This window comes from Canis lupus, chromosome 24, assembly GCF_048164855.1.
Source record: "Canis lupus baileyi chromosome 24, mCanLup2.hap1, whole genome shotgun sequence".
In the NCBI taxonomy this organism is placed as follows: Eukaryota; Metazoa; Chordata; class Mammalia; order Carnivora; family Canidae; genus Canis; species Canis lupus.
The window spans coordinates 28,237,498-28,299,191 of record NC_132861.1 but is presented as its reverse complement, the minus strand read 5'-3'; the positions used below and the strand labels follow the sequence as shown (position 1 = coordinate 28,299,191).

At 42.8% G+C, this 61,694-nt stretch overlaps 1 protein-coding gene across 4 annotated transcripts; it reads left to right on the top strand.

The window, feature by feature from the left end:
* The first annotated feature begins 9,908 nt into the window (after positions 1-9,908).
* On the top strand, positions 9,909-28,461 carry LOC140615928 (L-threonine 3-dehydrogenase, mitochondrial). 4 transcript variants are annotated; one of them, XM_072796056.1, is made up of 10 exons: positions 10,359-10,450; positions 10,851-10,889; positions 20,264-20,462; positions 22,110-22,152; positions 22,379-22,449; positions 24,309-24,458; positions 24,559-24,731; positions 25,737-25,827; positions 27,369-27,638; positions 27,961-28,461. In XM_072796056.1, exons 3-10 carry the CDS (start codon positions 20,279-20,281, stop codon positions 28,098-28,100), a joined length of 1,122 nt encoding a protein of 373 aa, XP_072652157.1. In that variant the 5' UTR covers positions 10,359-10,450; positions 10,851-10,889; positions 20,264-20,278; the 3' UTR covers positions 28,101-28,461. The 4 variants fall into 4 exon arrangements, with proteins under 4 accessions (XP_072652159.1, XP_072652156.1, XP_072652157.1 ...); XM_072796058.1 differs by lacking the exons at positions 10,359-10,450; positions 10,851-10,889 and adding an exon at positions 9,909-10,093; XM_072796055.1 differs by lacking the exon at positions 10,851-10,889 and having other exon boundaries at positions 10,358-10,450.
* The last annotated feature ends 33,233 nt before the right edge of the window (positions 28,462-61,694 follow it).

The window sequence follows — 61,694 nt, the reverse complement described above, 5'->3', positions numbered from 1 at the left end:
ATTCCAGGGACATCTGGGTGGCTCAGCAGTTGAGTGTCTGCCTTCGGCTCAGGATGTGATTACAGAGTCCTGCGATCAAGTCCAACATCAGGCTCCCTGCATGGAGCCTGCTTCTCCCTCTGCCTGTGTCTCTGCCACTCTTTCTCTCTCTGTGTCCCTCATGAATAAATAAATAAATAAAATCCTTAAAAAAATATATCCAAGGAAATAAAAACTACAACGGAACAACAAAGAAATACAGTAAACATATGAAATACACAGTAAATATAAGAAATGAAAACTGGAACCAAACATCAGACTTGACCAAAGAATGTGGTTCATCTTTAAAGAAAATATCTCCAAATTGGCTTATAAAGTAAAATACAACTCTGCTGTATATAACAGAATTGAAGTAACTCAAAAAGGTTTTAAAAATTGTGTACTAGTCATGACAATATATTACAGAGCTACAATAATCAAAACAGCATTGTACTAGCATAAACACAGACATAAAGATCGATGGAACAGAATGGAGAGTATAAACCCTCATGTATGTAGTCAGGTGATCTTCAAGAGGGTGCCAAGCCTACATGATAGGGAAAGGACAGTCTCTTCAAAAAATGTTGCCAGGAAAAGAACCATGTGCAAAATATTTTTTTTACTTTATACCATATACAAAAATTAACTCCATGTATTAAAGATGTAAACATAATACTTTAGAAGAAAACAGAGGAAAACCGTCGTGACATTGCATTTGGCAATGATTTCTTGGATATGACACCAAAAGCACAGGCAACAAAAGCAGAAATAGACAAATGGGACTACATTACATTTTTTATCAGTATTTTTAAAATTCATAATGAAATAACGTGGGCTTAATATACCTACTTTACAATTCACAAATATTTTTTTACTAGTGCAATGTTCAGAATAACATAAGACCTTTAAAATGCATCTTCAGTGATATTAAGAAATTGATGGAGTAGGCACATCGAACCTCGACACAGAAATGTCGAAAAACAAATTTCAGATCCAAGTTTGTCACAACTCTGGAGAAGAATCAAAGGTTTGCAGTAACAAAGCAAATGCTGAATGAATTAAAAGGTGACTTGAAAACTGTAGGAAAAATTCACAGAATTTTTTTTTTTTTTTTAATCTGCCATTGTCCCATCCCTCTCCAGCACAGAGGCAGTCTTGAAACGATGCCAGCCTGTGTTACCACTGTGGGCCTCTGGTGTCTCGTTCTGAAGAGAACAGAGCAGACTTTGGTCAAATATATTGCTTACATCTGTTGTAACCTGTCTAGAGGATACCTCAATGACTCACAGGACGTGTTCATCTCTCGTTGACCTAACTCAGAACTCAGACTCGAGGGCAGTGGGGCTTTGACTCAAAATACTGTAAGAAGAACTAATAACCTGCAAACACCTGGGGCAAAATATAGTCAAGATGTATCACAGTCAAGACATTTAAGGCCTGGGAGGAAAAGCTTGGGAAGATTCTTTGGGAAATCAAGACATTCAAAGGAACTCATATGTATGGGGCAATCAGAAGCCCACATACATGCCTGAAATAAGACACGTGTTCAGAAAAGTGTTAAGAAGACCCTAAGTTTTCACTCACAAGTGACCCCTAGGCTCAGTGCAAGACTAGTGTTGAAGAATGGCCACAACACAGAACTGATCTGCAAAGATGGGAAGAGGTATTTTTTGCTTGCTTGTTTCAGGTTTATTTTTTTAAGATTTTATTTATTTATTTGAGAGAGAGAGAAGGTGCAAGCAGGGGGAGCAGCAGAGGGAGAGGGAGAAGCAAACTCCCTGCTGAGCAGGGAGCCTGATGCAGGACTCCATCCCAGGACCCTAGGATCATGACCTGAGCCAAAGGCAGATGCTTAACCGACTGAGCCACCAGGTGCCTCCTTTTCAGTTATTTTTTCTAAGCTCCTGGCATTCCAAGAAATCTCTGCCAAAACATTAAGTTAATAGGAGATAAAGAACGAGATCTCAGTGGCTACACATGACAAGGAATAGTCTTTGCAAAACAAGTTTGAAAAAGTAACTAAACAAATAGACTATTTCAACCTTAAAATAGAACAAAGAGGGGCACCTGGGTGGCTCAGTGGTTGAGCGTCTGCCTTCGGCTCAGGTCGTGATCCCGGGGTCCTGGGATCGAGTCCTGCATTGGGCTCCACAGGGAGTCTGCTTCTCTCTGCCTGTGTCTCTGCCTCTCTCTATGTATCTCTCATGAATAAATAAATAAAATCTTTAAAAAACAAATAGAACAAAGAGTCCCCAGCAAACCCTGGAGAAGGGTAAGAATCTAATTTCCAGTGTTAACACATAATATTCAAATATCTAATTTTCAACAACAGAAAAAAATCACAAGCATGCAAAACAAAAACAAAACCCCCAAAACCAGGAAAGTATGACCTATTCAAAATAACAAATTTTACAACATTTAACAAAATAAATAGAAAGTCTCCCTGAGAAATTCTAGACATTGGAGTAACTAGAAAAAGACTTTAAAGTAACTGCCTTAAGTAGTCTGAAAAAGCTAAAGGAAAGCATGGACAAAGAACTAAAGGAAATTGGGAAAATATACAAACATAATACAAATATCAATGAAAAGACAGAAATTCTTAAAAGGAACCAAATTATTGAGCTGAAAAGTATAAGTAAAATGAAAAATTCACTAGAAGTGTTCAGTGAATTATTTAATCAGGCAGAAGAAAGAATCAGCAACCTTGAAGATCAGTAAATTGAAATGATCAAGACTGAGGAATAGGAAGAAACAGGATGAAGACCTGGGATAGCCTAAGAGACCAATGGGACACCATCAAGTGGAGCAACATACGGGAGTCAGAGAAAGAGAAGAGAGATACAAGAGCAGAAGGCTTATTTGAAGAATTAGGAGATGAAAATATTCAAATTTGAAAAAAGACCTGAATTTACAAATCCAAGAAACTCAATGACTTCCAAGTAGTGTAAATTCAAAGAGACCTACAGTGAAACATAATCAGACTAAGTAACAGAGGAAATCTTGAAAGCAGTGAAAGAATCAAAACATATAAGGGATCTTCAATAATACTATCAGTTGATCTTTCATCAGAATCCATGGAGGCCAGGAGAAAGATGATACATTTAAAATATTAAAAGAAAAAAATCTCAGGTGAAAATGCTATATCCAGAAAAATGTCCTCCAAAAATAATGGAGAAATTAAGATATTTCCAGATTAACAAAAGTTCAGGGAGCTTGTTACCACTAGACTCGGTCTACGAGAACTACTAACAGAAGTCAGTCAAGGTGAAATGAAAGAACCCCAGTCGATAACAGAAACCCATATAAAGAAATAAATATCTCCAGCAAGTGTAAAATATGGACAAATATAAAAACCAATATTATTGCATTTTGGTTTGTATCTCCACTTTAATTTTCTACAGGATTTAAAAAACAAAGACATAAAAAATAATTATAAATCTATGCTGTTTGGCACACAATGAATAATGATGTAATTTGTGATATCAATAGCAGAGTGGGAGACAGAGTTATATAAGAGCAGATTTGTGTAGTTAAGTTGATAGGGGCACCTGGGTGGTTCAGATGGTTAAGCATCCAACTCTTGATTTCAGCTCAGGTCATGATCTCAGGGTCATGAGATTGAGCCCTGCATCAGGCTCTATGCTGAGCATGGAGTCTGCTTAAGAGTCTCTCCTACCCCCTTCCACCCCTTGGCCCCACTCAGGCACTCTCTCTCTTTAAAAAAAAAAATTAAATTAAAAGGCTTCTCTCCCTTTAAAAAAATAAAGTTAAGTTGATATCAATTCAAATTAGATTGTTATTTGTTAGATTGTTTAGGTTGCTATATATGATGCTTATAGTTACCATAAAAATAATATCTTTTGGAGGAAATGAGAAGGAGATCTAAAGCCACTACAAATAAAACAACACAAAAGATAACAGTAATGGAGGAAATAAGGGACAAAAAAAAAATGTAAGACATACAGAAAGGAAATAGCAAAATGGTAGAAGTAAATTATTCCTTATCAGTAATTATTTTAAATGTAAATAAATTACAAATTACAATAAAAGTAAAGGGAAGAATAAATCTGAAAAACACCATGATCTCCTGGCTGTGCAAGATAGGTTCAACATTTAAAAATTAATTGATGGGGAGATCCCTTGGTGGCTCAGCAGTTTAGTCCTGCCTTCAGCCCAGGGAGTGAGCCTGGTGTCTAGGGATCGAGTCCCACATCAGGCTCCCTGCATGGAGCCTGCTTCTCCCTCTGCCTGTGTCTCTGCTTCTGTGTGTGTGTGTGTGTGTGTGTGTGTGTGTCTCATGAATAAATAAATAAAATCTTAAAAATAATAATAAAATTAAAATTAATTGATGGAACCCATCACATCACAGGGAAAAACAAAAATCACGTGATTCTACTAATGGATTTAGAAAAAGCACTTGACCAAAAGTAACTCCAATTCATTATTAAAACTCAAAGCAAACTAAGAATAGAGAATTTCATTTACTAAATAAAGAACATCTACAAAAAGCCTATAGTTAATATCATGCTTATTGGTAAAAACAAAACAAAACAAAAAACTGGAAACTTTCCCCACTAAGATCAGGAACAAACATGAATATCCCCTTATCACTACTTTTCAACATTTACCTGGAAATCCTACCTGATGCAATAAGACAGAAAATGAAATTAAAGATATACATATTGAAAAGGAAGATATAAAACTATCTTTGCAGGGACACCTGTGTGGCTCAGTGGTTAAGCATCTGCTTTTAGCCTGGGGTGTGATCCTGGAGTCCCGGGATCGAGTCCCATATCAGGCTCCCTGCATGGAGCCTGCTTCTCCCTCTACCTATGTCTCTGCTTCCCTCTTTCTCTCTATGTCTCTCATGAATAAATAAATAAAATCTTTTAAAAAAAAATAAAAAAATAAAACTATCTTTGCAGCTGAGATAATAATAATCTATTAGAAAATCAGGAAGACTTAACCAAAAAAAAAGGTGGGGGGGGCCTACAAGTGATTATAGCCAGGTTGCAGGATACAAGGTTAATATATAAAAATCAGGACACCTGGGTGGCTCAGTAGTTGAGCATCTGCCTTTGGCTCGGGTGTGATCTTGCGGTCCCAGGATTGAGTCCTGCATCAGCCTCTCTATAGGGAGCCTGCTTCTCCCTCTGCCTATGTCTCTGCCTCTCTCTGTGTGTCTCTCATGAATAAATAAAAATCTTAAAAAAAAAAGTCAATCATTTTCCTATATACCAGCAATGAACAAGTAGAATATGAAATTTATTTTTTATTTTTATTTTTCTGAAATTTATTTTTTTAAAGATTTTATTTATTTATTCATGAGAGACACAGAGAGACAGGCAGAGACACAGGCAGAGGGAAAAGCAGGCTCCATGCAGGAAGTCCGATATGGGGCTTAATCCCAGAACTCTGGGATCACGACCTGAGCCAAAGGCAGACGCTCAACCACTGAGCCACCCAGGTGTCCTTGGAATATGAAATGTAAAATATAATACCATTTACATTAGCACTTCCAAAAACAAAATAGTAGAAATCTAACAAAATATGTACAAAATCTCTATGAGAAAAACTATAAGATCTGACTAAAGAAATCAAAGAACTGGGCAGCCTGGGTGGCTCAGCGGTTTAGCGCTGCCTTTGGCCCAGGGTGTAATCCTGGGAACCTGGGATCGAGTTCTTTCTGCAGAACCTGTCTTTCAGCCTCTCTCTCTCTCTCTCTGTCTCTCATGAACAAGTAAATAAAATCTTTTTCAAAAAATCAAAGAACTAGCTTGATCCCATGTTAATGATAAAAAGATTAATATTGTCAGGATATCAGTTCTTCCCCAAATGATCTATAGATTCAATGTAATCCCAAGGAAAATCCCATCAAGTTATTTTGTGGTTATCGACAAAATGATTCTAAAGCTTATATGGAGAGGCCAAAGAAGCAGAATAGCCAACATAGTATTGAAGGAGAACACCCAAATCAGAAGGCTGATGTACCCAACTTCAAGACTTACTATAAAGCTATAGTAATCAAGACAGTATAGAACTGGTGAAAAACTAGACAAATCAGTGGAACAGAATAGAGACTCCAGAAATAGACTTATGCAAATATAGGCAACTGATCTTCGATAAAGGAACAAAGGCAACACAATAAAGAGTCTTTCCAATAAATAGTGCTGAAACAACTGGATATTTATATTTATATAATAAACATATATACACACACATACACCTTTCATAAAAATTAACTGAAAACGATTTATAGACCTAAATGTAAGCTGCAAAATGATAAAAATCCTAGAATATAATATAGGAGAAAACCTAGATGACCCTAAATATGGTGATTACTTTTTAGTTACAATACCAAACACATGATCCATGAAAGAAACAAATCAGTAAACTGGACTTCGTTAAAACAAAAATTTCTATTCTGCAAAAGAATAGAATGTATTGGATTCTCATTCAAGAGAAGACAAACCATAGAGAGGGAGGAATTATTTGCAAAAGACAATATCTGATAATGAACTGTTATTCATAAAGTACTTTTAAAAACTTTTAAAACTCAAAAATAAGAAAATGAACAACCTGGGGACGCCTGAGTGGCTCAGCGGTTGAGCGCCACCTTCAGCCCGGGGTGTGATCCTGGAGACCTGGGATCAAGTCGGGCTCCCCGCAGGGAGCCTGCTTCTCTCTCTGCCTGTGTCTCTGCCTCTCTCCCTGTCTCTCATGAATAAATAAAACCTTAAAAAAAAAAAAAGAAAATGGACAAGCTGGTTAATAATGAACAAATGATCTGTACATATATCACACCAAAGTAGATGCCAAGCAAATATGAAAAGACGCTTAGAATCATATGTCAATAGGAATTTGCAAATTAAAACTACAAGGAGATACCACTACACATCTACTATACAGTGAATATCTAAAACACGTCACCAAATGCTGGTGAAGATGTGTAGTAACTTTCATTGGACCTTATTGATAACTGATAGGAATGCAAAATGGTCCAGCCACTTTGGAAGACAGTTTGGGAATTTCTTACAAAACTAAACATACTCTTACCAAACAAATCAGCAATTCTCCTTGGCATTTAGCCAAAGGAGTTAAAAACTTATGTTCACATAAAACCTGCAAATGAATATTTACTATTGTTTTACTCATAATTGAAAAAGCTTGGAAGCAAACAAGATGTCCTTCAGTAGATGAATATTTAAATAAATTATGGTATATCCAGATAATGAAATATTTTTCAGTGCTAAAAAGCAAAGGAATGTTATTTAGAATTATGAAAAGACAACGGGGAAACTTTAAATGCATATTACTATATAAAAGAGAGCAATGGGAAAAGGCTACATACTGTATGATTTCAACTATATGATATTCTGGAAAAGGCAAAACTATGGAAACAATGATGGTTAATGTTCTTTGTCAACTTGGCCGGGCTATGGAGTACTATTCTTAAATAATATCTCTGAGTGTCTTTGAGGATGTTTCCAGATGAGATTAGCATTTGAATCGGTGGACTTACTAGATTGCCTTACCCAATGGGAGCTGGTATCATCTAATACATAGAAGGATTGAATAGAACAAAATGCAGAGGAGGTACCTGGGTGGCTCAATTATCTGCCTTGGAAATAAGTGGCACATCAGGCATCCTGCTCATAGGGAAATCCGCTTCTCCCTCTCCCTCTGCCCCACCCCTCTCAAATCTTAAAAAAAAAAAAAAAAAATTAAAAAAATTTAAAAATGCAGACGAAGGGAGAATTGCCTGCAGCAATTGTTGCTGTGGTCTTCTTATGGCGAATGTCCATGTCCCTCATTTCTTCCACATTTACTAGTTGGAATTCTTCTGTAAGAGTTGCTCCTTCTGGGCAGCCTGGGTGGCTCAGCAGTTTAGCGCCTCCATCAGCCCAGGGTGTGATCTAGAGACCTGGGATCAAATCCCACGTCTAACTCCCTGCATGGAGCCTGCTTCTCCCTCTGCCTGTGTCTATGCCTCTCTCTCAATCTGGTCTCTCATGAATAAATAAATAAAATCTTTAAAAAAAAAAGAGTTGCCCCTTCTACCTCATTTATCTATTCATTATTTATATCAATACAGACTGTATAGCCTGGAGGATATTTTTATTATTTTGTATTATTTGGGTTTGTGATGTGAAAGCCAAAACCTCAACCCTGAAAATGGAGGGAAAGTCTGAATATTATCAGAATCTACGTTAGGGTAACAGAAACCTACTTTGATGACTTAATCCAAAGGATTGGAGGAAGACACAGACTTGGCAAACCTGGAAATCTAGCCTGGAAAGAGGTAGGTCCCAAGGCTTCCCAAGGACAGGAAGCCTACGGCAGTGGCTGCCAGCCAGGACTGATCTTCTCAGAGGGGTCTTGCGCTGGTGGGGACTAGTCCTTCTGTTTTCAGCCCCTCCCTCACTCCCACCAGGATTCAAATCCAGTGGAAGTGCCTGTCCCTTGGCTGGAAGAGGAAAGGGGCTGATGATATTAATACCAGATTGTTTCCCTGAGAAAGACAGGAAATAGATGGCAGGTAGCCAGAAACCACTCACCTTTCAATTCCTTGTAGATTAGCCCTTCTTCATGTGCCTCAGAAACAAAGATTTAAGCCATGTCTCTCCCTCTCCAAACCGCTCCCCAATCCAGACCAGCTGCCCCACTCAGCAACATCCCTACCAGCAACCGCACTCAAAGTAAGCTCAGGATCTCTGACACCATCACAAGGTTTGAGGAAAACAACAAAGATCACTGCTCATGATACGATGTGGTGTATTAGAAAGGGAAGTGATCCAGTGCCTGGGTCACCATTCTGGTCCCTAGTCCTTGAACAAATGTCTTCTCTTCTCTGGAAGGAGCTTTGCTCCTTCTACTGTGAAGTGGGTATGGTGCCCTTTATAATCTCTAAGGCCTCCTGAGAGGCTAAAAAGCCTATAATTAAGATTTTAGAGTTCAAATACACCAGAGAAAGACCAATAATGAGAATCATATTGTATGATGGGCCCCTGGGTGGCTCAGTTGGTTGAGCGTCTGCCTTCAGCTCAGGTCTTGATCCCCGGGAGTCCTGGAATTGAGTCCCAGGATGAAGTCCGGCATCAGGCTCCCTTCCCAGTTGGGGAGTTTGTTCTCCCTCTGACCCCCCACTCTCTTGTGTGCTCTCTCAAATAAAAAATAAAATCTTAAAAAAAAATATGTCGTACAAGAAAATGTTGAAGAAACGGAGCCTTCTAAGAACCTGTAAAACAGAAAATTAGACATTGCATAACATCATAGATTCTTTTATTTTTTTTGAAAGGTTTTATTTATTTATTCATGAGAGACAGAAACAGGTGGAGACATAGGCAGAAGGAGAAGCAGGCTCCCCGTGGAGAGCCGGGGCATTAGGGGGTTGGGAGGGGCTCCATCCTAGGACCCTGGGATCAGGGCTTGAGCCAAAGGTAGAGGCTCAACCGCTGAGGCACTCAGGCGTCCCACATCATAGATTTTTAATGTTGGAGGTCGCTTTCCTTAGAGTTTTCCAAACTCCTGACGTGCTTGACAATTGCTTGGGGATCTTTAAAAGTGCGTGATTCAGTAGACGGAGTGGGGGCTACCTTGAACCAAGCCCTTAAGCACGGGTTGATTGGTGGCTCTCACCTTGGACACTGGAATCACTTGAGGGGCTTTAACAAAACAACTTAAGCCTGGGCTCCTCCCCCTCCAAACCTCCCAAAGGAGATTCTGATTCGCTCAGGGCTGAACGCAGCCTGGGCACTGGGAGGTTCAAAAAGTCCCCGGGGATCGCAGTAGGCGCGCAGCATCACCTGGAGGGCTGGTGGAGCGCAGCTCGCGGGGCCCCGCCCCGGAGAGCCTGACTCTGCAGGCCCGGGACGCCGCCGGAGACCTTCAGGTCTAACAAGTTCCCAGATGACCCAGATGATGCTCACTGGGCCGCTCCGTGCCCTTGGGGGGTGATGCTTCCCACGTGGGAAACCAAGAGGACAGGATTCGCTCAAGGATTCGCTCTCCTGGCTCGGGGTCCTGCGCTGCGTCCTCGGCCGGTCCCGCCCCGCTCCCCAGGTCCCCGGCAGAGGTGCTGCACGCCTGCCCGAGCCGGTTCCCGCGGTGGGGTGGGGGGTGGTACGGGGGGCCGATGCCCGCGGAGGGGGAGGCCCTTGCAGAGCTGCGCGCACCCTGACCCTGCAGAGGGGCCCAGGCCAAGACGCGCAGCCTGGACCTGCCGCCGCGGGGAACTCCCTCGCCCGACCGGTCCAGCACCCCGGCCCCCTCGTGACCCGGGGCCCCCGCCGAGGAAGGGGATTGGTGCGCGGAGGGGCGGGTTCAGGGGAGGAGGGGAATAAAGGCGCGGCGCACGGGGCTGCCCGGCTCTCCGCCCGCGGCCGCAGCTCGGGTTCCCGCGGCGCAGCATCCGGGGCGGCCCTGCGGGAAGGTCAGTGCGGGGGTGGCCGGACGTGCCCCCCGGGGCTGTGCCCGGGACGGATCCCCGCTGGGCGCGTAGGCCGACGTCGCGGGGCCCCCGGTGTGACCCCGGGATTCCAGCCGACACCGGGGCCGCGGGGGGGCGGGGAGGGCGGGGCGCTGCTGGGGTCGACACGTCCCCTTCCACCTTGCGAGGACCCCCTCTGCCCAGGAATAAGGGTGGGCGCCACGGTTCTCCGGCCGTTTCCCGGGAAGGATGCGACCCCACACCCCCTCCCCCAGGGCCAGGCCAGGCCGGGGACCCGTGTGCGGCTCTTGGGTCCCCTCCTCGCGTCCCGCAGAGCCAGGCCTCCTCCAAGACCCTCTGTATCTCAAGCTTAGGGCTCTGGGTTTGTGTTTTGTTTTTCTAGGCTTTTTTTTTTCCCCCTGGCTTTCGGATCATCGCCAAGGTAAGTCCGGACTTGACCTGCTCGTGCAGTCTTTACGTTGGGCAGTTTGCTAAGTGCTCTTCGTGGTTCGCTCTGTTAAACGCTCTCAGCAGGCGGGGGTGGGGGGGGGTATCTGAGCCCTGGGCCGGTGGGTGCCCCCCTCCGCGCCCACGCAGATGAGTCCTCTTTGTCTTCTTCCTGGGTGCCTGGTCGCATCCCTCCTCTTTTTTTTTTTTTTTTTTTAAGATTTATTTATTTATTCATGAGAGACACAGACAGAGAGAGGCAGAGACACAGGCAGAGGGAGAAGCAGGCTCCCTGCAGGGAGTCCGACGGGGGACCCGATCCCGGGACCCCGGGACCTCATGATCACGCCCAGGGCCGATGGCAGGCGCTAAACCACTGAGCCACCCAGGGATCCCGCATCCCTCCTCTGGAGGGAGACGTGTGAGGGTGGTGGAAGGAGGGTTTGTTTTTTTTTTTTTAGTATATTTTTGTATTGGAGTTCGATTTGCCAACATAGCATAACACCCAGTGCTCATCCCGTCAAGAGCCCCCCTCAGTGCGCGTCACCCAGTCACCCCAACCCCCCCACCTACCTCCCCTTCCACTACCCCCTTGTTCGTGTCCCAGAGTTAGGAGTCTCTCATGGTTTGTCTCCCTCTCTGATATTTCCTACTCGTTTTCTCTCCTTTCCCCTCTATTCCCTTTCACTATTTTTTATATTCCCCGTATGAGTGAAACCATATGATGATTGTCCTCCAGTTGGCTTACTTCACTCAGCATAACACCCTGGAAGGAGGGTTTGTTTGAGACTCCACGAATCCGATTTCGCACCCCCTCTTGGTGGTGTGTTTGCCTGACCTTGGGCAGGTCAGTTCATCCTGCGAAATGGAGAAAAGATCCCAGCTTCAGGGGTAGTTGAGGGTTAAGTAAGAGTTCAGGAAAGCAGGCCTTTCATCTGTGCTGCTGTAGTCAGGGGCCTGATTTTTTTCCTTGGGTCAGTTCTATGAAGAGTACACATTGCTTATTTAAGGAACAGGACGATTTAAAGGGGATACTGGGGCAACCCACCTGGCTCAGCGGTTTAGTGCTGCCTTCAGCCCAGGGCGTGATCCTGGAGTCCCGGGATCGAGTCCCGCATCGGGCTCCCTGCATGGAGCCTGCTTCTCCCTCTGCCTGTGTCTCTGCCTCTCTCTCTCTCTCTCTCTCTCTCTCTCTCTGTGTCTCATGAATAAATAAATTTTTTAAAAATCTTAAAATAAAAGGAGAGACTGCCTTGCGAATGTGTTATTTAAGCATTATGGGTCTTTACAGCAAAGAGGTAGGAGAACCTGGGGGCTTGGGGGGGCCGGGGTGGGGGGGCATGGTTAGTAGCTTCCTGGTGCTGGAAAATTTGGAGCCTGGAAGTCGTCAGCCAGGCACATGGCACCTCTTTAGTGAAAGCAGTGTCCCAGAGTGCAGGGTAGGAAGCCCCACTAGGAGGGGTAGGGAATGGAGGTTGGGAGCAACCCAACACCCCTGGGACTGGGAGAGGAAACAAAGCCAGCAGGAGGACAAGATAGGTTTTAGCAGGTTTATAAGCAGAGGGAGAAAAACACATTGGGGAGTTAAGTGGGACAAGATCTTGAGAGATTTTGTTTTTTAAGAGTTTATTTATGAGAGACACAGGGAGAGGCAGAGGGAGAAGTAGTCCCCACCCCCCAGCAGAGCCTGATGTGGGACTGGGTCCCAGGACCTGGGATCAAGCCCTGAGGCAAAGGCAGCTGGTCAACCACTTAGCCACTCGGGTGCTCCAGGGCTTGGGAGTTTGAATGAGACTGGGGTTTGGTAGGCACCAACTGAACTGTTAGGTTTCTGGAGGCAGCACTGATCTCTATTGCGTAAATTTTGTAGCTCCTCAGCAATATAGGTGTGTGCAGACCATTTGTTTTTTTGGTTTTTTCTTTTTTTTTTTAATTTTTATTTATTTATGATAGTCACAGAGAGAGAGAGGCAGAGACACAGGCAGAGGGAGAAGCAGGCTCCATGCACCGGGAGCCCGACGTGGGATTCGATCCCGGGTCTCCAGGATCGCGCCCTGGGCCAAAGGCAGACGCCAAACCGCTGCGCCACCCAGGGATCCCTGTTTGTTTTTTTCTTAAGTGAATTTAAATATTTTAAATTGTGGTTGCAGTCACATAATTTAAATTTACCATGTTAACCATTTTTACGTGTATACTTTAGCAGTGTTAAATTTAGGTTACTGTGCAACAGATCTGTAGAACGTTTTCATCTTACTGAAACTATATGCCAAGGAATTAAACACCGATATTCTTTCCCCCTAATTCCACACCCTTAGTAACTATCTTTCTACTTCCTTTTTCTGTGATTTTCATTGCTTTAGGTACCTTGTATAACTTATAAGAGTGGAGTGGTTTGGTAATTGGCCTTTTGTAACTGACTTATTTCACTTTGCATAGTGTTCTGGAGGTTTATCCATGTTTTAGCATGTGGCAAGATCTCCTTTTTCAAGGCTGAACAATATACTGTTGTGTGTATATACCACATTTTGTGCATCCATCCATTTGTCAGTGGCTGGATACTTTTACCTTCATGCTTTAGTGCCAGAGATATTACTTAATACGTTCTTATTTACTGTCTCTATAGCTAAGAATGATTAGAGCTAGGATTTGGTGAGTACTGACCTGTATCAGGTATTGCCAGGAATTGCTCCTAAGAGCTCACAACTTTGTGAGAGAGACAGCCATGTTGTCTCTTGGCATCTAAGACCAATGTATACAAAACCAAGCTCAATGCCTTCTCACCTCACCTGCTTCGTGCAAATTAGAGACTTTAGTATTCTTCTCCTTGATTCCTTAACCAGCACCACCCCCCATATCCATACATGACCAAAGCAGCCTGAGCTCTGAGTCTCTATCTCCGTCAGTCCCACCCTCTTCATGAGGTCACTGCTGTCTTAGAGTTCTGTGGTTCCTGCCCAGAGGGCACACGCCAAGAGTTGGGGAAAGTGGTATAACAACCACCCCTAAAGGCCTGGGCTGGGGAGGCACTCCCTTCTTTCTGGAGAAGAGTCTGTTGACCTGTTTCTTTTTTGTCCCTTTGCAGGTTAAATAAACAAGGTGCTTGAGAGAGAAAGTCTGTGGACTATAATCTAATCTTTAAAGAGGGACTGAGACTGTTTGATGGATTCTCTCTATATAAATTTAATAACTAGATTGGCAGAGCAAATTTTACTGTAGAACAGCTCTTCTCAAAGTATGATCTGGGGAATCCTGGGCTTCCCTGAGATATTTTGTAGGGTCTGTGAGGTCCAGCTATTCTAAAAAGAAGACTAAGATGTCATTTGCCTTTTACATCCTTTCTCTTAAAAGCATACAGTAGCATTTTCCAGTGTACACTGACTTGGGAATGAGCTTTTCCTCTGATTAATGAAGTGTGTTTGCGTGTATTCCAGAATCTTGTGTTTCTAGAACCTTCTAAGAGTAAGTAGGCTTGGAATATAAATAAGTGTTTTCAGAGGTGAATTCAGTTCTTAGTACTTCTACTGTATGCTTACTAGCTACCTTCAGTTATACCCATTATCACTTCTGCGACCTCATTTCCTTTAATAAGTCATCACTTTGAAATCCCTATGTTTTCCGTGTGCCTATATGGAAAGAAAAATAACAAAAAGTAAGTATGCTTCATAGTCTTGATTTGAAAACTTTTCTAAATTTTTAAATAATGTGAAAGTATTTTTTTTTTGACATGAAAGTATTCTAAAATGAAAGGATACTTATGTATTTTTTAAGGATTGTTGGCTAAACAGGGGGATGCTAAGAAAACATTTTTCTACTCAGAGCTGTATCATCCATGTCTATAAATGCTGGGGAAAAAAAAATGAAATGATCTATCAGAGTTCCTCGAATAAAGGAAGGGAGGAATTTACTCCAGAGCAGTATACAGAACTAAATAAGACCTAAAAATGTGATCAATTTTGACCATTTTACAGTTGTTAGAAATTTACATTATGTGTCTTATATGCTGGAGAACCCTTTTGAATCATATTATGGTGTCAGTGCTGTTAACTCTGAGATCAACTATTCCGAATCCGCTGAAGAAAAATGAATTGAGTGACCTAAATGTAGTTATGATGAGCTCTTGAAAAGCCAAAAATGATTTGTTATAGCTTTCCAAACTAGAAATGAAAAAGCTTTAAAGCATCTAGTAGGATAGGTTATAAGATTGCAGTGGCTGGAGAAACACAATAAAGCCTTGTTTGGATAAAAAAAAGCATTGAAAGAAATCATAGCACTGTCACTTTGTAATAATATAGAAACTTGTCAAACTAAAAATTTAGCTGCAAACATGAAGACTGAGTTAGGATCTTAACAGAAGTGTATTTTGTCTTACAAATGGAAGAATTTGGGTGGCTCAGCAGTGTAGCACCTGCCTTTGGCCCAGCTTGTGATCCTGGGGTCCCAGGATCGAGTCCCACATCGGGCTCCCTGCATGGAGCCTGCTTCTCCCTCTGCCTGTGTCTCTGACTCTCTCTCTCTCTCTCTCTGTCTCTCATGAATAAATAAAGTCTTAAAAAAAAAAAAAAAAAAGGAAGAATTTGCAGTCATGGCTGGATTTGTCATTTTGTTTGTATTCATCTGGTATCAGCACCAAACCAGTCATCAGGGAGTATCTTTCTGGCGAACACTTAGCAGCAAACACAAGTAGTGCCAAGGTATTCGGTGTAGAATTCGGTGTAGAATAACTTATTTGAATTTCATGGTTTATTTTGGGACAACTAGATTGAATTTGCACTGATGGGGCCAAAGCAATGCTGGCTAAAACCACAGGTGTCTTTGCAGGAATCAAGGCAGTGGCATCAAAGTACTAGTAGATGGTCTTCATGTGCTTTCTAAAAAAGAAAAAATCTGCCAGTTTTACTTAGGAATGCCTTTTCTGTAACAGTAAAATTGTTAGGTCTTCAAGGGTCAATATTTAATAAAATGTATCTATTTATTTATTAAACATTTTTAATGCCGGGGGAGGGGCAGAGGGAAGAGAGAAGCAGGCTCCTCGCTGAATAGGGAGCCCCATACTGGCTCAATCCCAGGACCCTGGGATCATGACCTGAGCCCAAGGCAGATGCTCAACCGACTGATCCACCCAGGCTCAAAACTTATCTTTACAGTATGGCTTGTGCTGAGGGGATGCACTTGTTTGTGTTAAGGTGTGATGGCTATCTTGAAGTAAAGCACTTTAGTATGATTGAATTGTAGGTGGAACTGGCCACTTTTTTTTCCTTATAGAAAATCATTTTTGCCTCAAGGAATGACCGAAAAACTAGAGTTATTCATGCTTATTCATACAGTTTTTTGTTTTATTTTTTTTTTTAAGATTTTATTTATGTATTCATGAGGGAGAGGGAGGGGCAGAGACTTAGGCAGAGGGAGAACCAAGCTCCTGTGGGGAGCCCGATACGGGACTTGATCCCAGGACCCTGTGATCATGCCCTGAGTCAAAGGCAGACGCTCAACCGCTGAGCCACCCAGGCGTCCCGGATGTAGTTTTTAAAAAATGAACCAAGTGAGCTTGTCCCTTTGAGGAAACAACTAATGGCATTTGTTGCCTGTTAACTTGTATCTACCACTGTGAGCTTGATAGCTTCTCAGTATTTAGAAACTTTCTGATAAAATCACTATGACCTTTTGATATTCTATAGTGAAGTGTGTTAACACTGGGAAGTCCTGCATAATTTGCTGAACCAATATTTTCCAAAAGACCAGTGCACAAAATTACAAAATTCTTCAGGGGTAAAGATCTGCTCCAAGCACTAGGTAGACCAGTGGCTTTTAAGATACATAATCCAAAAGGTTCACTGATAATGGCTTCAGATTCTACATTGCAACTAACCTTTACAAAACTACCACGTGTCCACGTGTCAAGTTTTGGTTTGCAAAGATGAGTATCCAGAATTTTCTGAAAAGGCTTTTACAATACTGCTCCCTTTTCCCAGTATTTCACTTCGTGAGTCTGGATTTTTTTTTTCTATATACTTCAATTTAAGTAACAGATTGGGTGCAAGCAGATGAGAATCCAGCTGTTTTCCATTAAGGCAGACAACAAAGATGTACAAACAAATGGCACTCTTTTTGCTATTTTTTTAAATATAATTATTTCATAAAAATCTTTATTGGCTTTAAATGAATTATTATATTAAACATTCATCTGTTTTGCTTTCTAACACAACAAGCATTGTTTGATGTAAACCACATGAACAGAAGCTCTTCAGAGTCCTCAATATTTAAGAATATAAAGAAGCCCACAGACCAAAAAACTTGAGAACTGCTGCCTTAAAAAAAAAAAAAAAAAAAAACTGTTGCCTTAACACTATTCAGTTGAACTTGGTGAGAGCAAGGTGATAATCTTGACTTGGAAAAGCTATTTGCTGTAGATGGTTGGCAGTTTTTTGTTTTAAAGGTTCATGCATTGTTAATCAAAGCAGTTGTATGATGGGGACGGTAGTGCTGCTTGGTGGTTAAGAGCTGCATCACTCACTGACCTGGGCATATAGTGAGATAGTGAGCATCAAAATGTTAGCTGTTAATCAAAGTGAAATAAGAAGGACCAACTCAATTACAAATTGTTCACATGGCTAACCTAAAATGCTTTATTTTCAGTTAAGAATGTGAGCCTCAAAAAAAAAAAAAAAAAAAAGTGAGCATCAGCGTGCCTGGGTGGTTCAGTCGGTTGAGTGTCAGACTCTTGATTTCAGCTCAGGTCATGATCTCAGGGTCGTGGAATTGAGCTCCACATTGGGCTCTGATTGTGGAGCCTGCTTGGGATTCTCTTTCTCCCTCTCCCTCTGCTCCCCCCCCACCCCAACTCTTAACAACAAACAAACAAAAAACCCAACAAGTGTTGGGAACTGTAACGAGGCCTCTGGGCAGAATCTCCCAGAAGCACAGTTATAAGACCCGATCAATGAAGTGAATGCTGATGGTCATGGTGCAACAGAGCCCCAGAATTTCTGACAATGCTGGCAAGAAAAATGAATGAAACAGTGAGGGAGAAATTGGAGAGCATTCCATGTGTTTGATAAGGATGGCAGTGACTGTGTGAGTGCTGGGCTTCACCGTGTGATGACAGACCTGAGAGAGAAGCGAGCAGATGCTGAGGTTGACAAAATGGACAGGGAAGCAGATAATCATGGTGATGGGCACATGAACTGTGAAGACTGTATACATGATGACAGCACTGTGTGGACATTGTATAGAATGGGTTCAATTTCTTGTACCAAATTGTTTATTTACCTCTTCTTTGTAACTTCTCTATAAAAGGTTTCCCCCTGCTGTCCAAAAATATACATGTATAGTGATTAGGATTTCATTCCTCTGTTTTCTTCCCTTATCCTACTGTCATTGTCCTGAAACCTTATTTGAGCCAACTGATCCAGTCACATGTTGCACATGGCTTCCTCTGGATAAATCTAAGCCCTTCTGCACACCTCATCCTAAATGGAATTGGTCAAATGAGGGAAGATCTGGGTTATGCCTTTTTTTTTTTTTTAAGTGGTTTTCATTAGGAAGTGTCAGCATGTTGTAAAAGCGAGGAGCCATAACTCTATATGTAGAGTATGGACAGTCAGCAACATGTACTTCAGAGTTGCACTATTGCAAAACGGGTGTATTATCCATGTACTCATACAGTATTTTTTTGTACTGCTGGTCCTTTACTAGAAACCTTTTCTTTTATTGTTACTTGCTTTTTTTTTTTTTAAGATGTATTGATTTATTTATGATAGAGAGAGAGAGAGAGAGAGAGAGGAGCAGAGACACAGGAGGAGGGAGAAGCAGGCTTCATGCCGGGAGCCTGATGTGGGACTCGATCTGGCGACTCCAGGATCGCGCCCTGGGCCAAAGACAGGAGCCAAACCACTGAGCCACCCAGGGATCCCCTGTTACTTGCTTTTTAAACTCTGTTTAGCTGCTTAAAGAAAATCTGTTTATGGCACAGTTTGCCTCAAGTCCATTCCGAGTTATACATTTGTTTTCCAATAAGAAAATTACAGTTTACCACCTTCTGCTCCCCCCACCCCCCAAAAAAGAATCAAGAGTTCTTACCTGGTTTCAGATGACCACAATGGCTGTAAGGATGATTAACCCAAAGGTCTTCCAAGGGATATTTGGGCCTTTCCTATAATGTGGCCCACAGTGCGGACCTCTTGCATAGTCCTGACTCCCCCCTCCCCCGCCCCTCCCCCCCTCCCCCAGCAGCCAGAAATGCTGTAGCAGAAGCCTCTCTCCTACTTGTTTGGCAAAGTTCGCTGGGACGAAGAGCCCCAGGGACTTTGAAGGGCTGTGTATTACTGTTCTCTTAAGGCCCTGAGTTGAGTGTGGGAGCAGGCTAAGTTCAGATTTTAAACAGTCTTCAAATGTAGTTGACAAATATAAGATGGTTAGATCTGGTGAGCAACTTGGAAGGTGGTAGGTCACCAGAGTCAGCTCTGAAGGCTCATCTCCCAGCTCTTGGAAATCTTACCATGGAAGGAAGCCATAGGGCCATGTGCAGAGTGCAACAGGCCTGACTTTAGAGGGTGGGAACCAGTGGAGCAGGCTAGGTGGCTCTGATTTACTATTTATTCTTGCGACATGCTTGCCTGGGTGTGAGGGATGGAATCAGCAAAATGAAAGCCCTGCATGTGCCTCTAGTCTCAAGCCTTATATGATCAGACCATCTTGACCTCTGAAGGCCAAAATGGATTCATGGTCCAGAAGCAATAAAACTGGTGAGAAAGAGGAGAAAGACTAAAATGTACATGATCTGGAAGGAAAGAAGATGGCTCTTCCAAATTGTCCTAAGAAGAGGGCAGTAAAAAAAAAAGTAGTCACAGCTTATGGAGTATCACTGAGGGCCTTTCTATCTTAACCACCTGCTTTTCTAGTTGCATTTGTTCTAAAGAGAACATCTAGGCGTTAGCACAAGATTTGTAGGGCATGAGGTTATTTAATCTGGGGCCCATATGTGCCTTCCCGTGGTGTGTGAACAAATTGCTTACAGTGGTAAAGATGTGAAGACCTCGCTAGGATCCCCTGACTTGGTGTATCTGGCATTTCTGGCTCTATGTGGGGTCACCTCCACCGTGACCATTAGATGCAGTTGATGTCAGCATTATGCGGTTTCAGTTCTAAATCTCTGCCCGGCTTTTGTCTGCCTGCAGTGTTTGATCCCCTTTGCAGAGCCCAGCTCACCGTAGGCTCTTGACCGGCTTCCTGTCGGCCCACTCAGCAGCCTCTTTAGTTCGGTTCGTGAGTCCAGCTTGCTTTTTGCCCATGAGCTGACAATCTTAGCTTGCGTTGGGAGAGGTTGGGAGAATAAAAGGTGGCATAATGAACCCTGCTCCCCTTTTCCTGCAGGGTGTTTGTAGAGAAATGCCTCTCGCTAGGATGCTGCGGCAGGTCGCCGGCCAGATGCTGGGGAGCCCAGCCTGTGGCTGTTGGATGCCTGCCCCGCCGCTGCGGTTTCTGGGCACCTCCCCTCGGCAGATTCCAGCAGATGCCAGCTTCCACTCCGCCTCTTTCTCTGGAACAGACCAGCCACGTGTCTTAATTACAGGTTGGTTTTTTTTTTCCCCTTTTTTCAGGATTTGCAAATTGATCCTCTTTCTTCTTCTTTTTTTTTTTCTTGTGCTGTTTCTGCACGGCTTTGTGTTTGGAACAGCTCCCATGCCACCAGCCAACATGTATTCATCAGAAACAGCCTTTTCCACTGTTGGCTTCCTCCAGGATCCCGCAAGCCTGAAATCCTCGCTGTGCCACCGTTGCCAGTGCTTTGTGTCCATGTCGTGATTCTGTATTCTCTGAAGGTCGGCTGCAGGAAACCGGGAGCAGAAGCTGCTGTGGAGCCGGGGTGGCCCGGGGGTGAGGGCGCTCCTGTATAGGGAGTGGGCAGGGACCAGGGCATGGGCAGCGCATCAGGTGCGTCTTGCCTTGGCCAAACTCCTCAACCTAAATTCGATGTCCTCGATTCCCAGCAGTTGTTGCACATCCAAGGAACCTGTCCCCATCATCTTACAATGTAGTTGATCACGTCGTCGCCAGAGTTGCTCCTTGTGGCCCTTACCTTGTGTCCACCCAGCCCCTGCTGCCCTGCCCTCCTTGCTCCGGGCCTTCCCTGGCACTCCACACCTTCCAGCCAAACCAACCCCACCTCTGACTTGATGGACACACTTTATTTCCTTCTTCCCACCAGATTGTCTTTCACTGGCTTCTGACATTTCTCACTGTGTGTGTGTGTGTGTGTGTGTGTATCTTCACTACCTCTTTCTGGTCTTCTCTGGAAATGGACTTAAGGTATAGTCATTTCCCCTATACACCATCCTTCCTGGTTCCAGTCCGATGGCAACAAGTGCTTACAGGAAATCCCACTTTCTGTATCACCCTACCTCATTTATTTCTCCCAGATGAAATTTGTGGTTGCCTCCTCCAGCTATACTCCCAGCCTGCAGCATGCCCATTCCTACTGGTGGCATTTTCGAGCCTCTAAATTAGGAAGCTCTAATAGTCATTTTTTAAAAAGATTTTATTTATTCATGAGAGACACAGGGAGAGAGGCAGCGGCCTAGGTAGAGGGAGAAGCAGGCTCCCTGCAGGGAGCCCAATGTGGGACTTGATTCCAGAACTGGAATTATGCCCTGAGCCAAAGGCAGATGGTCAACCACTGAGCCAGGTTGTCCCTCTAATAGTCATTTTTAGTTTTCTTTAGGGCTCCTTGTCGATTCAGTTGTCTACCCTTTTAACAGATGGCTTCCTGGTTTGTCCCCTCTTTCCCCTCCCCTACCCCAGCCCAGTTCTAATGGGGGATGGGCTTCTGGGTAACCCCACCCAAGGCTGATCTCAGACTGTTATATTTAGCTTTGAGTGTTTTGGCACCTGTCGTACTCAAGCTTCAAATAATAAGGGCAGGTCTGAGGGGATTGCTGGCCCAAGGAGGTAGGAGGTTCGACTTTCTTGTGATTGTCCTCTTCCTGCACCCTTGCTTGCCATCAGTCACTCCATGGAAAGAGTTTTATCTCTACAACTAATATCACCTACATTGATCTCTGTCCTAGCTCGGAAGATATAATTTAGTTCCACCAAGTCAGACTGGGGCTTTCCCTAATTAGCTGAGATTGTCATATAGTCTTATTCTGCTACTACATTCTGGAAATAACTGAATTGGTTAGATTTGGATTAAAGTTCCACTTTTTTCTTCTTCATCTAGGGGGTCTTGGCCAGCTTGGAGTGGGGCTTGCTAACTTTCTGAGGTAAGAGCCCAAAAAAGCTGAAATTGAAAATCTGAGTTCTTCAGTATATATATCTTGTCTTTGGCAATATTTAATCATTTTATTTTGCTCTTAGTATCATAGACTTGTAGCAGATCCGTGGCTCATCATTTACCACGCTGGGCCTTTGCCCTATTTGAGACAGTGTTTTCACTGGACCAGGTATATCCTAGATGTACAACTCACAGGTCTTGATTTTTCCCTTCAGGAAACGATTTGGGAAGGACAGTGTGATTTTGTCTGACATAAGGAAACCCCCCGACCACATCTTCCACAGTGGTAAGAGATCAAGACGCCTTGCCTTTGTTTTATCTTTGATTTTCAAAATGCAGTTAGAGAGGTGGCTCATGGGATCAGCTCATAACCAGGCTTGTGATGAAAAGAAAGGCGTTATTAAGGCTCAGTTGTGTGACTTTTAAAAATTGCCTGTTTTGGGGCACCTGGGTAGCTCAGTCGTTTTAAGTGTCTGATTTCTGATTTTGCCTCAGGTCATGATCTCACGGTTATGAGATCGAGCCCTGGGTCTGGCTCCATGCTGAGTGTGGAGCCTGCTTGGGATTCTCTCTCTCTCTCTCTCTCTCTCTCTCTCCCCCCCCTCCTCCCTCCCCCCCTGCTCTCCCACTCTCTCTCTTCAAAAAAAAAAAAATCTATTTTGGTCCCTCATAGTTCTGTGAAGTGTCTACAGTAATGCTGCTGCTTGTTCAGGTGTTACAAGAACAGGAGCGCTCTTCTGAACTCGAAGTGAAGTTGGGAATAACATCTTTGGATCTTATTTGGAATAGTATTTTCTGAATAAAAACTTTGATTCCCAACTTTTTGAGGTTTTAGTTAACTTCTCTGCTCAGAGGGAACACCAAAATCAAGTTCTGTAATGAGGAAAAGAAACTTTAAAAATTTGGAGCAATTAATCCTCCTATTTCAACACAGACTTGCTCTTTAAAAAGGGCCACCTGGGTGACTCAGTGGTTGAGTGTCTGCCTTCATCTCCGGGCATGATCCCAGGGTCCTGGGATCGAGACCCACATTGGGCTCCCCGCAGGGAGCCTGCTTCTCCCTCTGCCTAGGTCTCTGCCTCTCTCCCTGTGTCTCTCAGGAATAAATAAATAAAATCTTTTTTAAAAAATTTACTATTTTAGAGGGGGAGAGTGAGAATCCCAAGTAGGCTTTGCATGCTGAGCACAGACCTGACACAGGACTCAATCCCACGACCCCAGATCATGACCTGAGGTGAAATCAAGAGTCCAGTGCTGAACCGACTGAGCCACCGGGCGCCCCAACATAGACTTCCTCTTAAACTGCTGTACACACACACAAACACTTCAGACTCCTCAAGTTTTCTCCTACCTTACAAACATTTTTAGAAAGTCTCCTGGTCCTTCCTGGTTCCATGTCAGCCTTCAGCTTGCTGGTACTTTGCTGTTAAGTGGGTGCCACTGAACAAAACCTGCTCTGCCTAGCTCAGGCTTGTGGTCCTTCTATACCTATACCAAGCTCTATGTTCTTTTAAAAATCCACCTCTGGGGCGCCTGGGTGGCTCAGTGGTTGGGCCTCTGCCTTCGGCTGAGGGCATGTCCCAGAGTACCGGGATTGACTCCCACATCGGGCTCCCCTCGAGGAGCCTGCCTATGTCTCTGCCTCTCTCTCTCTATCTCTCATGAACAAATTAAATCTTAAAAAAAAAAAATCCACTTCTATATCCTTTTTAAAATATGTCACTTTTCATCAGAGTGAAATGTAGGGGTGGTTATTAACCGCATCAACTCTGGAGCCAGCTGACTGGTTGGGAGCCCAATTCTTCTACTTATTCTCTATTTGACCCTGGCTACTGCTGATTTCTCTGTGCCTCCGTTTCCTTCCCAGTAAAATATATCTCTCAAAGATTGTATGAGAGCTAAATATACAGAAAGCCCTTAGGACAGTGCCTGGCAAGTGTAAGTCCTGTGTAAGCACTAGCTATTATTACCTGGGGGTGGTTGGGGTTTTTTCTTCCATAAGCAAAATGCTGCAGAGTGTCCAAGTGCCTTAGTCACCAAGCGGTCCTAGTGGAATTCACGAGTCAACAGGGGAAGGGGTGAAGGGCCACTTAGCTTTTTAAATCCCAAACTCGCACTTCTGTGGTTTTGCTGTGTTCCTGGTAGGCCCATTTATTTATTCCGACATTCTGGATTACAAGAATCTTCGGGAGATCGTGGTAAACAACCGCATCACCTGGTTGTTTCATTATAGCGCTTTGCTCAGTGCCGTTGGGGAAGCAAACGTATCCTTGGCCAGAGCCGTAAATATCACCGGTAAGTTTCTGGGTCTTGCCCCAAATGGTTGGTTTGCCAGGCTTTTTTTCAGTTCTTTGGTAAGAGATTTTTCAGACGGTGGTGTGTCCATTCGTTTCAGGATTGCATAACGTCCTGGACGTCGCAGCAGAGCACAATCTGCAGTTGTTTGTGCCTAGCACGATCGGAGCTTTCGGACCTACTTCTCCCCGGAATCCAACTCCTGATCTCTGTGTTCAGAGGCCCAGGACTATCTATGGGGTGTCCAAAGTCCACGCGGAGCTCATGGGAGAAGTAAGCGCTGTTTGGCAAGATGACTCAGCATTGCCTTTTCTATTCTTTTTGCCTCATATGCTTGCTGATTCGTCTTTGGGGGGATCTGGCCTAGCCCCCAGAACTGCTCCTACCGAGTCCTGTTTTTGCCAAGTGGCAGGGTACTGATAGCTCCAGAAGGACTCCTTGGCCTTTGGCCATGTGCTAGCACTCCGTGCTTCCCAGAGGCCCCACGATGGCACCCCCTTCTTCATTTGCTGCCTGCAAATGTGTACTGCTCCATTCTTTCCGGCTCCCAGGATTGGCAGTTAGGGGAGGTGATTTTAAAACTTTGTGTTATGGAGAACGTCAAATGACTTTTGGTTTTATTTATTTATTTATATAATTCTATTTATTTATTCATGAGAGACACAGAGAGAGGCAGAGACACAGACAGAGGGAGAAGCAGGCTCCATGCAGGGAGCCTGATGTGAGACTCGATCCCGGGTCTCCAGGATCACGCCCTGGGCCGAAGGCAGGCGCTAAACCGCTAAGCCACCCGGGCTGCCCTGGTTTTATTTTCTTAAATACTCTTCGTCTTTATAACTCCACGGCAAATGTGAGCTGGTGTCTGCTCCCTTAGCCGATGTAGCTGGCCTTGCCCTCCTCTCTCAAAGTCCTCTGCGCACTGTCCAATGCCACACTGTGGGAACATGCTCCCGGAGGGCTGTTCCGAACCGCAGCAGTGACTCTTCCAGAGGAAGGTTGGAAATCAGTGGAGGCTGATTATTGACCGTGTTGAAATGTCACCAGAGTGACAATTTTTTTTAAAGATAAAAACTTAAGGGTTATTTATTAAAGAAAGTGAGTGGCTATTAGAAATTCTACAGTCTCATTTTTTTTAGCAGTATTTTAATAGAACTGCATGGAAATATACTCCACACGTTCTCCCACCCCATCCCTAAGGCCCCAAAGAGCTGTTTTTTCATTGCATTGCTCTATCTGATTTAAGGATTTGTTTTAAAGTAGCTTTTGTCTTTTTCGTAGTATTATCATTACCGGTATGGGTTAGATTTCCGATGCCTGAGATATCCTGGAATCATTTCAGCTGATTCCCAGCCTGGAGGAGGAACAACTGGTAAGTGCTGTTTTCTGCTTCTGCTCATTAGATGGGCTTTCTAGGTGCCCCGAAGAGTGGCAAGGGACTGGCCGTCTTTTTAGCTGCGTGCTGACTTTCTACATCCCCTCTGGCTAGTGCATCTGAGAAGCTCATGGAATCCTGTTGACTTTAACTTGTTAAGGGCAGCTCATGCTGGTGTTCCAAATGCAGCTCAGGATTGGCCATCCACAGTGCTGAAATCAGATCATATTCAAGAACAAATTTGTCATCTGCGATGTAGGAAGACACCAAATAGGAAATAGCCTCTTTCTTTGAATCCAGCCTTTATTTCTTAATGCAGAAAGCTCCACGAAAATGGACTATATGTATGCATTGCATATCTTAAAAGGAACGTAAGTATTGTTACTATTATGAGTTTGGACTCAATCATGCATTATGTTTGGTAACTCCTGTATTAGAAATCCTCCCCATGTGAGGGGTCCTGAGGTACAATATAAAAACTAAGCCTTAGGCAGCCCCAGTGGCCCAGCAGTTTGGTGCTGCCTTCGGCCCGGAGTGTGATCCTGGAGACCCGGGATCGAGTCCTACGTCAGTCTCCCTGCATGGAGCCTGCTTCTCTACCTCTCCCTCTGCCCCCCTCTCTCTTTCTGTCATGAATAAATAAATAAAATCTTAAAAATAAAATAAAATAAAACATTATAAAAGCTAAGCCTGATAAAATCCAAAGGATTTTAAAGGAGATTTTCATTTGGGTTACTTTTTAAAAAGCCTTTGCCTTAATACAGTGCTTCTCCAGGTTTGCACTGGGAATCTCTCAGGATCCTTGGTCTTTTTCAAGGAGTCCAAGAAGTCAAAGCTTTTTTCATGTCAGTATTAAGATGTTATTTGCCTTTTTTCCACTCACCCTTATGAGTGCCCTGTGGAGTTTTTCAGAGGCTGTGTGAGGTATGGCAGCACAGTGGCCTAAATGCACAGGAGACCCCAGCTGTCTGCTACTAAGCCAGGCAGTGGAGAGATTGTCAAAATGTAAAACACGCCTGATTCTTTTCACTAAATGTTCTTTTGTTTGGAATATATGTTCTTGTATAATATCATACATATGAATATGTTATTGGGTTTATTATCATTTTAAGATGTAGGAATATTTTTTTAATGCTCAGTTAATTTCTGATGTAGTAGGGCAGCCTGGGTAGCTCAGCAGTTTAGTGCCGCCTTTGGCCCAGGGCATGATCCTGGAGACCCGGGATTGAATCCCACATTAGGCTCCCTGCATGGAGTCTGCTTCTCCCTCTCTGCCTGTGTCTCTACCTCTCTGTCTCTCGTTTATTTCTCATGAATAGATAAATAAATAAAATCTTAAAAAAAAAGTTTATAAAAAAATTTCTGATGTAGTAGATATTGATAGGACCCACACTGTAAGACCTCCTTGGGGGTCCTCTGTGTTGTTGAGGATCATAAAGAGGTTCTAAGACTAAGGCATTTGAGAAACACTGCCCTAATGCAAAAGGCTCATTCATCATTTTGTTGTGAGAAGACCTACAGACAGGATTCTCTTTCAGACTATGCGGTCCAGATCTTCCATGATGCCATAAAGAGTGGCAAATTTGAGTGCAACCTGAAACCCAGCACAAGGCTCCCAATGATGTATATTGATGACTGTCTCAGAGCCACCCTGGAGGTCATGGAGGCCCCAGCAGAGTCCCTCTCCATGAGGACCTACAATGTCAATGCCATGAGCTTCACCCCAGAGGACCTGGCCCAGGAGGTTCTTAAGCACATACCAGAATTCCAGATTACATACAACGTGGATTCTGTTCGCCAGGCCATAGGTTGGTACATCATTGCAAACTCCCTGAAAACCCTGAGCAGGGTTGGAGTAGAAGATTCCTACCCTACAGCTTTGTGTGAGATTTTAATAGTGTGTCCCAATTCACAGTGCCTGACACTGGACATGTAATGGAATCTTCTAATCTAAGAGGATGGCTGTGTATGAGCATAATGGCCACTCTGGTCTGCTCAAAGGAGGAATTTCAAAGAGTGAATCTCTTTTGTGGTACCTTGTATGATAGACCTTTATATAAAATGTTCTAGACCGTTTTTGCAAATATAGAGCCTGAGTAACTTAAGCTTCTCTTCCATGTCTTTTCCTAGCGGATAGTTGGCCGATGAACTTTGATGACAGCAATGCTCGGAAGGACTGGGGGTGGAAACACGATTTTGATCTTCCAGAGCTGGTGACAACGATGTTGAACTTCTATGGTTCTGATACCAGAATTGCGCAAGCTAACTGAGGGAATCAGAAGGGAGAGTTCATGTACCTGAACTCCTGGTCAACTGTCAAGGGAAAACCATAACTACCCCAAGGAACCTAGATTATGTGGAGTGGGAAAGACTCATTGGATGAAAGTTTGGCAGCTCACATTGAACTGCCAGATTGGAGAGTCAAGTTGGCTTTTGCATTTTCAATGCTGTAGGTTTGGTGGTGGGACTTCTAAACCTTTGGTGTTTGCCTAAACTTGCCCAAACACACATGTCACAGAATGAAGATTTTGGTCAGAATAGTTTCCATTTCCTTAATTCAGAGGAATTGACCATTTTGGGGAAGGTAGACATATGTGATGTTTGTCTTTAATTAAATTTAATTTAAATATCCCTCCTAAGACTCCATTATTCTCTTGACTAGACCCCAAAGATTACATTTTAAAGACTGTCAAAGATGAATCTCCTAATTTTAAGAGTGTACTGTCCCATCAGGACATAAAAAATGTTTGCTGTATAATCCCATGTGTTCATAATGTTCAAGACATTTTAACACTTCAAAAATGATCACTTCTAACTTACTTTTTTGTAAAAAGATATATCCATAGGAAATGAAGAATATCAAAGATGATCTAACTAGTAATGGGGAGCACCTCTTATTTTGATTACCTTCCTGCTCGTGAACTAAGTATTGATTACCAGGACTGTCATTCTTTTACCTGGCTGTGTCAGTCTCCTAGAGGAGCTTATATAAATATACAGATTTCTGGGTTCCATACCTTCAGATTGACTCAATAGATGCGGATGGGAATCTTAAAGCACCATCTTGTTATTCTGTTTCGGCTACAACCCACTGGACCAGGTCCAAACACTGTTTTCTAAAGAGAACTATTCTTGTGACAACATTTTCTTTTAATATATGTTCTTAGATTGAGCTTTTAGGATAGCCCCCTCAAACCCTTCTGAAGCAATTTCTATATAAAGATACACAGATTACTTCTTCCAACAGCCTCAGGACATCTGTGAAATCACTAGAGAGTAAAACTGCACAGATTAATCATGGGCATATTGGACAAAGCTGTCATGGACTAAGGCATTTCTGTTATGTGCTTAATGATGTGGTTGTTTGGAATTTTCAACTGTGGCATAGAAACATGAACTTTTTTTTTGGAGACATAACTGGATTTAAAATCTATTTAATTTTTGGGGTGCCTGTGTGTGGCACAGTCAGTTAAGCGTCTAAATCTTGATCTCAGGGTTGTGAGTTCATACCCCATATTGTGCTCTGTGCCAGGCCTACTTAAAAAAGCTATGGGGGGTGGGGTCGGGTGGATACCTGGGTGACTCAGTGGTTGAGTATCTACCTTTGGCTCAGGGTGTGATCCTGCGGTCCCGGGATCAAGTTGCACATTGGGCTCCCTGCATGGAGCCTGCTTCTCCCTCCGCCTATGTCTCTGCCTCTCTGTGTGTCTCATGAATAAATAAAATCTTTTAAAAAAGTAGAAAATTAATATAACTTTTAACTGAAGAACTTCTAAATAATTGAATGATTTAATAGTTTATATAGTTTTTTCTCTTAAAGAAAGCGTATTATATTAGTGTATATTATTTTCTAAAACCAAACATTAATGAGGTTTTTTTTTTTTTAAACTTAGATATATTCTGTTAAATTCACTCGAAGTTTTGTTTGGGTTTTTTTCCCCCAGTTTTACTGAGAAATCATTGATGCACATCACTGCAAAAGTTCAAGGTATATTTCATGATGGTTTGGTTGTGAAATGATTGCCACAGTAGGTTCAACTGATATCCATCATCTCTTAGAGATACAATATAAAAGAAAAAGAATAAAAGGAAAAACAGGTTTTCTTTGTGATGAGAACTCTTAAGATTTTGACTCTTCACAGCTGTGCTATGGATCATCCAGCAGTGGTAACTGGAGTCATCATGCTGGACATGACATCTCTGGTACTTGCACATCATATCACTGAAACTTTGAACCTTTTGACCACTTTACTCCAATTCCCCCTCCCCCATCTTCCACTTCTGATAACCACAATTCTCAGACTGATTATTTTTTCTTTGAGGTTGGATTTTCTGGGTTTTTTTCCCCACCACATGTGGGATCCTACAGTATTTGTCTCTCTTGGTCTGACTTATTTCACTCAGCATAACACCTTTGGAGTCCATCCATGTTGTTGCAAATGGTAGGATTCCTCATCTTTTCATGGCTTAATAATATTCCATTGTGGATATATATACACCATCATTTCTTTATTCATTTGTCCATCAGTGGACACTTGATTATTTGCGTGTCTTGGTTCTTATCGATAATGCTGCTGTGAATATGAGGGTGCAAATGTCTTTTCAAGTTAGTGTCTTTGCCTTTCTTGGATATATTCCCAGAGTGGAATTGCTGGATCATAGGGTAGTTGTATTTTTAATTTTGTGAGGAACTTCCATAGTGTTTTCTACAGTGGCTGTACCAGTTTACAATCTGGTTGTAAATCTGGTATACAATCTGGTATACCAGAAGTGCATAAGGGCTCCCTTTTCTCCACATCCTCGCCAGTACTTGTTCTTTTTTTTTTTTTTTTTTTTTTTTAAGATTCATCTATTTATTTTAGAGGGAGAGAGTACATGAGTGGGGGAGGGGGCCGCAGAGGGGAAGCAGACTCCCTGCTGAGCACAGATCCTGATGTGAGGCTCCCATCTCAGGACCCTAAGATCATGACCTGAGCCAAAACCAAGAATCAGACCTTTAACTGGGCCACCCAGACACCTCCCTCTTGTCTTTTTGATGATGGCCATTCTTAGAGATGTGAGGTGATACTTCATTGTGGTTTTAATTTGCATTTTCCTGATGATTAGTGATTAAGCATCTTTTCATGTACGTGTTGGCCATCTGTATGTCTTTTTTGGAGAGGTGTCTATTTAGGTCTTTTACACATTTTTGAGTTGGGTTGTTTTTTTGCAGTTGAGTTATAGGAGTTCCTTATATATTTTGGACATTAACCCCTCATCAAATATTTTTTCCCATCCAGTAGTAGGTTGTCTTTTCACTTTGTTGACAGTTTCTTTTGCTGTGCAGAAGCTTTTTAGCTTGATTTTTTTTAAATTATTTTGTTGCTTGAGCTTTAGGTGTCATATCAAAAAAAAAAAATTATCAAGATACAAGTCAAGGCTCTTCATTTGGGAAGGGCAGGGAGTGATCCTCAGACTTGGCTCTGAACTAATCTGCCCTGCCTGGGTATAGCATAGTAATGCTCCATTCCCAGGACTGACTTGTCTCTGAAGGCAATTAGCTCTGCCCACCGGTCTCTCACTTCAAGTGCTGCTGGGCCCCACAGCTTGCAGGGGTTGGTTGTGGCCAGCCCTTTCTGGTCAGATGGAACTGGAAGACATGCTCCACAGTGGGTGTGGCTGTGATTCAACTCCTTACCTGAATGTGGGCAAGCCAGGCTCTCAGGCTGGTGAAATTTCTTGTGTGAGGCCCTAAATCAGGCAGATGTACACCCTAAGTCCTTAGAACACATCGGCAACATGGCTCTGCAGGTGAGCCGTGCTGCTGGTTGGGATGACTATGAGGGTGCTTCAGGTTTGTGCTCAGTCTGCCAAGATCTGTGTGCCTGTGTGTTGCAAGCCCCTTGGCCCTTCGGTCACAATCAGATCCCAGTGGCTGAGCCCTGCAGATTCCCCTGCAATCCCTGTAGTACAAGATCAGAATACAGGCTCTTGCAAAGTGACCCACAACACGGGTGGCTGGTTCTTACCGTTGGGTTCTCTTCCTTCTGGGAGAACCAGAGGCTCAGGAGAGACCTCTTGGTGTGGTACTGCACTGGTCCTGGGGGATCGGCAGTCTGTTCAACTATTAACCAAGAAATGAGCTTTCCCCTCATTACATTCACATTTCATTAACGTTATTCAATTAGAGCATGACACGGAGTGGGGAGGGGTAAAGGGAGAGGCAGAAGCAGGCCATCCCACTGAGCAAGGAACCAGACACAGGATTCAATCTCAGAATCCCAGGATCATGACCTTAGTTGAAAGCAGATGCTTAATCAACTGAGTCACCCAGGTGCCCCTCAAGTTCACCTTTGACATTAACTTTTGTATTCTAACAAATCAAGAGTGAGTGATCTTTTGTTCCAATTTGCTGGACATGTAGCATTTTCATTTAAAAATCTATCCCCAACAAGACCCTGAGATCAACAGCCACTTGCTCTACCTAACTGAGCCAGCTGGATACTCCTAGAAGCAGCACTGTTTAAACCATATGTGATGCTGTTGATGGAAATTTTATCGCAAACCAGAACTCTCTCTCTCTGCATAATACCAGGGCATTCAAAATCCATCCTGTGATTGCCACACCATCACTTACAGTATTGCTTTCAGTGATTCTTAAACAACACTTAACGCTTGAAATTGTAGCTTTATAATCTCAGAGAGCGTTAGAAAATATGTTAATTTACTGCCTTCTTTACGGTCTGCTCTACCAGCACCTGGTATTAGCATTGCTGTAGATTTCTGAGGCTAATAATATATTTCCATCAACAGCATTTTGTTCAGGTTATTGACAGTGCTTAGGGTATCAAAAAGACTTTGTGATGTCTCATGTATAAGGTGACCCTCTCTAAGGAATACTTTTGGAAGAAAAATTTGCCTTATATAGGGGGATGTGTAATATTTTCTCTATTATTTTTGTTTGAAATCCTTAAGAAAAAAAGATTTAAGAAATGTATTAACAAGAGACAATAATTCATTAAAAAGAAACAATTAAAAATGTTTATTTTGACCAGTTCTTTTTTTTTTTTTTAAAGAATCTATTAATTCATGAGAAACACACACACACAGAGAAAGGCAGAGACATAGGCAGAGGGAGAAGCAGCCTCCATGCAGGGAGCCTGATGTGGGACTTGATCCTAGGACTCCAGGATCACACCCTGAACTGAAGGCAGATGCTCAGCCGCTTAGCCACAGAGGCATCCTGACCAATTCTTTATTTAAATGTAAGTGTAATTCTCATGTGACTTCAAAAACCTAAAATATATAGATTACTGAGAAAAGTTTAAAGATAATTTACAGTGTGTAAGAATTAACCAGAGTAAGGATTGTGCTTTCCCAATTTTTTCACGTTCAAGGCATGGAGAAAATACATCATCAAAACATAATTTACAAATGTCATTCGAATATGCCATTTTGTGTAATACCATTTTTCTGTTCCATTAAGAAAGAAAAAACTTGTCCAATTAAACAGGCAATACTTTTACATTACTTGGAATTAATATTTTATATCTTACTGGAGGACTCCTTTTGACTTTACTAGACATAGATTTTTATCACTCATGCATACGTAAAAGGAAAAATAGTCAAATGCGTATTTGGTATACCTGAATCTGACTTTCTGAATCACTTTTGACTCAGATATCTCCTTTTTTGTATCCCGTGTTATCCTCTGTGCTAATAAAAGGGTTGATGATATGGCATTTCTTAAAAGAATTCATAAAAACTAAAAATCATTGGTGCTTTAAATCAGCTTTACAACTGTATTAAGTTAGTGTACTGGTGAACCTGCTTCAGGGGTGAAGCTAAATGTATCTCATTCACCTACAACTGGCTCCCAAGAGTTTGAAAGCTGACACCCACCCTGCAGGTTTCTCTGCCGTGCTTTTCAAAGTGCCTATGTAGGCAATGCCAACACTCTTAAAATTGCCACTGGTCAACAGCAGTTATAAGATACAGCCTGATTTCAAAGACTTTAAAGGGCAGAAGAAAATGTAAGTCTCAGCCGTCAACAAGAATGAAATCTTGCCATTTGCATTTCCTCTGTGGATGGAGCTGGAAGGTATTATGCCAAGAGAAGTAAGTCAGTCAGAGAAAGATAATTATATGATTTTACTCATATGTGGAATTTAAGAAACAAAACAGAGGGGCCTAGGGGAACAGAGAGAAAAATAAAGACGAAATCAGAGAGGGAGACAAAAATATTTATTTAAAAATAAATAAGACTCTTAATTAACCACTCTTAATTAACCATGGGAAACAAACTGGAGGGGAGGTGTTTGGGGGGATGGGGTAACTGAGAGATGGACATTAGGAGGGCACTTGATATAATGAGCACTGAGAGTTATATACAACTGATGAATCACTGAACTCTAACTCTGAAACTAAATATACACTATGTTAATTCATTGAATTTAAATAAAATTAAAAATTTCTAAAAATATAAGTCAGTACAGATAGCTATGTATGACGGATATAGATATGGTTGCATTTGTACTCGTGGAGTCCAAGGGCAGCCCCCAGCTGTTCCGGCTGCCACAAGGGCTGAAGAGATGAAGAGGGAAGCTCTGCAGTAACTGGCCATTCTTGGGCCAACTACCTGCCTTTTACATTGCTGGGGACAGTTAATGGGTAAGATGGGCACCAGACCTCTTGCTAAGGATGATACTTCAATGGGGAGACATTAAGGTTCTAGTGAAGGTGAGTCAATATTTCCATTCCTGTCTTTCCTGGGGTACCTGGGTGGCTCATTCAGTTAAGCGTCTGCCTTTGGCTCAGGTCATGATCCCAGAATCTTGGGATGGAGCCCCACGTTGGGCTCCCTGCTCAGTGGGAAGTCTGCTTCTCCCTCTCCTTCTACCCCTCCCCCTGCTTGTGCTCTCTCACTCACTCTTTCTCAAATACAAAATAAAATCTTAAAAAAAAAAAAAACCCTAAAACTAGTGTCAAAATAGTTTAATTTTAGAAATACTTTTCTTAAAATTATTTGGCACATTCATATACATTAGAGAAAATTTATTTGGTTGGGCAATATATAATTGCTAAATAACAGTTTCCACTCAGTGAAATAGGTAAAACATCTATATTGCAACATTTCAAAAATTTCTAGTTTTCTCCTTAAGTCTTAAAGTTGTTTGGGGGAAGATTTGCTAAATATCTGCCATATGCCTTGAAATTAATTTTGCAATGTTTAGTAAATTCTGGCAATGAACTGCTGTGCTGACACATTTAGTCAGTCTTAAAACAGATGGGATTCTGTTTGAAGGGAAGAAATGAAAAATTTTTAAGAATTCGTCTTAATGGGCCAGCCCTGGTGGCCCAGTGGTTTAACGCCGCCTTCAGCCCAGGGCCTGATCCTGGAGTCCTGGAATCAAGTCCCACGTCAGGCTCCCTGCATGGAACCTGCTTCTCCCTCTGTCTGTGTCTCTGCCTCTCTCTTTCTCTCTCTCTGTGTGTCTCTCATGAATAAATAAAATATTAAAAAAAAAAGAATCCATCTTAATACAGATTTTAAAACTATTCCCGTTAATGTTGAATTCTGATCACTAGGTAGTAGTTTATGTAATTGTACAGAAACTATTTTCAGCACTTCCCTTCAGTAAAGACAATTTACAATTCCCTGGAAGGACTCTTTTGAAAAAAAAAAACAAAAAAACAAAACAAAACAAAACAAAACCTCACAATGCTTTTTATGTTTTAATACTCGCTTTGGTAAATGCTTCTGTTTCACTATCATTTTTCATAGCAAGTATCAGGGAACCCAGAATGACTTCATTACTTAAAAAATCTATCTCCTACTGGGGCATTTGGGTGGCTCAGGATTGAACATCTGCTTTTGCCTCAGGTCGTGATCCCAGGATCTTAGGATCCAATCCGACATCAGGCTTCCTGCATGGAGCCTGCTTCTCCCTCTGCCTGTGTCTCTGCCTCTCTCTGTGTGTCTCTCATGAACAAAAATAAAATCTTAAAAAAAATAAATCTATCTCTTACACCTCTCCTATTCTCATAGAAATGTAAAAATATTGATTGGTATTTCCCCCTTTTTACTTAAAAGATGCATGCATATTTACAATTTTGTTTCCCTTTATTTTATTCACTTGTGTGCCATGTGTTGCCATCAACTCTAGTGAGGGTAAATGGCAGGTGTAATCTTAATAGATTCCAAAATTCTTAAACATTTCTTACCAAAGTATAACATAACATTGTATAAAATCCTACATGTTCTGATGGATGCATTTTTAGAGATATGCAAATCTATGCAACCACTTCCCAGAATAAAATATGTGATTTCCCAGAATGCCTCTCACATCCCTTCTATGTCACTACCAATCTTGTCCCAAAGATAACAACACCCTTAATTCTGACACTATAGATCAGTTTGGTTGTTTTGGAATTACATAAATAAAATCATAGAGTCCTTTGCGTGGTGCCTGGTTTCTTTTGTTCAATGTGATATTCATGAGATGCATCCATGTCACCGTGTGTAGACATAGTTTGTTCCACTGCTGTATAGTATTCCAGCGTATGACAAAATCAACATTAAAAAATTAATTTTCCACAAAGATAACAGGCTTTTGAGGAATACAGTGATTTGCATAACCCCTTCTCTTTGGGTTTGGCCCTTGGGTCCTAGTAGAGTGGGCCCTCCATTCTTCCTTTCTGAGCCCAACACTAATTATCTTCTTGCTACAGACCCCCAAGTGGGTCTGGGGATGGGAGGAAGGACTTTCGGAAGCCTGCCAGATCTCAAGACCTTTCTCCTCAACCTTGGTGGGCCTGCCCCAGCCCCTGTACCACCCATCAGGCTCCCTGGCACTTGAGCCCCACCCCCTGCAGTGCCTTGCACTTGTTTTTTTTTTTTTTTTTTCCCTCCAGAAATCCAGCAGGGAGGGGGTTGCTGGGAATGAGTTCGTCAAGGGGGCCCAAGGGAGAGGAGAGGACAGGCTCTCAGGAATCCTTTATTCTTGTAGTAATAGTATAGCAACAGTGGGGAAACAGGAAGGAGAAAACCAGACCATTGAAAGTGCTGGTGGTTTAATCCCCCTGCCCTGAAAAAATTCAATTTAAATTCTGATGGACATTTGGGTCATTTCCAGCTTGGGACTATTATGAACAGGGGTGCCCTGAGCTTTCTTTGATGTATCTGTTGGTGAGTGCAAGTTTGCATTTCTGTTGAGCATAGACCTAGGGTCTGTAGCACACGCTGGGTCGTACTGTAAGCTCCTCTTTGGTGTACCCTACGTAACAGTGCCAACCAACAGTACGCGGGTTCTGCACATCCTTGCTAGCGTTAGTGTCAGCAGGGTCTTCAATTTCAGTTATTCTGGTGAATGTAAGATCTCATTCCGTTTTTTATTTCTTTGTCTAATTTCTATTAGACTGTGCCTGCCTGCCTGGCTCAGTCAGTTCAGCATCTGCCTTCAGTTCAGGTCATGACCCCAGAGACCTGGGATCTAGCCCCACAACAGGCTCCCTACTCTGTGGGAAGCCTACTTCTCTCTTTCCTGCTCCCCCTGCTTGTGCTCGCTCTCTCTCTGTGAAATAAATAAAATCTTTTTAAAAATGCATAAGGCAGAGAAACTTGGTTACTTTTTTTCATAGAGCTTAATAACATTGTTTTAATCACTTTAATAGATTTATCATTTAGAACAGTTTTAGATTCACAACAAAGTGGAGTGGAAAGTATAGAGTTGCCATATACCCCTGACCCCAACATGCACAACCTGCACCACTATCAACTTCCTCCACCAGAGTGTTACATTTGGTACAATCAGTGAACCTACTACACTGACACATCATAATGACCCAAATTCCACAGTTTAAATTAGGGTTCACTTCTGGCGCTGTGTATTCTATGGCTTTGTACAAATGTATAATGACCAACATACAGCCTTATGGTGTCACGCAGAATAGTTTCATTGTCCTAAAAACCTTCTGTGTTCTACTTATTCATCCCTCCCTCCTGGCAACCACTAATATATTTATTTTTTTTTTTTTGTGGGTCCTGGGTAGCTTCGAACATCATTGATTTTTTTTTTTTTTAAGATTTTATTTATTTATTCATGAGAGACACACAGAGAGAGACAGAGACAGAGGTGGAAGGAGAAGCAGGCTCCATGCAGGGAGCCTGACTTGGGACTGGATCCCAGTTCTCCAGGATCATGCCCTGGGCTGAAGGCGGCGCTAAACCGCTGAGCCACCAAGGCTGCCCCATCATTGATTTTCTACTGTCTCCATAGTTTGGCCTTTCCTAGAATGTCATAGAATTAGAATCATATAGTGTGTAGCCTTTGCAGACTGGCTTCTTTCACTCAGTGATACGTGCTTATGTTTCCTTCATGTCTTTTCACAGCTTGATAGCTTATTTGTATTTAGTGGTAAACACTATTCCATTGTCTGGATGTGCCACAGTTTATCCAGTCACCTATCAAAGGACATCTTGGTTGCTTCCAAGCTTTGGCAATTATGAATACAAGTGCTATAAACATCCTTGGGGAAGTTATTGTGTGGAACTTAAGTTTTCAACTCTTTTGGGTAAGTACCAAAGGAGTGAGATTGCTGGATCATACGGTAAGAATATGTTCAGTTTTTTAAGACACTGCCAGACTGTCTTCTAAAACAGCTGTATTGAGTTCCCACCGGCAATGAATGAGGGTACCTGTCACTCCACATCCTTAGCAGCATTTGGTGTTGCCGGTGTTTAGAATTTTGGCCATTCTACTAGGTGTGTAGTGGTAGTGTCATTTTGTTTTTCAATTCCCTAGTGACATTGATGCTAAACATCTTTTGCATATGCTTATTTGCCATCTGTAGATCTTCAATAAGGTGTCTGTTCAGGTCTTTGTCCATTTTTAAATTGGGTTTTTCATTTTCTTATTGTTGAGTTTTAAGTGTCCTCTATGTATTTTAGATAACAATCTTCTTCCAGATCCATCTTTTGCAAATATTGTCTTTTTATTTTTAGAGGGAGAGCACACACTGGGGCACCTGGGTGGCTCAGTTGGTTAAGCAACCACCTTTTTTTTTTTTGGTTTAAAAATAGTTTATTTCCTTCTTCACAAATACTTGAGCCTTCTGCCCATTGTGCAAGGCACCACAAATTAAATAAAAACATTTATTAGGGGGATCCCTGGGTGGCTCAGCAGTTTAGTGCCTGCCTTTAACTCAGGGTGTGATCCTGGAGTCCTGGGATTGAGTCCCACATCAGGCTCCTTGCATGGAGCCTGATTCTCTCTCTGCCTGTGTCTCTGCCTGTTTCTCTCTCTCTCTGTGTCTCTCATGAATAAATAAATACAATCTTTAAAAAAACATTTATTAGATTCTATTTGTCTTACATGATTCAAAATCAGTGGGATTTTCAAAGCAAATAGGTGCCAACTGTGAGGGGCTGGGGTGGGGTGGTAGGGGGCATGAATGTAGGCAATCAGGACAGGGGACACATGCTTTCCTACACTGTCTACTCAGGCAGGCAGTGACAGTACGTGAGCATCAGATGAGCAGTAATTCAAAATGAGCATACCCAGGAGAGGTGCTGTATCTCATGGGTTCTCTGTCTACAAGATACAAAGGCTCAAGTACCTCCCTAAAAAGAGTTCTTTAATAGTCTTGATACCACTAACAAAGTATGATTATTAAACATCTTCAATGTGGTTTTCATTACAAAAAAAAAAAAAAAGTTTCACATAAAAGCTTCATAATATAATCCAGAAATAGAATTAGTATATGTTTAAAATCTGAAGTCAGGCTGGCTATTTCTGATCATTTTTTTTCATTACTTCCAGTATTGTTTTTTAATAGTGATAAATATGCACCCAGTTTCCTACCAGTTGAAACATGCATGAAACACTTTGCTCCAGTCAGGATCTCAGGGTCCTGGATCAAGCCCTGTGTTGGGCTCCCCACTCAGTGGGGAATCTGCTTTTCCCTCTCCCTCTGCCCCTGCCCTCCTTCCCATTCTACTTGCTTGTTCAGTCTCATGTTTGCTCTCTTAATTAATTAATTAAGAGAATTAATTAATTAATTAAAATTTTGACTTATTAAAATGATTTTAATGATTTATTTATTTAAATTTATTTATTAAATATTTTATTTACTTATTCATGAGAGACACAGAGAGAGGCAGAGACACGGGCAGAGGGAGATGCAGGTTCCATGCAGGGAGCCTGATAATGGGACTCCATCCAGGGTCTCCAGGATCAGGCCCTGGGCTGAAAGTGGCTAAATCATCCATGTGTGCTTAGTTTCTTCAAAATCTCTGCTGGGATTTACATTGAATCTATAGATTAATTTGAGGAGAGCTGACATCTTTACAATGAAGTCTTTAAATCCATGAACAAGGCCCATCTCCCAACTCCATTATCTCTTTATCCAGATAATTCTTTTTTGATTTTATTTAAATCCAATTAATTAACATATAATATATTATTGGTTTCAGAGGTAATGGTCAATGATTCCTCAGTTTTATATAATACCCAGTGCTCATTACATCACATGCCGTCCTTAATGTCTATCACCCAGTTACTCCAAACCCCTAACCCCTCCCCTCCAGCAACCCTCAGTTTGTTTCATATGATTAAGAGTCTCTTACAGTTTGTTCTCTTCTCTAATTTCATCTTACTTTATCTTTTTCCTCTCTTCCCCTATGATCCTGTTTTGTTTCTTAAATTCCACATATGAGTGAGATCATATGATAATTGTCTTTCTCTGCTTAAATAATTTCACTTAGCATAATATACTCTAGTCCCATCCACATTGTTGGAAATGGCAAGTAGTATTCCATTGCATATATACACCACGTCTTCTTTATCCAATCATCTGTTAGTGGACATGTGGGCTCTTTCCACAGTTTGGCTATTGTGCATTGCTGCTATAAACATTGGAGTGCAGGTGGCCCTTCAGATCACTACATCTCCCAACTGATCATCATTCTTTACATTTTCTATAATTTTTCTCAATTGTGCTTTTCTTATGCAAGAGAAGACTTACATCTCTTGTTAGATCTATTCCTAGGTACTTCATTTTTTTCAATGCTATTTAAATAGTCTCTAAAATATTTTAGTTTTTTTCTTCTTTTGTACATTGGCCTATCTAAATTCCTTACTAATTTTTATAGTTTATAGAGTCTTTTGGATTTTCTTTTTTTTTTTTTCTTTTGGATTTTCTATAAAAAAAGAAATCACATCACTTGTGAATCTTGACAATTTTGTTTCTTCCTTTCCAATCTTTATGCATTTCTTTATCTTTCATTTTAGCACTGGGTACGACTTTGAACATGAGGTTGAGTGGAAGTGATACTTGTTAGCACATTTGTGTGTTCCCATCTCAGCGGGAAGGCTTTCAAGATATCACCATTCAGTATAATATTTGCTTTAGGCTTTTTATAGATATCCTTTATTAGATTAAAGAAAATTCCTTTCCTTGCTTATTTGCTGTATGTGATCTTACTATGAATTTTATCAAATGCTTTTTCTGCATCTATTAAAACAATCACATGATTTTTCTCCTTTATTCTGTTGCTATGGCAGATTACATAGATTAATTTTTGAAAGCTAAATCAATTCCTAGAGATACCAGTTTTTTCTAGTATTACTGGTTTTGATTAATATTTTGTTTAAGATATTTGGATCTACGTTGAGGAGAGACATTAGTCTATAATTTTCCTTTTTTTGCATCTCCTAATTAGGTTTAGTTATCAAAATTATGCTGGCCTCATAAAATGAAGTGAGGACTATTTGATATTCTTCTGTTCTCTGAAATGGTTTGCATAATGTTAGTGTTATTTTTTTCCCCTTAAATATTAGAAGAATTCACCAGTGAAGCCATCTGGGCCTGCCTTTTGTGTGTGTGTGGGCGGGGGGGGCAAAATTTTTCTGATAAGTTCTTTTCAGCTGAAATATGGCAAAATTGATTTCTGTTGCTTAGAACTGTGGTAGTAGTATACAATATTATAGATCATAATGAAAGAAGGGAATCACAAATGGGTCTAGATTTGAGAAAGGTGAAGTCATATACTTTGGTTTGAACATTATTAAAATTAATGCGATGTCAAAAAAGGAGATCTTTAAAAAGTAGGTTCAATATTCTTTTAATCATTGAACAAAAGAATGTTCTATTTTCTTTCTCTTTTAAAAATGGGTCACATTGTTTTCTGTGAGAAATTTGATTTTTCTCCTATAAAAGCTTAAAAGGCTAAACCTATTAGAGAAGTTCAGAAAATGGAATTAAAGAATTCTTAACCTCATAGATTTTGTGATTGTAGGAAATGAGTGAATTTAATTTATCAAATGATGTGGGAAACAAAGGCAAAAAAGAAATTATTAAATTTCCTTACTACCTACAGCCCATTGACAAGTCCTTGAAATGGGCAGAGTGATATTCCTCTAGGGACTCAACTGTCTCCATGCTGAGGGCAAAAGGGAATCTTAACCTGACCCCCAGGACCCTGTAAGTCTACTTTAACATATAAACGTTCCCTTGGAAACTTCTTTTATCTCTACCCCCTAAGATACATTTTGGCAATCATCCTCCAAGCATATGGCCCACTGATACACATCTGAAGGGTCTCATGACTCAGGTTTTACCAAACAATAATAAATGACCCTTTCCCAATAATGGCTAGCCCCCTCAAGGTCCTAGAAACCTAGCTCCCAATATTCCTCAGAGACTTATGCTATCTCTAACCCCTTCCCAACTTGAAAATATATAATGTGCCAGTCCTCATGATCCCAGTGCAGCTCCTTCTGCCCACAGGTCTTGTCCCTGTGCTTTAATAGAACCACCTTTTTGCACCAAAGGTGTCTCAAGAATTCTTTCTTGGCTGTTGACTTTGAAACCTAACGTCTTTCCTACATTATTACATATTTATTTTGTGCATCCAATGAAAAGAAAATGATAGAGTAGGTGTTGGCAGATAAGTAGACAGTCTCTGTGTTTATGGGATTGGCCATCTAATGGAGACATCTTCAAAGGTAGTGTTTCTAGTAGTAGATGTGAATTGTCATAAATAAAATGTACCTCTTATCTTACACAATTGATCTTTTAGATCTATATTACTGGAAGTGATTTAAAGCCTTCAATATAGCAGTTAAGTCAATGTGGCTCAGGCACTTAAGCAACTGACTCTTGGTTTCAGCTGACTTCATGATCTAAGAGTAGTGAGATCGAGCCCCACATTGGGCTCTGTGCTTAGTGCGGCAGTCTGCTTGGGACTCTCTCCTTCTTCCTCTGCCCCTCCCTCCGGCTCTCTCTCGCTCTCTCTCTCTCAAATAAATGAATAAATCTCTTAAAAAAAAAAAAAAAAGAACCAGCATCAACCAATGGGACATAACTGGCATTCATTAAGCACTTTACCCAACAGCAGAATACACATTCTTTTCAAGTGCCCATGGAAACTCTAGCTAGATAGACCATATCTTTGGCCATAAAGCAAATCTTAACATACCTGAGTGGACTGAAATCATATAGAATGTGTTCTCCAACCACAATGGAGACAAAGTAGAAATCCACAACAGAATCATAATAGGAAAATATCTGAACAATTTGAGACTAAACAACATACTTATAAATAATCCATGGATCAAAGGGAGGTTTTAAAGAAATAGGTGACGGGGATTAAAGAGTGTACTTGCTGTGATGAACACCGGGTGATATATGGAAGTATTGAATCACTATATGGCTCACCTGAAACTAATATTATGTTAACTAACTGGAATTGAAATAAAAACTTTAAGATTTTTTAAATAAAAAAGATGTTTTTCTAGAAAAAAATTTAAAGAAACTTTTAACATATATTAAACTGATTTTTTTTTCTTTTCTTTTTAGAAAGAGAGCTGGAAATCATCACCCTGTCCTAACAAAAACTAAAAAGCTGAGCAAACCAGGGCACGGGGGTGGCTCAGTTATTCAAGTGTCTGACTCTTGATTTCAGCTCAGGTCTTGATCTCAGGTGGTGAGTTCAAGCCCTGGTTGGGTGCCATGCTGGGCGTGGAGCCTGCATTAAAATAAAAAAAAAAAAAGCTGAGCAAGCTGGAAAATCAACAACTCTTAGGTCTGTCAGATAAGTGAGGTCACAAGGCATACTGCCACCATCCAAAACTGAAGAAACTTATAGGTGAATATAGAGAATCACAGCTCCCCAGAGCAGAAACCCCGGAGCACAAACCTCTGTGGAACTAGTCCAAGATAGGAAGCCCACGCTGCAACTGATGAGCTGCTGGCGGCTCAGCATGGACAAGTCTGAAACGAAATCCCAGGGAGACTTCTTCACCCGGGGTCCCCACACTTTGGTGAATTTTACTTATGAGCTTGAGTGGATTCTCACATGAACATTAAAAAAAAAAAAGCCCATGGTGAATCTGATGTAATTTTGGAATATAGGTGAGGTTTGGTGGGGTGGGGTCCAGAGCCAATGGCCAAGAAAGAATTCGTGAGATATCTTTGGTGCAAAAAGGTAGTTTTATTAAAGCATGAGGACAGGACCTGTGGGCAGGAAGAGCTGCTGCCCTGGGGTTTTGAGGGGTGACTGATTATACACTTGGGAGTTGGGGGAGGTAAGGAAAAGGGAAATTTCAAAAGGATTTTCATATGTTAATTAAAACTCACAGGATCCTGGAGGCTTTGCTATTGTCAAGTTGTTTTTCCCTGTAGCAAGGCATTAAAATTAAGATCCTGGGAGCTTCCTGGAGGAACATTATACTCTGCCTCAAGTATCTGTCAATGGGCTGCAGCTTTTAAGGATATTTCATTATATCTACATTTTCTTCTGGAAGCTAGATTATTGATAAAAATGCTTTGTTCTTGTAAATCACTAAGATATTTATAAACTGAGGGAGACTCCTGTCTTGTGGGACTGTGATCCCTGTAAGTTAACCACTTTTCCCTTTTCTTAGCTTTAGGGCAGTTAGGAGTGCTTAAGGAAAGTCACACAGATCCCACCTGGGGGCAGGGGTTGCCGGGTGTCAACTTCCGCTTTGTCCTCAGCTAGCCTTCCGCTCCCTCATCAAGTCTGGCATGAATTGAGGTAAAGGAACCAATTTAAAATATGCCAGAGGGTTCCATTCTTCTTAACATGGATGGTTTTATTAAAGCACAGGGAAAGGACCCATGGGCAGGAAGAGCTGCTGCCCTGGACCTGTGAGGAGTGACTGATTATATACGGGAACTGGGAGGGGTTTAGGGGTAGCGTACTCTCCAAGGAATTTTGGAACAAGGTTTCCAGGACGTTGAGGGGGCTCGGTATTGTTGGGAAAGGTCATTTATTACTGTCTAGTAAAACCTAAGTCATAAGACCCTTCGGAGTGTATATGGGTGGGCCATGTACTTGGGGAATGATAGCCAACACGCATTTTGGGGGTGTAGTGATAAAGGACATTTTTTTTTTTTTTTTTTTTTATAAAGGACATTTCTAAAGGAATTTTTACATGTTAAAGTAGACTTCTAGGATCCTGGGGGTCAGGCTAAGATTGCCTTTTGCCTTCAGCAAAGTAGGCAGTTGAGTCTCTAGAGGAATGTCGCTCTGCCTGTTTCAAGGACTTGTCAATGTGCTTCATCCTCAGCTAGTACTGTTCCCCCCTTATTACCAGCACATTCCAAAAGCCTATTTACAGCAGTTCCTTTTACCCAGTACCTCATGTTCAGTTATCAAAACATTGGGAGAGGTACTAAAAGGTATAAAACAGTTTAAAGAGATGGAGAGAGCATAACCAGATTCAGTTATGATGAAGATGTTGGAATTATCTGACTGGGAATTTAAAATACTATGATTAATAGGCTAAGGGCTCTAGTGGGCGAAAGAGACACCACACAAGAACAGATGAGCAATATAAGCAGAGAGGGAGAAATTCTAAGAAAGCATAAAAAAGAAATGCTACAAATCAAAAACAGTGTAACAGAAACGAAGAAGGTTTTTTAAAAAGGCTTATGAGTAGACTGGACATTGTCGGTTGAAGAAAACCAAAAATCTAAGTTTGAGGCTATCTGAATGGAAACTTCAAAACTGAAAATCAGAGAGACTGAAAAAAAGAAACAAACCAACAACCCTCAGAACAAAGTATCTAAGAATCGTGGAGCAGCTATGAAAGGGCTAGCTATGAGAAGCCCAGAAGAGAGAAAGGAACAAAAGAAATATTTTTAACAATAATGACATAAAATTTCTCCAAGTAATATAAGACACTTAACCATAGGGAGCTCAGAGAATTAGAAGCAGAACAAAAACTCCCATAAAGGAAATCTTCCCACCCAGGTAGATTCACTGGAGAATTGTATCAAATGTCGAAAGAAGAATGAACACTAATTCTACACAATCTCTTCCAGAGAACAGAAGCGGAGGGAATACTTCCCAATTAATTTGACGAAGTTAGTGTTATATGAATGTCAAAACTAGACAAAGCCAGTACAGAGAAAGAAAACTCCAGACCAATATTTATCATGAATACAGATGCAAAGATCCCTAACAAAATATTAGCAAATAGAATTAAGCAATACATAAAAAGAATCCTACACACATTACAAGTGCTTACCCCAAGGGTACACTTGTTTCAATATCCAAAACAATTTAATATAATCCAACCGATTAATAGACTAAAAATAAAAATCACACAATCATATTAATCCATGCAAAAAAAAATCCCCACAAAAACCTTTAACAAAATTCAACACCCATTCATGATAAAAATGTCTCCAAAAGAGAAAAAAAGGAATGAAGAGTGATATCGTTTTTGGGATAGTGTTGTTGGGCTCTGGAGCCGATGGCAAAAATGAATTCCTGAGACATCTTTGGTGCAAAAAGGTGATTTTTTTAAAGCCAAGATCTTGGGCAGAAAGAGTTGCTGCCCCAGGATTGTAGGGAGCAAGCTGGGTTGAGGGAAGTAAAGATAAAGGAAGTTCCAAAGGGCTTTCATACGCTAAAGAAGACTCACAGGATCCTAGAGACCTTGCTATTGTCAAGCTAAGGTTTTTCCTCTAGCAAGGCATTAATGTTAAGACAGTTGGGAGCTTCCGGGAAGAATATTAAACTCTGCTGATCTCAAGTATTTGTCTATATGGGCTGCAGGTTTTAAGGACTTTTGAATTTAAATTTCCTTCCGCCTTTGTTTTCCACATCAGAGAGGAACTTCTTCAATGTTACAAGGAATACTAACAAAAATCCTACAGCTAATACTATATACCTAATGGTGGAAAACTGAATGCTTTCCCCCTAAAACCAGGAATAAGACAAGGAGGACTGCTCTCACCACTACTATTCCACACTGATCTGGAGGTTCTAGCCCGCGTGAAATAAGTCAGAGAGAAAGGCATAAAATTGTCTTTATTAGCAGAAAATGTGATGGGCTATGTAAAATATTGTATAGAGTGCAGAAAACAGCTCCTAGAACGAATAGGTGACCCTGGCCAGGTTGTGGGGTATGAGACTCATCAAGCTGCCTTGGCCACTCTGCTCCGAGTTTCACCTTCCTCTAATCAAAGCTCTGCACTGATAAGCATAAGGAATCTGTGTGCCTCACCCCTGATCAGAATTCTTCAGTTAACTGCTTACTGCCTGCAGTGTAAAATCTAACCTCTCAGGCCGGGCTTATGGGCCCCTCCAGGTTTCCCGCTCTTGTCTACTATCCAGCCGAATTTCTTCCCACTAGATCCCTTGCATTCAGCTCAAGTAATGCTGACCAATTTACTGTTCCCCAAACATTGCCTGTTCTTTTGCTTCAGAACCTCTATATTCCCCTTCTCTTTTTTCCTGAGGCATCTTTTCTTGCATCATCCATTCCTACTTCTTCCATGAGCTCAGTCTTCTAGGTCAGTGCTTCACTGATTTTCCAAGTAACTAATAAATTAGTTAGTTAACTGATTTATTCATGGCTGGAGTGGGTCCAGTTTGTTACATTCTTGGATCACTCCAACCTGCTTCTCTGACTTCCACCATATCACACGCAGCACCATGACGTCAGTACGGGATTATCAAGTTCTTTATCAAACACTTAGGTAGATCTCAGAATGGTAGAACAGTGTGGTTGCAGCCCTATCTATCTTGTTTCCTTGGCAAAGCTTTCTGCTGGGTGCTGGGGGTCCTATCCTCAAAAAGAAAGAGACTGTCTTCTGAGGGGCTGAGAGTCTACTGGGAAAAAGCAAGAACCAGTCGAAAGGCAGTTATGGCCAATTGTGGTAGATGCTAAATAATAATTCTTTTTAAGGTAACATATGATTTATAGGAAGGGGCTTATAGTCTTGTGGTGAGGTGAGGGCCAGGGAAATGTTGGTCTGAAGCATTTCCCTCAAGAGGAAATACTTAGTCTCTGTATTGTGGACAGACTTGTCCATATAGCGGAACTTTTCTCATCTCCAACTGGACATCCAGATGGCATCTCAAACTTGGCTTGTCCACGATATATCTCTTGTTTCTGTCAGGACAGTTTGTGAAACAGTTTGAAATGGGCAAAAAGTTATCAGCATACTCTTCTGGGTTATCTGTGCCTTTCATGATTGTCGAGTTATTGTGTACTCCGTATGTTCACTGAAAGTCATGCAGGTGATTCTTGCTCATAGAATGCAAGTGGATTTTATTTGGTGGAGTTACAATGGATTCCTTTCATCGAGAAGTCAGTTGTGTACCTATTAAATTCTTTTTGGCATTCTTCATTGCTCTTGCACAGGGATGTGTGTGTGTGTGTGTGTGTGTGTGTGTGTGTATGTGTGTGTGAGAGAGAGAGAGAGAGAAAGAGAGAGAGAGACTCTTTGAGTTGACTGTAACACCTTACTGATTCCCTCATTCATTAATAAGTTAAACACAACCTTTGTTTTATATTTGTATGAGAGTCGTAATTTAATCTTTCTCCCCAAAAATCTTTTAAGAGTATTGGAGGTCATCCACCTAGATGTCCAATGGATCCCCATGACAGAACAAGGTAAACTGTGTCACCAGGGTGGGGTACCTCTCTTCTGACATTAGCCTTGACACATCTTTTCCAGATTTTCAGAGCAAATCCAAGCAGCAATAGCTCTTTAACTCTGCTGATTCTTTGTTTCTTTAGTTTATTCTTCCCTCTCTATTGATTTTGTGTTGTTTTGATTTCTGGTTCCCACATGGCCTGTAAGCAATCCCCCAAATCGCAGTGATGAGCTTGGTTTTGTGAGTTTTTTTAATCCATTCTCTAGTGAATAAAAGACGACAGAGAATCTGGTCCATTTGGCTTTTTTAGTTTTTCTGTTTGTCTCTTTTTAGCTCAAATTGATGAAGAATTCTGTGACCCCTGGGAAGAACAGCTCTTTACCACTTTGTGTAAGGTCAGCTCATACTCTTGTGCTTCTGCAATTTGTTCTTTGTTCTATAGCTGAAATTATGGAAACAAACAAAAAACTGATAAGCTCTCTATATATCTGTTTTGTTGCAAATAAGGAAATTGAATATCTAATACCAATTCAGAAACATTTTAGAGTCCATGTTTGTATAATTAAAATTAATGGCTGGCAGATGAGACTAGTTCAATCGTTTTATTTAAAAAATAGCTTGTCATTTCTCTTATTTATCAGCGTGTCATGCAATCATACCCTATATTTTACTTGCTTTACCTTTTCTAACTGTAGATAGGATTACTTATTGAATAAGCTAACACTTCATGTTACCTAATACTTAGGATTATTAACCATGTAAATTGATGTTCAGCTCAATTCAATCATTCTGAAAGCCTTTTTCTTCCAACTGTAATTGAGGTTTTGTGGCTGATAGATCATTCCAAGACTTTAAGGCAATCTAAAACCTTGGACCAATATTGTTCAGTTAGTTTAGTGATAATCATTAGATAACATCTAAACACTATAAAATACTCAAACATTGATTACTGACAAAATTTACTTTTATGTGCTGTTGCTTCTTATGTTTATGTGATAGGGAGGCTGTATCTTGGGTTCAATTTAATGACTGAGTTCATTTTTTGCTACTTGAAGATGTAAAAGGGACACATGTGGCTGTAGAATGTGGCACTATGTGTGGTTGTGAGCTTTGCCATTCTGTTCAGATGCTTGTGTAAGACAAAGAGCTCTCCCTTGACCATCTTCCCCATTGCCCCCTCCCTACCCAGTTTTCTCTGTGAAATAGAAAGCATCACAGTTATAGTTATAAAAATTCATATGACAGTTGGGGCTATACAAGAAGAAATAGTGATGGAGAAATACAATGGTGCTTGGCTTTTGTTTTTTAAAGGGAAGAGCATCCCCGCACTCCCCCCAGGAGTGATTTTCAAAGCTCTTGGGAATTCCTTCAGACCACAAAGCAGGGACCGCTGGTTTCCTCACAGGCACTTCCCCGCAGTACACTTCTTACGCATCTAATCACATCTTGAGGTCAGATGCTCAGAGGACCCAGACTATCATGGGCACTTCTTCCCAGGAACACTGTTATTGTTCACACAGCTGCCTTCTCTTGAACTTTGAGCTCTCCGATAGCTGAGTGTTCCCTCTGTACCCCAAACACATCTTCATCATACTGAACTACATGCCAGGGAATCAAAGATGCTATGCAAAAACTGTGCAAAAATTGTCTTTGTTTAAGAGGACTGCTGTGAGAAAGAAATGAAAGAGCATTGCAAAAGCACACAAAAGCACCCACAACAGAGCAGATGCATGTAAGTACATGTTAGTTCGTTTGAAGCCTGATATTTACCGGCCTCCCAGTGAAGCCAGTAAAATTCTGAGGCCAGGATCCAAAAGTGGCATTTCAAAACTTTAGCCTCTCAAGAAAGCTTCTACAGCCAGATGAAAAGGATGCATTAGGAGCCAAGGAGGGGCAGTCCCTCCCAGCCAGACATGTCAGGGTCTGGATGTATTTCTTCCTTTTCTTCCTGCCCGGCCTCGGAGACAGGCTGCCAGGCTCTCATCTGCACAGCCGTCTGCCCCCTGGGAACAAGACCATCCGGTTCCTACCTCCCCAGAGACTTTCATCCTTGGCCATGTGCTGATACTCTATCTCTCTCCACTGCTGGGGGGCGAATGGCTGGCCTGTACTTAATGCTGCGGGAGTCAAGATACTGGGATCCCTTAACAAAGGCAGAGAAACCTGCTCCCACCTCTTATAGCAGCCAGCATGGTGCATGGTGCATCCCAGCGGGCTGCAGATGTGGCTGAGGAAGCCCGTATGACTGTGAATGTGGGTCTCAGGAGAACCCATCCCTTGGTCCAGCTAGACTGTCTTCACAGGAGACAGCCCTGGGGCGGCGGTGGGGCAGGTGATGAAGGGCAGGGATCAGGTTACACAGGCAGGAAAAGGAGACAGTCCCCAGGTGAAGTCCTACAGATCGGTCTCCAGAATTGGGGACCTATGGAAAGGAGCTCTAGGAGCCATCCAGGAGGGAGCAGGGCTTGGGCAATAGCCTGATGAAGGGCTTAAGGAGAGCAGTTCCCAAAAGGATGTGCTTCTTGCCAGAAGTGTGCTCCAGGAAGAAAGAGAAGAGAGTGCTCCTGATTGGGGATCAGTATTAGGCGGTAGAGGAGAAGGACACAGAGGAGCTAGGGGCCAGGCAGGGTGAGTAGCCAGAGCAGATGGAGGAGAGGAGACTCAGGAGGATTTGTGGGAGCAGGGAAAGAATAAGTAGCCGTGGGGGCTCAACCCCAAACAACCTTCCGGGGTCCCTGCCACCATCATGGACAGATTGTCCCAGGGATTGAACTCTAAGACAGCGAGCTGGGCCTGGCTCAGGTAGCGATGGTGGAGGAATGTCTGCCTAAAAGAAAAATCCTCCAACAAGGGAAAACATTGGTCAACACTTCTGACACCCAATGTGTGGGTTTTCCACACCAAAGGCTTCTGCAGTTCTCTGTGGACATCAACTGGGCATCCTGTGATTTAATTCAATTCTGACACTACCTAGAGTTAATTCAGACCCACCAGTTAAGGACCCGCCCCCATAGTCCTGCCCTCACTTCAGATGTCAAGTGCAAGTCTAGGCCTCAAGGGTTTCCTCCAAACTCATCTCTGGATTTGATAATTTGCTAGAATAGCTCAAAAATTCATGAAAGCACTTTACTTGCTATTACTAGTTTATAATAAAGGACACAACTCAGGAACAGCCAAATGGAAGAGATACATGGGCAAGGTATGGGGATGGGGTGCAGAGCTTCCATGCCCTCTCCAGCCATGCCACCCTCTTCGGAACTCCATGTGCTCACCAACCGGGAAGCTCTCCCAAGTCCTCCAGGTAGGGTTTTTATGGAAGCTTCATTATGTAGGTATGATCAATTAAATCATTGACTATTAGTGATTAATTCAAGCTACAGCACCTGTCCCCTTCTCAGAAGTTTGGCTAGGGCCAAGGTTCCAACCCTCTGGTTCTCTTGACCACCAGTCCCATCTTGAGGGGTTTTCCAAAAGTCACCCCATGCATATAAACTCAGGGGGCATTGAAAGGGGTATGGTACAAATAACAAAAGTTGTGCCTTTCATCTTTATCAGTCTAGAGCTATCTAGGGAACTAGGGACAAAAATCAAATATTATAAAAAGATGCTCCTATCACTCTTATCACTTAGGAAATTATAGGAGTTTTAGGAGTTCTGGCCAGCAGCTGGGGATAAAGGTCAAAATACATATTTGCCATAGCACAGTATCATGCTGCCCTACCCTGATGCCCAGAGTCCTAGTTCTTCTTGCCTGGTTCTCGTGTAAGCCAAGTCAATCACAGAGTCTTTGTTTTTAGAAACTTGTCACCAGACAAGTTTGCCATGTTCACAGCCTCTTGAAAGCTTTGATATTCTGACTTAAGAGGTTCATTAGGTGGTCCCTTTAGCCCATTATTTGTCTCTGAGACTGATGGTAGGCCTAGTGGATTGAATTGAGTAGGAGCAAGAAGGATCGGTTTCTTTTTTTTTTTTAAGATTTTATTTATTTAATTATTTAATTTTTTTTTTATTGGAGCTCAACTTGCCAACATATAGCATAACACCCAGTGCTCATCCCGCCAAGCACCCCCCTCAGTGCCCATCACCCAGTCCCCCCAAACCCCCACCCACCTCCCTTTCCTCTACCCCTTGTTCGTTTCCCAGAGTTAAGTGTTTCTCATGTTTTGTCACCCTCACTGATATTTTCACTCATTTTCTCTCCTTTCCCTTTATTCCCTTTCACTAATTTTTATATTTCCCAAATGAATGAGACCATATAATGTTTGTCCTTCTCCGATTGACTTATTTCACTCACCATAATACCCTCCAGTTCCATCCATGTCAAAGCAAATGGTGGGTATTTGTCGTTTCTAACGGCTGAGTAATATTCCATTGTCTACATATAGATTTTATTTATTTATTCATGAAAGACACAGAGAGAGGGAGAGAGACAGAGAGAGAGAGAGAGGCAGAGACACAGGCAGAGGGAGAAGCAAGCTCCATGCTGGGAGCCTGACGTGGGACTCGATCCCGGGTCTCCGAGATCATGCCCTGGACTGAAGGCGGTGCTAAACCGCTAAGCCACCCGGGCTGCCCAAGGATCATTCTTTGAAAGATTAAGGGCAGTTTTGAAAGAAAGGGGTTGGGGATATCCCTGCACTATCACATTATGACCCAAACATTCAGCACCAGAAGACTGGATTCCAGCCTCAGCTCCATCACATGAGACCTGTGTGAATGAGCAAGTCACGTAAGCAACCTGGGCCACTTTTCATCATATGTTACCTCTCGTGGTCCTTGGCATCACAGTTGGCACCTGATAAATGCTAGGTGAATAGAAGAGAAATAAATGTATCATCGAGTATTACACAAATGTTAGCATTATGTAACAGTTCACTGGCCAAATTGGAGAAAGGTTTGGTAACCAGAATTCAAGTTGACGCAAGTAACCCAAATTATATAAAAGCTCTCCAAATGAGTAGGGTTACTCAATCTGGACAACTCAGACTTCACTGAAGTCTGGACAAGTTTTTCTAGTTGTGCTTTTGCAGCCATCAGTAATAACTGCACATCTCTTATCTCTATTTTGGATTCTTTTGAGGATGAAGCAAATCCAGGTCTTTGAAGTCTAGGTGGTGGCTCACAGTAACATTGCTCAGGAATAAGGTTTAGATATAGAATAAATTCATAGAATAAAAGGAATTCTCTTCCAACATAATGTCCAAGACTTTATAAATGCTAAACTCAAAGCAAATACAGTAATGCATGAGACACAACAAGAGACTATATATCCATGTCCTGGATCCTCTCTGCTTTTATCAACCAATATGGACACTTCTAGTCACCACCACCCAGGTGCAGAAAGCCATTTAGCTACTTTCTCGCTCCATGGCCATGCTAGTTATCTATTGGTGTGTAACAAACCTAGCAGCTTAAGACAATGCATAGTTCTTTTTTTTTTATTTTTTTATTTATGATAGTCACACAGAGAGAGAGAGAGAGAGAGGCAGAGACACAGGCAGAGGGAGAAGCAGGCTCCATGCACCGGGAGCCTGACATGGGATTCGATCCCAGGTCTCCAGGATCGTGCCCTGGGCCAAAGGCAGGCGCCAAACCGCTGCGCCACGCAGGGATCCCCAATGCATAGTTCTTATCCGTAGTTTCTGTGGATCTGGAGTCCAGGTCAAAATCCTAAGAGATGCTAAGGAGTTCTCTGCTTTGGGTCACACAAAGCTGCAAACAAAGTGTTGTCCAGGGCTAGGTTCTCATCTGGAAATTCTTTCCCAGTCAGGAAAGAATTTGCTTCTAAGCTCACTCAGGTTGCTGGTAGGTTTCCTTGAAATTATATCCTTGGCTTTTTGCTCACTATTACCAGAGGTCACACTCAGGTCCCAGAAGCCACTCCCAGCTTCTAGAGGCTTTTTGGAAGTTTCTTGTCATATAGGCTTTCCCAACATGGATGAAATAATCCAACCAGCAAGAATGGTCTCCAGAGTAATTCTGCTAGCAAGCTGGAGTAGTGTATAATGTAACCTAATTAAGGAAATGACATTCCATCACCTTTGCTTGCTTTCTGTCAGTTAGAGGCCAGGTCTTGCTTATGTCCAAGGGGAGAGGGTTCCCCCCAGGAGGCATGGATTGTGGCACCTTATAGTTTGTCCATTACAGTGGCCAAGTTTAAACATAGTCTGGCAACCTGAAAACCATATGTAGAATTCTACATGATTGTGTTAAATCATTTACTAAATTGGGGTGCCTGGGTGGCTCCGTGGTTGAGCAAGACGTCTGGCCTTTGGCCCGGGTCCTGGGATGGAGTCTCGCCTTGGGCTCCCAGCAGGGAACCTGCTTCTCCCTCTGCCTGTGTCTCTGCCTCTCTCTGTGTGTCTTTCATAGATAGATAAATAAATAAATAAATAAATAAATAAATAAATAAATAAATAAATAAATAAATAAAATATTTTAAAAAATTATTCATTAAATTATTTACTAAGACCCAAAGAGAAAAGGAAGGAAGGAGATATTTCTGTGCTACTCTCAGCCTTTCATTAACTACATTCTTCTTTGGTCTCCTGCTGGATACTTCGATGGCCAGGCGATCAGGTTCGGACCATCTGAAAAAGCTTTGCTAACACCTAACCCCATCAGGTTAGAATGTGGCTTCCTTTCTTTATTCCAGCAGCCATCCCAGTGAGAGTGCTTCCCATTGTTAAAAAGAAAGACTTCATATCTTACCCAGCTGCAATTTTAGCCTCTCCCAGGAGTGGAATTTTAAACCCAACGGTCCAGAATTTCTTGGTCAGTGAGATCATCTGCTTGATAAGATCCCCTGCCTGGGGGCACCCGGGTGGCTCAGTGGTTGAGCCTTTGGCCCAGGTTGTGATCCTGGGGTCCTGGATTGAGTCCCACAACAGGCTCCCCGCAGGGAGTCTGCTTCTCCCTCTGCCTGTATCTCTTTCTCTCTGTCTCTCATGAATAAATAAATAAATAAATAAATAAATAATAAATTAAAAAATATTTTAAAAACCCCAAACCCCTGCCTTCCTCCTAAAGGAAGATGACCTGCCTGAAGCATCCTTTCTTTCCTTCTGCTGGTTCCCTGCTTATCTTACACCTTTCTGCCTATACAAGGCTTCAGTTTTGAACCTATCTTATACTGTGGAGGCCGAGAAAAATTAAGGCCATCCCACCTAAAGTTTAGCATTAGCACAAGTACAGGCATCTTAGGCCTCTGTGAATAAGAGCTGAACTTTAAAGGGAAAAACTGCAGAATGTCCTCAATGTCCTCGGCAGGTAATCCCATATCAGAAAGACAACAGAGCTCAGAATTGCCCTCGGCAGAGAATCCCATATCAGAAAGACAACAGCCCACGCCCATGGTAGAAAATCCCCTAGACCAGCCTAATTCTTCCATCCCTTCTGGAAATCCCCTAGACCAGCCTATAAAAACCCAGCTGTAACCCACTTCGGAGTCCAAGTCCCTGCTCCGCTGTGTCGGGTATACTTGGACCCAAGCTCGAGCTCATGTGTTTGCATCGGTGTCGGCTCCTTGGTGGTTTCTTGGATTCGCAATCTTGGGCACAACAATACCTCGGAGCTGTTTGTTGGGTAAGATGCTGTCGGGGTGAGGAATGGATGAATAAAGCCAACCAGGTCTTTAAATTCACTCCAATTTTTAATGCCATCTTTCCCCTTACCTCAGGGTTTAACCTTAGTTAACACTTCTCTGTCCTCTCCAGGCTCTCAAGAGACCTGCGCCAGCTTCTCACCCCGCCCTAGGGAGCCTTGCCATCCTCTGATCCTGGCTGTGTATCAACCAGGTCTCAGAGCGGTCAGAAAACCAAACTCAGCCGTGCATTAGATGCCACATTTTCCAGGTAGGAGTTGGCTTTTATCAGCTTCTCAAATCTTCTACTCCAGGAGGTAAGGAACCATGGTGTCAGGGGATCCTTGCTGGTGCATTCAGAAGAAAATTCAGACAGCGCCTGTCTGCGGGCACGGCTGGCCCCTTTCCCCCTTCTCCCAGCCTCTACCCGGGGCTCGGCGCTGAGCTGGGCAGTCCTCCAAGCCCCAGCTGCTGGCCGGAGAAGAGCCAGGTGGGGGGGCGTGTGCCCCTGCCTGGAGCAGTTCCCAAGCCCCACTTAGCTTATCGGCCACCCTGCCCTTGCCTTGGACCTTGTGAGCTGATAGCACCCTCTGATACTGCCAGAGTCAACACAGCGGGGGGCCTGGGAAGCCGGTGGCAGCTCCTAGGGAGGGGGTTGAAGGCCACCCTGTGGCTAAGACTGCAGGTGTGCTTGGCCTTCATCAAGTGACAGGTCCTCTGGCTTCTCTCCTCATTTTTTTCTCTGCCCAGGCCCTACCAGGAATCCAAGGGAGGCATCTCTTTCCCACCTAGGGCTCTCCTGGATCTGTTGTCAAGAGTCACTGTTCTTTAAATCTTGGCCCCGGGAACGTTTCTCCTCACCTGTGCTGTCAGACCCTGTCTTTCTGACACCAGAGCCTTGTGCAGGGATGCAACCTGGGCACCCAAGCGGGTGCCTTGAACCCGCGGTGGACAAACGCCCCTGCATTATGACAGGGCAGGCCGCGGGTGCAGAAGAGATGGCAGTGAGCTGAGCATTTGCAGGCTCAGGGATGCTCCAGGGGGCATCGGCTGGGTGCAGGTTCCTGGGGCGGCCGGAGGGTCACAAGGCTTCCACGCCGGGGTTCCGGCCACAGCCTCCGGAAGAAAGAAGCAAGTTCCGACAAGAAAGACATCTGAAATTAATGTAGACTACGCCTCCTGGGAAGCACATCCGGCTGGATGGGGGGTCATCATGGCAATGACTTTATGGCAAAATCGTAGCTCCAGAACTTAGAGAGCCGAGAGCGCCCTGCCTTCTCATTCTTTGTGAAACAAAATTCATAAGAGGGAGAGAGAGGGAGGCTGTGCTGGATGTTGTTGGGAAATGAGGCCAAACCACCAGTTTGGAATGGGGGGGCAGCAGCTCAGACTGGATGGGGGGCAGGTGCGATGGGTGGTCCTCAGCTTGCTGGGGTCAGATGGAGGGAGCAGGGACGGGCAGGTCCTCACCTCTGATCAGAAAGCAACCGGAACCCTGAGCCAGTCTGCTACTCTTGTTAACAACTGTGTGTGCAAGTGTGCCTGGGAGCAGGTTTGCCCTGTGGCAGCGGGCAGGTCCTGGGCCTTGTGGGGCAGGCTTAGGGGGCTGCTGTGATTCAGAGGCAGACACTCCTGCCTGTTGCTGTGTGGCATCTCCTGGCAGGTTGCACCAATGCAGAGAACATTCCCCGGGGTGTCAGGTCAGGTGCCAAGGGAGAGGACAATGTGATGAAAAATCGTGGTTGGGGAGGGTGTGGAGAGAGTGCTTGCTCACTTGTCAGAAGCCACAGTCCTGGGGGGTAGGGGGTACAAGAGCAAGCAGGGCACCTTCTCAGTGACATGGGGTGGGCTTGTGTTCTGATGACGGAGCTTGGAACTCAGATCCACTTCCAGGTCCCCTTAAAGCCCTCACAGTGTGAGCCGTAGCCGCTCACCGCGAGGATAGATGGCATCAGTGGAATGTGTGGGAAACCAGTGTCCTCAAAGGGAGTGTAAGAATCTCCATCCAGGGCTTCTCAACTGTGGTGCTGTGAGTGCAACATAAATGTGCAGAGATATGGATACCCTTGGCCCTTGGGGGCTCTTGGAGACCCTCCAGGACCCTCAGAGAACCTCAGGGTGAGCACACTGTGTCAACTGCAGCACTGCCTCCTGTGCTCCAGCATGTGGCATGTGTGTTCTCATCTTCCTTGTGTGTCTAGGTGGAAAGAATGATCACTGATCCCAGACTGAGCTGGAAAGCCACACCCCAGAAAGTGCTTCAAAGTAGAGCCCCAGCCCGAATCATTAGGAGTAGGACAATTAGTTGGAGAAAGCCTGGGAGTGGCCAGTAAATACTGTGTTTGGTGTCTTTCTCCAGCGAGTGGGAAGAGAATTTACATTAAAAACAATAATAAGAGGGTCTCCTGGGTGTGCAGCCAGTTAAGCATCTGCCTTCAGCTCAGGTCATGATCCCAGGATCCTAGGATCGAGCCCCGCATTGGGCTTCCTGCTCAGCGAGGAGCCTGCTTCTCCCTCTCCTCCCCGCTTGGGCTCTCTCTTGCTATCTTTGTCTCTCTCTGTCAAATAAATAAAACCTTTAAACAAAAGATACCCAGCAATAGGAACAAGCATTTGCAAAGGGCAGTCAATATTTTTCTCTGAGGGAGAGGTAATGTGGTGAAGAGCATTTATTCCCTGGGACACCAGAGACTTGTCAGAGCAGATGCTCCCTGAGAGAGAAACTTCTGGAGCAGGGACTTGACCTAGCCTCCCAGGGGGACCATGTGTCCCAAGTGTGGCCTTCCAGGAAGGCAGCAGAGCTGAGGGAGAAGCTGGCATGTGGCCTGAGAGCTTGCCCCCTGTCCCCTCTCACATCTGTAGCGAAGTTTCTAAGGTCTCCAGTCATGGTATAAAGCAGGCAGAGGGCTGGGCCTTGTGTCTGATTGACGTCAGCAGATGGAAGCAGCCTGATGAGGGCACCCCCAGGCTGAGGTAGATCGTCCAGTTTCTCATATGTCTTAGTTGGATTGGGCTGCTATACCAATACCATAGAAAGACTGACCTAAATAGCAGATATTTGTCTGTCAGAGTTCTAGAGGCACGATGTCCAAGATCAAGGTGTGCACAACCTCTGTGTCTGGTGAAAGCCCTCTTCCTGGTCCAAGGATGGTCGTCTTGCGGGGTACTTAGATGGCAGATGGGAGGGGGCACTCTCTAGGGTCTCTTTATAAGGGCACTAATCTTATTCATGAGGGCTCTACCTTGTGACTTAGTTATCTTCCAAGGCCCCACCCGCTCACATTGGGGGTCAAATTTGCAACAGATGAGTTTTGGGGGAACACATTTGGTCTATAGCACCTTAGCTCACCCACCCTTAAAACAGAAACTCCCATGATTGCCTGGTCCTAGTAATGTGACTTCTACCTCTTTTCTTGTGTTGCTGCTCATAGCAAGGGACACCAAACATGATTGCCCGCCAAGTCAGAATTAGCTAAGTTCCACGTGAATGTTTTTGAGAAACGTTGTTCTACAAGATAATAAATTAGTGATATGGAAAAGAATGATCTCTGCGGGGGAAAGGATGGCCCTGGGAGCCACACTATCATAGTTTCAAATCCTGACTCCACTGTTCCTGCCCATGTGACCCTCTGCAAATTACTCACCTCATCTGAGCCTCAGTTTCTCACCTGGAGAATGAAGACAATTGAGGTACCAACTTTATGTGGGACTGGGGAAAGAATAAATAGGCTGATGGATGGAAGCACCTGGTACATAGTAGGGGCCCAATGAATGAGAATTTTCTGGAGTTTCCTTCTTAGTAGTTTCTTCACTAGTGAGGCTGAGGAAATGAGTGTCTTTATTTATTTATTTTTAAGATTTTTATTTATTTATTCATGAGAGACACAGAGAGAGAGGGGCAGAGACATAGGCAGAGAGAGAAGCAGGCTCCATGCAGGGAGCCTGATGTGGGACTCAGTCCTGGAACTGTAGGATCACGACCTGGGCTAAAGGTAGATGCTTAACCGCTGAGCCATCCAGGCGTCCCAAATGGATGTCTTTAAAAGCACTCGAGTAATTCTGATGCAAGGGCAGGTGATACTGGTTCATATCATTTATACAACCAAATACCTGGAATGGTGCCCAGAGAGTGCCCTTGTGCATCTGTATGAGGCTGACCAGCGTTGGAAGTGAGACTCCCTACAGTGAGAAAGAGAGATTGCCATGAGCAATGGTCCAGCCCCTCAGAAGTGTGATGAGGAATAGATTTGCCCAACCTCACTTGGGTTTCTCATTGCTCCCTGACAGTGACAGGTGTGGTCAACTTTCAGTAAAACCTGAGACAGGACCCTCGAGCCTTCCGTAGTAGATAAAGGGGCACTTGGCAAGTAGGTGTGGGAACTGACGAGTGAAAGATCACAGAATGAAAGAATGTCCATGGAGATGATGGAAATTCAAGGAGAAAGATGGAACCTTCAGAAGGAGAACCTTCTGAAGGGAAGGTTCCCAGCTGAGCCGGCTCTTTGCCCCCTGGATTCACTGCTCTCAAGGGAGTGGGACTCCTTCCAGAGGAACGTGCTCTGCTGAGTTGGCTTAAGGGCTCATTCTGCGTTTCAAGTAAGATAAGAGAGAAAACAAGGCACTGGTCCATGGCAGGTCAAGGTAAACCCTTGCCAGAAAGGGTTATCATTCTGAGGTCACATGACCATTATATAACTCTCAAATTGGGATATTTCTGCAGCTGGGAATTTCTGAGACCTGTTTATATACATTTAGACCTACTTATAAAGGATACTGTGACAACTGTCATATTCACCCTGGCTCTCCAGCTGCCCACTTCCCACACCCCCATCCAGGTAAACTTTATTCTTTCCAGACTTTAAAAATGCAAATCCAAGAAAATAAAATACTAGATTCTTACCCACCTCCTTACCACCCCACACACCTTTTTTTTCTGAACATGAAAGTAACCTGTTAACACATACTGGTTTGTATCTTTCTCTTATTCCTCATTTTCTTTTTTTTTTTTTTGTCTTTCTTTTTTATTTATTTATGATAGTCACAGAGAGAGAGAGGCAGAGACACAGGCAGAGGGAGAAGCAGGCTCCATGCACCGGGAGCCCGACGTGGGATTCGATCCCGGGTCTCCAGGATCGCGCCCTGGGCCAAAGGCAGGTGCCAAACTGCTGCGCCACCCAGGGATCCCTTATTCCTCATTTTCTCAAAAAAATTGGTAAAATACACATAACATACAATTTACCACCTTAACCAGACCTGTTAGGCTTGAAATCGGTCAGTTATTTAACCAGCAAAATTATTTTATTTAGGAATAGCAGAGGAACTACAGTTTGGTACAAGCAAACTCTGGAGAACTGTAGGCAGGCCTGAAGAGACAAAGGGAAGATC

Excerpts from the sequence above, each read along its gene's own strand:
- LOC140615928 (XM_072796058.1), top strand. The coding sequence starts at position 20,279 with ATGCCTCTCGCTAGGATGCTGCGGCAGGTCGCCGGCCAGATGCTGGGG. Across the intron at positions 20,463-22,109 it reads GCCACGTGTCTTAATTACAG|GGGGTCTTGGCCAGCTTGGA; the intron begins GTTGGTTTTTTT and ends TTCTTCATCTAG. Across the intron at positions 27,639-27,960 it reads TTCTGTTCGCCAGGCCATAG|CGGATAGTTGGCCGATGAAC; the intron begins GTTGGTACATCA and ends GTCTTTTCCTAG.